Source organism: Pinus tabuliformis, chromosome 1_2, assembly GCF_031772625.1.
Source record: "Pinus tabuliformis cultivar Carrire ecotype Pingquan chromosome 1_2, CPIR1, whole genome shotgun sequence".
Lineage (NCBI taxonomy): Eukaryota > Viridiplantae > Streptophyta > Pinopsida > Pinales > Pinaceae > Pinus > Pinus tabuliformis.
The window spans coordinates 618,391,491-618,463,579 of record NC_142298.1 but is presented as its reverse complement, the minus strand read 5'-3'; the positions used below and the strand labels follow the sequence as shown (position 1 = coordinate 618,463,579).

Genomic DNA, 72,089 nt, shown 5'->3' with positions numbered 1-72,089 from the left:
GGGTTTGTGTTACTGGGAAGAAAAAATGAAACAATTGGTAAGGAAAGAGGAGTTTTACTTAGTATCATTGTATGGAGCCCCTTGGGACCTTTCCCAAGAAATACTTGAAGGTCAAATATCCATGGAGGAAATAGGGTTGTAATTTGTTGAAGCGAAAGAGAAACGAATCCCCTAGAGAAGCCTTTCTCATTGAGAAAGGAAAAATATGATTCAAAGAAATATCTAGGTATTATGATAGCCAAAAGGAATTCCTTCCTCATATTAAGAGAGTTCACCCCCTTGCCCACTGGGTTCTCATGTTTCTATTTTTTCTATTCCTCTTTCATATCCTTTGAGCTCTAATCCCTCCCTTCCTCTTTCTTCTCCTCCTAAAGGAGCTCTCAAATCCATCGCCAATATTTCTTCCCATTTTCCTCACACTCTTTTTTCTCTCCCCCCCTCTCTATATAGTTTTTCTTCCCCTTTCTTATGCACCCTCTCCCTTCATTCGTTCACTCTCCCTTCTTCTGATACCCCTCTGATTTCCTCCACTCATCGTTATAATTTCCACTCCTCTAGGTCTTCTCTCCTTTCCCATTCCTATAATTCCTCTACTTCATGTATTCTAGATTAGATAGGGGTATTATGATCTCTAGTGGACCTCCCTTTCTTGCAATTCATCTGTGACGGAAAATATTACCTTTCCAAAGCTTAAACCCTAGCCTCCTTTGAAACATAAAATGGGAAAAAATCCTCTATCCTCTAGGAACTTAGAGAAAAAGGTTCTTCCAAGGTATCTAAATGAAAATTATATCTCTAGAATATGGGGATGTTGTCAAAAATCTCAGGAAATTGGAGATTAAGAGACTCATTGATCTTCATTCCCCTCACATAATTTTCTTTTAGGAAATTATGTTGGAAGGAGAGAAGGTCAAAAAAATCTTCAAGCCCCTTTTTCTGATTGTATTTTTTTAGCAATTAATGTGGAGGGACATATTGAGGGTATAATCTCTACATGGAAATGTAGATATACTTATCTTTTTATAAGACGGTCCATCAATTCTAGTATGGTCCTAGACCTCCTTCTTTAAAAATGCACATGTCATTATTTTGTATAAATATGTATGGACCCTATGCACAACTTCCAATTTTTAGCTATGATAGGTTGCTCAATGGAAGAAATATGAATTTCACCCAGGGAAACTATATGTTTTGGGGGTCATCTGCTAGACCCGATCCATTGTCAAGATTCTTCATTAATATTTTTGATGACCTAAGTATTAATGACGTCCTCCCCATTAAAATTAATCCTACATGGAAAGAACCCAATCCAAATTAGGTAGAGGTACAAAATGTTTGGAATGGTTCCTCATCTCAAGTGCCCTCCTTGACTCCAGTATTAAAATTAGGTAATGGTGTATTATTGGTGGTGACACAGTCCACTCTACTATTCTCTTGGATGTTGATCCTTTCCCTACAGACATTTCATTTCATTTTAAATTTTACCCATCCTGGTTGGAGGTACCCTAATCAATCAACTCTTTGAAGGAGAACTAGGTTCACTTCTTTCTTGATCAGAGAGAATCTCTCTCAATTCATTTCCAAAAGAATCTAAAAAATTACAAAGCCATTATTATTGATTGGGTTAAGAGAAAGAGGGAAGAATATTGTAAATCTCTCTCATATCTAGGGAGAAAACAACAATCTCTTATGGATGTGTCCATTATGGCAGGGGTCCTAGAGGACCTAAAAAAATATTGCAGACATTTAAAAAAATCAGAAGGAAGATATTATTATCTTAGGAAAAGGAATGGAGATTAAAACGTTGAGACTTTTGGCTAATGAAATAATGGGGATGACAACAAAAAAGTATTTCCAACGAGTGGTCAACCACATGAAATTCATAAATGATGTTTGGGGAATAAAATAAATATATGTATCACTTGTCACATCATTCTCTCACATCTCAACAACATGATGCTCTTAATTCGAATATATTTACCATAAAGAAAATTGAGCCATCATTGAACAATCCCTGGCAATGGTAACTAAAACTGAACTGAAATTAGTCCTAAAGAGTTTTCAAAAATATAAAATTCTAGGCCAATAAAATATTCCTATTAAGTTCTACACCCAATGTTTTGACTTCATTGGTGATGATATGTTACTAGTGATTGCGTTCTCAAGGTCATCTAGTCAGATCCTTGCTCCTTTCAACTCCACTTTCCTTGCCCTAATTCTAAAGGAATACAATTCAAACACTTTTGGGATGTTAAAATTGATCTCTTTGCACCTCCATTTATAAGATCATATCAAGTATTTTTTCATTGAAACTCAAGGAAGTTCTCTAACAAAATATCTCTCGAGAGAAATTTTGCTTCTTATTAGATAGGAAAATTCATGTATCCATCAGTTTATCATAAGAAGTCTACACTCCATTCACATAAAGTGGAAAAAATAAATTATCCTCAAATTATATCTTTTTAAAGATTTTAATTGCATAAGTTTAGTATATCTTCTCCTCCTCTTAATACTCCTTGGTTTCTCTCATGGATTTTCTACCGCAGTAATGAGCTATATAAGTTGATATTCATTTTCTATCCTCAAATATGGAAGCACTTCCAATTTTTTTCACGTGGATAGGGGTCTATGACAGGGCTTCCCTCTATCTCTTCTTCTTTTTCTCCTGGTAGCTGAAGGTCTGAGTCAGATAATATCATCTGTAGTTTAAAATGGAATATTTAAAGGAATAACATCTCCCAAAATTTTCTTCTCACTGATTAGTTTTTCATGGATGATATCTTAATATTCTCTAATAGTAGTCTAAATCACCTCCACTTTGTAACTATTGGTAAGGATTTAGTGCATTTCTCTACAACTAATTTTCATTATTTTGGATATACTTTGTGGGTCAACCCTTGGCTTCTCTTAGATATCTTGGTCTTGGAAACCATCCTTTATAGGAAATTGGTGTGGCTTTAGATTTCTCATGGGATTTATCAATGGTAAATTATTACAACTAAATTTAAATTAAAAACCATAGCTTTTCTTTTTTCTAGAATAATTTATTTTTATATATTTGTGATACTAAACTCATTTCCTACTGAAATAGGGAAATGCAGAGGATATTTCTCTCCCCTCCTTCAAGGTGATATACTAGTTTGCAATAAAGTTCCTTTTATAATATTCTTATAAAGATTTTTTTTTAAATATGAGACTAGACTAAAGGGTTTCCTTTTGTTTTTCATAGGTTATTCCAAAAAATCTCTTAGGGTTGTGTACAAAGGAATTTTTGAGGGTTAATTACACACAAGATTACTTACTTTTTCTTCAACCCTTACAGGTACTCATTTTTATTACACATTACAGGTTCTCAAAGATATTTTTAGCTTTAGCATTGTCCACCAACTGCATAAAACTTATTTGTAGTTAGGGTATATACAGAAAGGGCCTTAATTGGCCAGTGCTTCCAATTTTTGTTATATAAATGTATTGAGGTTTTTCATTAGATTTTTTGCACTGAAATCCCATGCATCATAGACATAGCCTTGTAATATTTATTTTTAATTCAGGATTTTCCCCTTTTTGATAATCAAACTCTTTCATACTTTATGATTTGTGCTGCAGTTGAAACTTGCATAACAAAGATGTAATTATTCTTCTATATTTCAGGAATGAAAAACTATATATTTATTCTCTTATGTCTTACTGTGCATGTTAACGTAAACATGGTCATAATTTCTTGACATTGATAGTTTTATTCCATTCCTATTCCCATACATGTATACGAGGGTATTATTTGCAGATACTAAAATGTACACTATAACTTATGTATTTTTATGAACATATATCTATATTATTTATGTGGTTATTATTTAGTTTAAAAATAAAAAACTAGGCCAAAAGCCTAGCGGACTCTGTCATGGGTGTCCACCTAAGGTCTTCCTTTAGTCCCTACTATTATCTTTCCTAGGTATCCTTTTCTTTTGGGTAGTCAACAATGTTTCCCTTCCTCATACCTGATTTGCAACATGCTAACCTGAGCATTAAAATTTTACTTCTATTCAACTATTTTCCTTAATGTCTTGTAATGTCTCTCTTTTTCTGTAGTTTGAAAATGAACTCAATTTGTATACAAATGAAATATTACTGTTTAATATAGATTTTCTGCATATTTCTATTTTCCTTTCTATCTCGGTAATTATTCTACTTTAGTAAATTCTCTCACATTTTTCCTTTCACATTAACTTGTAGAGTGAATACCAAGGTTGGTTCTTGGGTAGGGCTTCCTATCCCAAAATTTTCGCTGTAGAGGAATGCTTAGTCTTTACCTGTTAGAAACCATATAGTTAAATCTCATTTCTATTAACCATCAACTTTCTTGCAACAAAAGAAACATAGATACACACACATATGTGTGTGTATTATTCACAGAAACATTAGTAGGATTTAACCATTCACTTTCTTAAATACACCCAGGAGAAAACATATAATCATAATGAAATCCCACTTTATTCATTCATAACTCTGAACTACAAAAGCAATATATTTAACACAAATTTTTCTATATGTTCAAATACTTATCTAAAAATTCCCATAAATAGATTAAAGGCTTCCATGTTCCACCCAACCATGAACTGCGTTTTCCAGTAGTCCCCCCCGAGCTCTAAGTCCTCCCTTCTAGGAAAGAAACTCGGTGTCTCTTCCTCATTTTTTACCTCCTTAACCCCAAGAAGCATCTTGCTAATTCTAGGTTTAGGTCTAGTCTTCCTCTCCCACTGGTGCCTTTCTTTGTTCTGACTACCTTTATCTCCCACAATCATTTTTAAAACAACTTCCACCCATGACATTTATCTCTAATCATGTATTTCTTTGGTGGTCTGCTTAGCCAACAATTCTCTCTCTCTGTGGAAAAATAGAGGATTATTTCTTTTTTATTCCTCCCCCCTTCTTGGTCATAATTGATTCCAACTATTTTCCTAGAAGTTAGGAGTGCAATATCTCACATGATAGCCTTTAATATATTCCCAAAAATAATAATACACAAAATAGTTTTTTTTTTCTTAATAAAAATAAATATTTACAATGTCATAACATATTACTTGTACCAATTGAATTTTTAGCCATATGTCCAACAATTTCTTTGAAACAACATAGGAAAAAATTCTTTCATTTTATCTTCCATGTCCCAGGTGGCATCCTTAGGCCCAAAGTTCTTCCATTGCACTTTAGCCTAGGCTATGGCACAATTCTGGAGTGTAGTTTCCCTCTAGTCCAAAATTTGTAGATGCTTGACCTAGAACTCACCTTTTGGCTCGAACTGTACAACATTCCAATTGATAATATGAGCAGGATCATGAATATAATTTTTCAAAACAGACACATGAAATACATTATGAACCCTAATGTGGATTAGTAGTGCTAGCTCATAGGCCACTGGCCCTATCTTCGCTAGTATTTCAAAAAACCCACAAAACCAAAGGGATAGTTAAGTACAATTTACCAATTTCATGAAAGTACTTTTCGGTCATACTTTAATATATAAATGTTCACACACATGGAATTATTTGTGTGTCCTTTTTAATTATGAATAATGTTTTTACTCATGCGATGCTTTTAGGTTCTACTTGATATTCTTCACCATCTACTCCCTTTCATGGGGAAGTTCTGGTCCTAACATAAGCCTATCTTTAGGACAACTCCAGAATATGGGGATATGAAACTTCCTTCCATGCATAAATTCAAAAGGAATTATATTAAGTGATGCCTGATAACTATTATTATAGGAAAACTCAAATAAATGTAGATAATTCTCCCATTTCATGGGCTGGTTCATTACGTACATGCATAGTATGTCCTCAAGGACCTAATTAACCCTTTTAGTTTTCCCATATACTTATGGATGGTACATAGTGTTGAAATTTAGCTACGTACCCTTTCCAGTAAACAATTTCTTCCAAAAGTTGGAAGTGAATTTTGCATCCCTTTCTGATATAACAATCTTTGGTAATTCACGAAGTCTGAAAATTTAATTCATGAAAACTTCTACCACCTATGAAACTCTAAAAGTAGAATGAACAAGTATAAAATGAGCAACCTTAGACAACTTGTCTACCACAACCATAATTGAATCATGTTGTTTTCTTGTATTTGGTAACCCAATAATAAAATCTAATGAAATTGCCTCTCTCTTCAATTCTAGTATAGGCAAAGGCTTCAATAATCTTGATGGGTGTTGATGATCCACTTTTATTTTCTCACACTCTTGGCATCTTTCCAAGAACTCATCAACCTCCTTCTACATACTAGGCTAGAAGATTTCCTTTCTAAGAGCTGTAAGAATTTTCTGATAACCTAGGTTAGCTAAAATGGGTATTTTGTGGCATTCATCTAATATCAATTATTTAATCCTGGCTACATTTGGAACATATATTATGTTTTTAAATGTTAAAAACCCATTTTGATTAAGTGTATAATGTGGCTATTTTCCATGGTCAGTTTTAATTTTCAAATTTTCACAAATCTGATTATAATCTTTATCTTCTAATGTTGTTTCCTTAATCTATTCCATGAATTTTTTTTAGCACTACTTACTATTACCTCACCAATTTTGTTTAGACTTTGACTTAGTCTACATGCCACATTTTGTTCCTTCCCTTTCATATGCTTAATGTTGAAGTCATATTCACTCAGGAAGGCCATCCATTTGGATTTCCTGGCATTCATGTGAGGTTGGATGAAAAAATATTTTAAACTCAAATGAATAGTAATTAAGGTAAATTTCTTATCAATTAAATAATGTTTCCACATCTTAAGTGTGTGGATGATTCCAACTAATTCAAAGTCATAAACTACATAGTTTCTTTCACGATCCTGTAGTTTACAAGATTCATAAGCCACCAGACGATCTTCCTACATGAGAACTCCCCTCAAACATTCCAAACGAGCATAAGTACAAAATACAAAGTCCTTGTCAAGGTCAATTATTTTTAGCCTAGGTGCAATAGTAACTAAATGCTTTAATTGTTCAAAGCTCAAGATTTTTGAGTCAACTCAAATTTAACCCCTTTCTTCCGAACAGAGGTTATGGGGTAAGCTAATTTAGAAAATCCCTCTATGAATCTACCATAGTACCTTGTGATACCCATGAATGATCTAACATCTGCCACATCCTTAGGGATTAGATAATTGAGAATGGCCTTTACCTTTTTTGGATACACTGCTATTCCATCTTTAGATATCACATATCTTAGGTATTGTATTTTATCCTGATCAAATTCACATTTGCTAAACTTAGCGTATAGTTAATGTTCCCGTAAGGTCCACAACACTATTTCTAGATTTTGTTTGTACTCCTTCAGAGTATTTGAATAAATCAATATATCATCTATAAATATTAGTACAAAATTTTCCAATCTTTTTCTAAAAACACTATTCATCAAGTACATATAGGTAGAAGGTGCATTTGTAAGTCCGAAGGGAAGCAATGTAAACTCATTGTGTCCATATAGAGTTCAAAAACCTATTTTTGGGATGTTTTATTCCTTAATCCTCAACTAGTGATAATTATACTTGGGATCTATTTTAGAATATACAGTTGCTCCCTTTACTTGGTAAAATAAATAATTAATCTTGGGCAGTAGATACCTTTTGTTGATTGTCAATTTATTCAATTGTTGGTAATCAATGCATAACCTAAATGTTCCATATTTATTTTTGACAAATAAATATGGTGCACCCCATGGTTAAACACTCAATCTAATGTATCCTTTGTGTAATAATTCTTGTAACTACATTTTCAACTCTACTAATTTTAGCACACTCATCTAGTAAGGTAATTTTGATATCAAAGCAACTCTTGGTATTAATTCTATAGAAACGTGTATGGCTCTCTTAGGCAGAAAACCAAGAATCTCATAAGTAAATACATATTGATAGTCCCTAATAATGTTCAAATCATTTCTTGTTTATCTTTAGAGTGGTCTTCTACTTGAATGGAAAACAATTGGCATCCTTTCCTTGCAACCATCTTTAAATATAAAGTAAATATTTGTCGAACAAAAATAGGTCTAGGTATGCCCTTTACAATCTAAGTTTTGCCATTGCCTAGTGTGTAGGTAATAGTTTTTCAAGACAATTAACAAGTTCCATGTGCCACTCCAACCGGTCCATCCCTACCACAATTTCATATGAACCGAGTGGAAGAATGTTCATATTCATAGTGTTTTGGTTCCCATTTAAAATAACAAGGCATGTATTCACCCAATTAGTAATTTTTCTTTTTGTTCCAAGCCAACTGGACCAACCATGAATTTTTGTACTTTTCAAAATTTCATTTACATTTTTCTACAATTCGGGGACTAATATAACTCAAACTAGCACAAAGGTTTATCAAAATAGAAATAGGTTGGTTTTAAATTGTACCTTATATCTCCACCATGGTGGATTAATGTTCTTCCTAGCACTCTTCCAATGTTGCATTGATTAGCCAAATATTCCTGGCCACATTGCTAATGGTGAAGGCCTCTTATATATTCTGTAGATTCAGTAAATATCATGTATTGTAAAGGCAATTTTGTAGAAGATGGGGTTCTCCACAACCCCAACATTTTAAGGATTATTTATTGTTCCCATTAAATCCCTTATTACTTAAATCTATTTGTTTGGATCTTGTCTAATTGTGTTTCTGAGTTCTTTGGGTTTGATTAATATTTTTATTGAAATTTCGACTCTGGTTTCCCTTACCAAAATTCTTAAAAGTTTGACTTTTTCCTCCCTTTGCACCCAGGGAAAATATCTCCTTCTTTTTATTAGTCCATGATTTCACATTTTCATTTCTCTTCTTAGCCTATTGATAGAAGATTCTTGCTTTTCTAATGGCCTTATCCATTTTTTTGGGATTATCACATTCAATTTATTCTTTAAAAGAGAGAGGAATACAATTAATAAACTATTGTACTTTAGATTTTTCTTTTTGTATATATGGCATATATCTCAAAAGATGATTATATTTTGTCACCAACACATCCATTGACATTTGGAGAAGTTTCAAATCATGGAACTATTTGGCATTGTCATCAAAATAACATTCAATTAATTATTTTTCCTTAAAAAGTCTTTAAAATTCCTCCCAGTTAACATTGTTATTTTCTAAAGTATGCACTGTTCTGACTTCTTCATACCACAAGGAATATTTTCCCTATAACCGATATGTATCTAATTTAGATTTCTAATTTAGTAGAATATAACATTGACTTGAAAGTATCTATTGATATTAAGCAACCATGTCTCTGCAATATATTTAGAATCACCATCATATGTTGGGACTTTAATCTTCTTGAATTCTCCTTGTGGTTCCAATTTTTCTTCTTTTCATGCTTCAGATGCAATCTTCTCCCTCATATTTAGCTTCTTTTATTTTAGCCACCTCATCAGGGTTCTTCCACTTGGTTGTCTCTTCTTGGTCCTCTTCCTCCATTACTATTTCCATGGTCTTGGGATTGGATCTATCTGTTAAGTTTTTAATGAGTTTTTCTTATTTTTCACTAACTTTTAACAACTGATCATGTCCTACAAGGAGGTTCACTACCTCTATACTCATATCTCTCACCATACTCATTAATTCCACTATGGGAACTTGTGCTTGTTCACCTAGATGTATCATTATTCCATCTTCACCTATGTGAGTGTCTCCCTATAATTCTGCCATCACCTCTCCCTTTTCCTTACTCTTCTTCTTCTATACAAAAAATAGGCATTCATTTTGTTAATCAAAATCATGGTAAACTCATAGGCCATAGTGTTGCAACCTGTTTTGCTCTAATACCATATGTAACATCCCTCCAAAATCACTTAGAAAATAATTATGAATTACATGATATTTTTTGTTAAATATAATATATGCATTATTTTCCACATTAACAGATTGACCCGTGAATTTTACTTGCAGAGGAAAAATGCCTCATTGATTTCCCTCATCCAATTTGATTATCCTACATCAAGTGAGATTGTAATGTCTCTACATTTTCTTTTTGGCTTCACACCCAAACTTGCTTGAACATTGTATTGAAACCTTTCCCATTTACTCATGGACATTATATGGGAACATTACCTATTTATTTCCTTGTTGTTCAAAGTTTTCTTTTACAGTTTCAAGGCTATGACTATGCTAAGTTATTAACCTAGCACAAATGCACTCCATAGCCTAAGGATGGGGGTTATTAATATCATTTTTTTAACTCTATAATACCTTATATCAACCCATATAAGAATTATGTCACCACTTACAATATATAATTGTAATCGACCATTATTACTATATTATGTGCATAATACGTGCTTCTAACCTTGATGTTATATTGTATTGATTTCCTCTAATGGGTTATATGCTTATGATAAGTAATGAGATTTCTTGACCTTGAAGGCCCTCGTGGCACCTTGTACATATGTGTAGGTTATATGGTGCTCTATCCACGTGAAGGAATGACGTGGAAGTTGGGGGGCGGGGGAGTCTACATAGCTCGACCATACTCTAAGCATGTGCATTTTTATTTTGATGGTGGTGATTAATCCAATCTAATCAATGGCGGGGATGAAACTTGAACCATTAGGGTAATTACTTGCCCTCATCCCTCCACAGAAACGATGCCATTTTTGTTTGGACTGGATGAGAGTCGAGCTCTGCAAGCACAAAATCAACTTGGTAAAAACAACATTTTTTTCCTAGCACTCGAAAGATTTTCCACCATGGTTTGATTTTTCTTGTTAGCATTTTGATGAGAAAATATGTTGCTTGTCAGCTAAAGAATGTTTTACACACCATACACTAAAATTGACCTTGTACATTCTACATATTCATTTTCTTTCTGCTATGTATATATTTTGTAACTCTTGGTAAGGACTTAGTGCAGTTCTTGATTGCTAATTATCCTTATTTTGGTTTTACTATGGAGGTCAACCCATTACTTCTCCTAACTGGTCTTGGTGACCATCCTTTATAGGAATTCAACATGGCTATACATTTCTCATGGTATTTATTGATAGTGAATTCTCACAACTGAATTTAAATTAAAAACCCTAACTTTTCTCTTTTCCAAAAGGGTTTTTTACTATATATTTATGATACTAAACCTATTTCCTACTGAAATATGGAAATGTAGAGGAGTTTTCACTTACCCTCCTTTAAGGTGAGATACTGGTTTGCAATTAAATTCCTTTTATAACATTCTTATAAATAATTTATGAAAAATTTGAGACCAGACTAAGGGTTTTCCTTTTTGTAATAGCCCTTGGTTAAAAGTTCATGTAATAAACTTAATAAAGAAAAAATAGGACCAAGGTCATGGGACACATATTCCAAGCTGAATGTTAGGAAAATTATCCTAGTGGGAATCACTTGTTAGTTATTATGACTAAGGGGAAATTGGAAAAGGCATTGGCAAAGGAATTGAAAAGGAAAAATACATTATTGGTATTTTATTTATGAAAATAAAGGAAATTAGGAGAAAAGGGAGGTGAAAGGTCACAGGTTTCATGTGAGGAGGAAATTGAAGGAAAATAGAGGAAAAATGAAGAAATTAGATGCATTAATAATAAAAAGGCTTCTGAGGATCAGTTCACATCTTTTGTTTTTTAGACTTTTGTCAGTTTAGTTTTTGGAATTGGTTTCACAAAGGATAAGAGCACCAAGAGGAGAAAGAAAGCAAGCAATCAAAGGAATGTTAAGGAAAGCAAGGCTTACACAAGGAAAGAAAGGTTGAAGCAAGGAAAGGTTGGATCAAGTGGATCCAACAGGAATACTTTCAAGTAACAGGTTACATCTATTATTTCCTAGCTGCTTTTGGAAAGCATGGTATATGCATATGTGTATTTGGTTCATTTGCTATCATTGGCATGGATTTTTCCTAGTTTAACAATGGATTCAACCTTGCCTTGTTGTTTCTGAATAGTCATGGTGTGATGGGATTCATTCTTGCTTGAGATTTGGATTTCCGGAAGGTTTTGGATCTGGGTGAGGTGGTCTAAGGAAAATCCCAATGCTTGGGGGTGGAGATGGCTTTGTCTGGGAATCCCTCAGCAAGTGGGTGGAGACAGGAAAATTCCTCAAGGGATGGTGAAGGAATTTTGAGGCATCCAAGCTCAATTTGGTTTTGTGATCTCAAGACCAGTTTAGGTGAGATCACGGTAGTGTGAGGGTGGAGGTGGTTTAACCTATGGATTCCCTTGGTTGTTTATTCATTGGTTTATCCCATGAGATCCCACATTCATGCTTGGAATATGGCACAGAGCTGATTGGATGAAAGAAAGATTTGGTTTAGCCCAATCTATGGTCGAGTGGTACATGGAAGTCCCTGACTTGGTTAGATATTATAGATGTCAATAAGAGCTAGGTTCATCCTATATCTCATCAGAAAATTTACTTTCTATTATGTGGCTTTGATGGCTATTATATCATTATTATTTATCTCCTTGTTTGTTGGTTATAAGCATGGTTTTCTGACAGATCCAAGTTATGGCTCTTATCATGTTTGATTGATAAATGAATGGTTAATGAATGCATGACATAATAGATGTTATTGTAGCTCTTGTGAGAGGGAACTATTCCTTCTTGGTAAACCACAGATATGTTTAAGATCCCTATGTTTAGATATGCATTAATAACTTGTAGATCTCATGTTTTCAATGTGTTTGATGGAATCAATGTCATGGTTAGACCAGGCCAAGTCAAGTCCCTAATTAATTTTTGTGTTAGAGGATTTTTCTCCATGTTATTTGTCATTTTTGGGAGTTTCATTAAGTTTTAGGTAGAGTTATGGATCCTAACCATGAAATTTTTGTTTAGATCTCATGGTCGGTAGCACAAAATTGCTTGAAAGAGACTTCAGTCATTGGGAAGCAAGCCTATGAGAGAAACTAGAGGGTTCTAGTTGCATGGAGGCCTTATCATGCGACAAGCTAGGGCTATAGTTCATTGAAAAAGAAATTTCACTGACGGGTTGGACACTTGGAGTGGTTGGTTAGCTCCTGGGGGTCCTGTAGCACCTGAGGGTAGTCAATAAAGTCTTATTTTGTCGAATCCATTTCCTTAAGGTTATCTAGGAGCTTGAGTCATGTCATAGTATCCCTCATCTCATGTTTACCCTGAGAAAGCCAGTGAAAGTGCATAGATATGGGAGGAGGCATGCTATAGAGTGGTATCAAAGCATGGTTCAAATACTTGGACTTGATGGGATAGATGAATGTGGTTATGCATGCATTATCATGGTTACATTTGTCATGCATGAGGTCATGGTATGAAGTTGGTATTGTCATGCGTAATGTTGGCATATTTATATGATTATGATTATACATGTATTGTGCTAATGTGGATTGATTTTGAAGATGAGATAAGCCTCCCTTGAAGGTCATTGAGGTATGATTTTAGTTATGGTATCTATTTGGTTTATCTGACATGGTATATTGGGAAGAATAAGAGAATCAAATATGTAGAGAAATATGGTAGACTACAGTTTAGATGACTCTCGCTACAGATTAGTTTGGTAGCAAGGATATGGGTATTCTCCTAGTATATAAAATACATTAAGGAGTTTGAGGGAAAAGAACAGAAGTTGCAAGGCCGACAATGATAGGTTGGTTGAGGCTCAGGAAAGACTAGCAAGGGCTCAAGAGAATCAAGAAAAGTTCAATGGGGTCATGCTTCATAGTTTGTTAGACTTTTAGAGATAGAGACAACTAAAGATTAGTCAAGAGCAAGAAGAGAAGACTAATGGGGCATAGGGTAGAAGTTCTCGGTCATGATACAAGTTGGATAGAAGGGACACAATCAGATGTGGAAATCATTGGATACACCTGATGGGAGGACTGGTATGTATGGGTATCACTCTAGTTCCTCATCTAGAAGACATCATCACAGTCGTCACCATCATCATCCTTATAGGAGAAGTGAGTACTTTCCTGAGGAGTTGAAAAAGGTCAAGCCTCCTACATTTGATGGAGAGATGAAGAAGTCAGAATATGCATAGGCATGGTTGCTTGGTATGAAGAAATTATTTAGATGTATAACTATTCAGAGAACATGGAAGACAAAATAACTATGTTCAGTCTTAAAGGGAAAGAGAACATTTGGTGGGAAGATGTGAAGAATGTAAAGGGAATTCAAGAAGAACAGTCAATTTGGGATGAGTTCGAGAGACTCTTCAAGAAGAAGTACCTATTTGAAATATAGTACGATGACATGGTTGAGGAGTTTTATGAGCTATAGATGCATTCTATGACAGATGATGAGTATACTAGTAGGTTCCTGGAGTTGTTGAGGTATGTTCCTTACCTCATGGATGAGAAAGCAAAGATCAAAGGTTCATCAGTGGGTTACCAACAACATATAGGGACTAGATTGAGGTTGATGAGCCTCGGTCATTGGAGGAAGCCATCAGAAAACATAAGCATTGTTAAGATCAGTCAAAGCGTAAAGCTGAGCCTAAGTTTGATTTGAAGGGAAATGAGGAAGTTAAAGGAAAGTGGCCACTCAAGTGGGGAAGACCTCACGATAAAAGTGAGAAAGAAAATGTGGTTCCTTATAAGAAGTTCAATGCAGTTGAGAAGGGACATGGGTCACAACCTGGAGAGAAACAGACTAGAGGTGATGGTAGGGGACAATTGCAATGTTGGATATGTGTAAAATATCATTGCAAGAAGGATTTTCCATTGTACTAGGGTGGAAGGTCTCAGATATATAGTGCTTAGGAGGCATAGATAGTTGGGGATATGGGAAATAAAATTCCTCATATTTATTTAGCTATGGACAAGAAGAAGGCATATCACCAGGAATCCATTATTGAGATGGAAGGTAAGCTCTGTGATCAAGTTATTTCTATTTTGATTGACCATGGATCTAATTATATTTATGTTAATCCTAACCTTGTGGATAAGTGTGGTTTGAGGAAAGAAGTGCATGCAGAGTCTTGGTTGGTGTAGTTTGCTACAGGTACCAAGAAGAGAGTCTATGGATCAGTAAGAACTTGTACCTACATCAACGCATCTAAATGTGCTTCCATTGGGATGATATAGTATGCTTTTGGGTATGGATTGGTTATATCTCCACAGGACCAGAGTAGATTGTTATAATAAGGCTATTGAGTGCCCATATGGTAATGGGGAAAATAGAACTTTGCAGGGAAAGAAGAAGCCTACATCAGTGAGGATGGTTACATCTATGCAAGCTAAGCGCAATTACAGGAAGGGGTGTGTACTATTTTGAGTCCATATTTCCAGTGACAAGGGTAAGGATGTTGAGGATGCAAAAATATTCAAGAGGTACCATGTATTGAAGCAGTCTTAGGATGTATTCCGAGTAGAGATTTCAGATTTTCTGCCTCACATGGAAGTGGAATTTTCTATTGAGTTGGATCCAAGAGTGGAAACAACATCAAAGGAACCATACAAGATGAGCACTCGAGAGTTAGTGGAATTGAAATTACTGTTGAAGGAAATTCTTGATAAGGGATACACTAGGCCAAGTGTAATGCCTTAGGGTGCACCAATGTTGTTCGTGAAGAAGAAGGATGGTACTCTCAAATTGTGATTGACTATAGGTAGCTGAACAAGGTGACGATTAATAATAGGTACCCATTGCCAAGGATTGACTACTTGTTTTATGAGTTGAAGGGAGAAACAATGTTCTTGAATATTGATTTGAGATCGGGATACCATCCGGTATGCATCAAAGAAGAGGACATCTACAAGATCGCTTTCTAGACTAGGTATGGGAATTATGAGTTTGTTGTAGTTCCATATGATTTGATTAATGCTCCAGCTACTTTCATGTGCTTGATTAATAGTGTATTGCATCCTTATTTGGATAAGTTTGTTATTGTATTCATTGATGCTATATTGATATATTCTAAGAATGAGGAAGATCATGCCCAACAATGCAACAATATTAATATTGGTAAGAGAACATTAGTTGTATTCCAAGCTTAGTAAATGAAATTTATTTCATACAAAGGTACATTACTTGGGACATGTTGTTTCCAAGGAAGGCATATCAGTGGACCTAGAAAAGATAAGGGCTATGATGGAGTGGGTAGCTCCTAGGAATGTGGATGAGGTCATCTCATTCATAGGGTTAGCAAGTTACTATTGGAGGTTCATTAGGAACTTCTCACAGATTGCATATCCTATTACATCAATGCAGAGGAAAGGGAATAAATTTGAATGGACAGAGGAATGTGCATCTAGTTTTCAGTAGTTGAAGAAGTTGCTTACAATTGATTAAGTGTTAAAGATTGCAGATTCAGATAAAGAGTTTGTGGTGTGTACAGATCCTTAGAAGAAAGTACATGGTGGGGTCCTGATGCAGGAGGGACAGGTGGTATTCTATGAGTGAATGAAACTGAACGAGGAGGAGAAAAACTATGCGACACATGATCTTGAGTTGGCAATGATCATTCATGCATTGAAGATGTTGAGGCACTATATTCTTGGCAGGAGGTTTGTTTTGATGAGCTATCATAGTGGGATGAGGTAGGTGTTTGACCAAACTAATTTGAATGTCAGGCAAGCTAGATGGGGTTCCACCCTTAGTGAGTTTTACTTTGATATTAGGTACATTAAGAGAAAGGAGAATAGGGTTGCATATGCTCTGAGTAAGAGAGTGCAGATAAATCATGTTGTAGCTATGAGTGTTATGGGAAGGATTTATAGGACCATATCTTAGAGGAAATACAATAGGATTACAAGTACCAGGAGATTAGGTAGAGGTTATAGCAAGGTACAGGTGAACAGGATGAGGAATATTGTCTCACAACAGATGGATTGGTCATATTTAGGGACAATATATATGTGTCAGATGATAGTGAGATCAAGAAGCTTATATTGAGGGAGTTTCATGTCAAGCCATATTGAGGTCACCATGATATCAAAAGAAGTTGAGAGCTGTGAAGAAGCTCTACTATTCACTGAATATTAAGAAGGAAGTGTCAAAGTGTTTTTCTAGATGCTTGGATTGTCAACAGCTAAAAGAAAAGGGTAAGCATGCAACTGGTTTGGTACAATCTATTATGATTCTAGAATGGAAATGGGAGGTAATTTCCATGGATTTCATTATAGGATTTTTGAAGACATCAAATTAGCATGATTCCATCATGGTTGTGGTTGACAGGTTGAGCAAGGTAGTTCACTTCATTCCAATGAAGACTACTTATTTAGCTAGTGAGTTACATGGAAAATTTTAGGGGCTAATATTAGCAGGTGGGATAATTTTCCATGATTATTCCAAAAAAAAGATTCGCTAATTTCTATTTCTTATAAAAATGATTCGCCGAAATTTTACAACATAAAATTATTTTACCTTAAAAATCACCAACATTATATAGAGTATATATAAAATCATTATAAATTTGAATTTTTTTACAAATACATCAATAAAGATTATATAGTTTGCATATTAGGGACTAGTGATATTCGCCAATGTTTTTAAACTTAAGATAATTTTCCATCATTAAAATTTTCCCTGGTGAGGTAGCACATGTCTTCATTAGGGAGAGTGAGGTTGCACAGTTTTCCAAAGAATATTATGTCGAACAGAGATGCTAAGTTCACTTCAAGGTTTTGGAAGGTGTTATTTACAGGTTTGGGTACAAAGTTTTCCTTCAGTACAACTTATAATCCCCAGACTAGATGGACAGACAAAGAGGGTTAACAAGACCGCAGAGGATATGCAGAGGATGTATGTCATGCAACAACAATAGAAGTTGGAGGAGTGTCTTCCACTGGTTGAGTTTTCTTACAACAATGGGTATCAAGAGCCATTGAGGATGAGTCTGTTTGAGGCACTCTATGGGTACTTGTAGGACCAGACATGTTGGAAGAGATGGAATAGGAAATGCAGGTTATAAAGAAGAATTTAAAGGTAACACAAGATAAACAGAAGAATTATGCAGACCAATAGAGGGCATTTAAGGAGTTTCGGGTTGGGGAGCATGTGTACTTGCACATGAAGCTGAAGAAGAGCTCCTTTAGGATTGGATCATGTTCCAAGTTGGAACCTCGGTATTGCGAGCCTTTCGAGATATTTGAGTGGATAGGACCAATGGCCTACAGACTTGCACTGCCTCTGATAGTGAAGGTCCATGGTGTTTTCAATGTTTCATTTCTTAATAGATATGTAAAATATGTTGATCATGTTATTGATTGGTCTATATTGCAGTTGGAGCCATAAGGAGAATTCCATCCAAAACCTCAGAGCATATTGCAACGGAAAAAACTCATGCTCCTAAACTGAGTAATTGAACAAGTTAAAATGTAGTGGAAGGACTTTGGTCTCGATGAAGCTACATAGGAGATAGTCGATCAGATGTGGGTAGTGTATCCTTCATTATTTGCAGGGGGAGGCAAATGCAATTTTGGTATATGTATGTATTTATGTATGTTTTTTGTTGTAAATACTGCAGTGAGTTGTGTTATAAAGATCCAATAATCGGTATGGTTGTCATGATATCATTTTTGTCATGAAATTTTTGCTTTCGAATAGGTTGTTCATTGTAAATACTTTAATGAGATGGATTATAAAGATCTGTGGGTAGTATGTTTTGGTTTTTTAGCGGGTTTTCTAGTTGTAGGTGTCATTGAACATCGAGGACATTGTTCCCCTATGGGGGAGGGGTCTGTAAAATCCATAGGTTGAAATTTCATGTAATAAAGTTAATAAAGGAAAAATAAGACGAAGGTCATGGGACACATATTCCAAGATAAATGTTGGGCAAAGTATCCTAGTGGGCATCACTTGTTATTTATTATGGCTAAGGGGAAATTGGAAAAGGCATTGGCAAAGGCTTTGAAAAGGTAAAAAGGAATTATTGGAATTTTATTTATGAAAATAAAGGAAATTAGGAGAAAAGGGAGGTGAAAGGTCATAGGTTGCATGTGAAGAGGAAATTGAAGGAAAATAGAAGCAAAATGAATAAATTAGAGGCATCAATAATAAAAAGGCTTATGAGGATCATTTCACAGCTTTTGGTGGTTAACCTTTTGTCATTTTAGTTTTGGGAATTGGTTTCAGAGAGGAGAAGAGCACCAATAGGAGAAAGAAAGCAAGCAAGAAAAGGAAGGTCAAGGAAAGCAAGGATCAAGAAAGGAAAGAATGGATCAAGTGGTTTCAATAGGAATAATTGTAGGTAATAGGTTGCATGTATGATTTCCTAGTTGGTTTTGGCATGCATGGTATACACATGTGTGTATTTGGTTCATTTGCTATCATTGGCATGGGGTTTTCCTAGTTTGACAGTGGTTTCAAAGTTGCCTTCCCATTTCTGGATAACCATGGTGTGATGGGATTCATTCTTGGTTGTGCTTTTGATTGTCGGAAGGTTTTGGATCCAGGTGAGGTGGTCTCAGCAAAAATCCTAAGGGTTGGTGGTGGAGATGAATTTCTCTAGGAAACCCTCAACAAGTGGGTGGAGACAAGAAACTTCCTCAAGGGACAATGAAGGAATTCTGAGGCATCCAAGATCAGTTTGGTTTTATGATCTCAGGACCATTTTAGGTGAGATCAAGGTAGTGTGAGGGTGGAGGTGGTTTATCCTGTAGATTTCCTTGGTTATTTATACATTGGTTTATCCCATGAGATCCCACATTCAGGCTTGAAATATGGCACTGGGGTGATTGGCTGAAAGAAATATTTGGTTCAGCCCAATCTATGGTTGGGTGGTACGTGGAAGTCCTTGACTTGGTTTTCTTTTTCATATATCAATAAGAGCTAATTTCCTCTTGTATTTCATGAGTAAATGTACTTTTTATTATATGGATTTTATGGTTTTTCTATAATTTTTATTTATCGTGATATATGTTGGTTATAAGCATGGTTTTATGACAGATCCAAGTTATGGCTCTTATCATGTTTTATTAAAAAATCAATGGTTAATGAATGCATGACCTAATATATGTTATTGTAGCTATTGTGAGAGGGCATTAGTCCTTCTTGGTAAACCTCATATAAGTTTTAGATCCCTATGTTTAGATATGCATTCATGACCTATAGATCTCATGTTCTCAATGTGTTTGATGGAATGAATTTCATGGTTAGATCGGGCTAGGTCAAGTCCTTGATTAAGTTTTATGTTAGAGGATTTATCTCTATGTTATTTATAATTTTTGGTTGTTTCATTAAGTTCTGGGAAGAGGTATGGATCCTAGCCTTAAAAAATCCGCTTAGGTCTTGCAGTCACTGGCACAGAAGTGCCTGAAGGAGACTCCAGTTGCTGGGAAGCAGGCCTGTGAGAGTAACTTGAGGGTTCCAGTCTCATGGAGGCCTTGTCATGGGAGCGAGTTGGGGTATATTTCATTGAAAAAGGAAGTTAACTGAAGGGTTAGACACCTGGAGTGGTTGGTTAGATCCTAGGGTCCTTGTAGCACCTGAGGGTAGTCAGTAAAGTCTTGGTTTGTCGACTCCATTTCCTTAAGGTTATCTAAGAGGTTGAGTCATGTCATATTAGCCCTCATCTCATGTTTACCCCAGGAAAGCTGGTGAAAGTGGGTAGATATTTGAGGAGGCCTGCTACAGAGTGGTATCATAGCATGGTTCAAATACTTGGACCTGTTGGGCTAGATGCATGTGGTTATGCATGAATTGTCATGGTTATAATTTTCATGCATGAGGTCATGGTATTTAGTTGGTATTGTCATGCATAATGTTGGCATATTTATATGATTATGATTATACATGTATTGTGCTAATGTGGATTGATTTTTCATATGAGATAAGCCTCCCCTGAACCTCATTGAGGTATGCTTTTAGTTATGGTATCTATTTGTTTTATCTGACATGGTGTACTGGTAGGAAGAAGAGAATCAAAGATGATGAGAAAGAAGGTAGACTACAGTTCACATGAATCTCTATATAGATTAGTTGGGTAGCAAGGAGATGCGTATTCTCCTCGTATAGTAGATACATTGAGGAGTTTGAGGGAAAATATGAGAAGTTTCAAGGCCTAAAATGACAGGTTGGTTGAGGCTTAGGAAAGACTTGTAAGGGCTTAAGAAAAGTAGGTAGATTTCAATGCGGTTATCCTTCTGAGTTTTTCATACTTGCAGAGATAAGGACATCTGAGGATTAGTCAAGAGCAGGAAGAGAAGACTAATGAGGCATATGGTAGGAGCTATCGATTAGGATATAGGTTGGATAGAGGGGACAAAGTAAGAGGTTGCATATCATTGGATACACCTGATAGGAGGACTAGTATGTATGGGTATCACTCTAGTTCCTCATCTAGGAGACATCATCATAGTCATCACCGTCATCATCCTTATAGGAGAAGTGAGTACTTTGTTAAGGAGTTGAAGAAAGTCAAGCCTCCTACATTTGATGGAGAGATGAAGAAGTGAGAAGATGCAGAGGCATGGTTGCTTGGAATGAAGAAATTATTCAGATTACATAACTATTCAGAGAACATGAAAGCCAAAATAGCTACCTTTAGGCTTAAAGGGAAAGCAAACATTTGGTGGGAAGATGTGAAGAATGTCAAGGGAATTCGAGAAGAAGAGTTGATTTGGGATAAGTTTGAGAGACTCTTCAAGAATAAGTAGCTATGTGAAATAAATTATGATGACATAGCTAAGGAGTTTTATGAGATGCAGATTGGTTCTATGATAGATGATGGGTATACTAGCATGTTCCTGGAGTTGTTGAGGTATGTGCCTTACCTCAAGGATGAGAAAGAGAATATTCAAAGGTTCATCAGTGGGTTGCCAACAACATATAGAGACCATATTGATTTTGATGAGCCTCGGTTATTGGAGGAAGTGACCAAGAAACTTAAGCATCGTTATTATCAGTCAAAGTGTAAAGTTGAGTGCAAGTGTGATTTGAGGGGAAATGAGAAAGTTAAATGGAAGTGGAAACCGAATCAGGGAATACCTCAAGATGCAGGTGAGAAAGAAAATGTGGTTCCTTACCAGAAGTTCAATGCAGTCGAGAAGGGACATGGGTCACAACTTGGAGAGCAGCAGACGAGAGGTGATGGTAGGGGACCATTGTAGTGTTGGATATGTGGAAAATATCACTGCAAGAAGGATTTTCCATTGTACTAGGGTGGCAGGCTACAAATATATAGTGCTCATGAGGTGAAGATAGTTGGGGATGTGGGCAATAACATTCCTAGGATTTATGTAGCTATGGACAACAAGCAAGCAGATCACCAGGCATCCATTATTGAGATGGAAGGTAAGCTCTATGATCAAGTTGTTTCTATTTTGATTGACCCTATATCTAATTATAGTTATGTTAATCCTTACCTGGAGGATAAGCATTGTTTGAGAAAATAAGTTCATTAAGAGTCTTGGTTGGTGTGGTTGGATACAGGTACCAAGAAGAGAGTCTGTCACTGGGGAAGAGCTTGCACATTTGAGTTGTATGGTATGCCTACATCAGCACATCTAAATGTGATTCCATTGGGATAATATAGTATGCTTCTAGGTATGGATTAATTGTATCTCCACAGGACCAAAGTAGATTGTTATGAGAAGGCTATTGAGTGCCTAGATGGTAATGGGGAAAATATAATTTTGTAGGGAAAGAAGAAGCCTTCATCAGTGAGGATGGTTACAACTATGCAAGCTAGGCGCAATCATAGGAAGGGGTGTGTACTATTTGCAGTCAATATTTCCAGTGACAAGGGTAAGGATGTTAAGGATGCATAGATATTCAAGAGGTACCCTGTATTGGAAAATGTTTAGGATGCATTCCCAGTAGAGATTCCAGATTTTCCACCTCACAGAGAAGTGGAATTTTCTATTGACTTGGTACTAGGAGTGAAACCAACATCAAAGGGACCATACGATATGAGCACTCCAGAGTTAGTGGAATTGAAGTTGTAGTTGAAGGAAATTATTGATAAGGGATAAACTAGGGCAAGTGTATTACCTTGGGGTAAACCACTATTGTTCACGAAGAAGAAGGATGGTACTCTCAGATTTTGGATTGATGATTAAAAACATGTATACATTGTCAAGGATCGATGACTTGTTTGACAAGTTGAAGGGAGCATCAATGTTCTTGAAGACTAATTTGAGATCAAGATACCATTAGGTACGAATCAAAGAAGAGGACAGCTAGAAGAATTCTTTCCATATGTTATGAAACCAACTCAAGAAAAAGATAGAAAAGATAGATCAACGCCTTAAAATTCAGCCTCTTCGAGGGGACAACATCCTTTACATTACATAAATGAACAATTCTTAGACGATTCAAATGAAAAAACCTCCTTTCTATATATAGGAGTCTAAGGAGTCACAATATAACCAAGCCGACCTAACAATAATAATATAAAGCCACAAAAATAACAATAGAGGGATTCTATGGGGCACAGTAATAACAATATGGGGACAATAGGGGCACAACAATATTAATAAGGGGTACAACTACAATAGTAATGGGGTAATCACTAGTATTATAGGGACCCAACATGCCCCTCTCCTTCAAAAAAGTGTTGTCCTCAATGCTTGAGTAGTTTTGGATGCTTCTGTATAAAATTCTCATCCTCCCATGTGGAATCTTCAGCAGATAAGTTCTTCCACTTGATAAGATACTCTGAAATTAATCGATTTCGCAGCTGTCGAGTTGTTGTTTCTGTGACTGCTTCTGGTTCCAATATAATTTTTCCTTCCTCGTCAAGTTCTGGCAATATTGTTTGAACTGGGAGCTTATCGCCTATAACCTTCTTTAAACATGAAACATGGAAAATTGGGTGCAATCGAGAAGCTGCAGGAAGCTCCAATTTGTATGCCATAGTACCAATCTTTTGCAACACCTTGTACGGACCATAATACTTTGGTGATAATTTATTATCCTTCTTAGCTTGCTTGAGGGACATTTGCTTATATGGTTGTAGCCATAGGAATACCCAATCACCTAAATCAAAACTTCTTTCGCTGCAATGTTGATCTGCCTGTTGTTTCATTCTATTCTGTGCCAACACGAGGTTATCCTTTAAGAGTTGGAGGACTTGTTGTTGATGTTCGATGTGATGTTCCACTGCTTGAACCTTAGAATTTTCTCTTAAATATGATATGATGGATGGTGGTTGATACCCATAAAGTGCCATAAATGGGGTCATTTTTGTTGCTGTATGGAAGGAAGTGTTATACCACCATTCAGCCAGAGGCAACCATTTGACCCATTGTGTCTGTTTATCAGATACAAAGCAACGAAGATATCCTTCCAAACATTTGTTTACTATCTCAGTTTTCCCATCAGATTGAGGATGATAAGATGAGCTATGAGCTAACTGAGTACCAAGACAAGAAAATAATTCTGTCCAAAAATTTCTAGTGAAAATGGGATCTCTGTCACTTACAATAATCTTTGGGTTTCCATGTAGCTTTTGAATTGTTTCCATAAATGCAATAGAAACTGTACTGGCTTTAAATGGATGTGATAATGCACAAAAGTGTGCATACTTGGTAAGTCTGTCAACTACCACCATGATGACACTCTTTCCCTCAGACTTGGGTAAACCTGTGATAAAATCCATTGAAACCTCCTCCCAACATTGGCTTGGAATGGATAAAGGTTGTAATAGACTCGGTGTCTTAATTGTTTCAACTTTATTTTGTTGGAAAACCAAACATTCCGCCACAAAATTTTGAATATCTGATTTAAGGCCATCCCAAAAAAATTCCTTCTTAACCCTGTGGTAAGTTTTTAAAAATCCTGAGTGCCCTCCTAAGGGAGAAGTGTGCAATTCCATAAGAATCTTTTTTTTTTGCTAGGAATTCTTACAGAGGTATAAGCAATCTTTGTACCATAACGAATCATTTTTCCAGCTAAATGTATCAACGTACTGGAATCTTGTTGTAACTTTTGAATAAGTGCCCACACTTCTTCGTCATTCTTCCATTCCTCCCTTGCTTCGTTTATCCAATCTGGTTGGATAATAGAAATGGTACACAACAATGCTTCCACATCCTCATCCTTTCTTGAGAGTGCATCTGCCACCACATTTTGCTTCCCTTTTTTGTAGATGATTTCAAAGTCATAACCCAACATCTTTGTGACCCACTTTTGTTTCTCTTCAGAGGATAATCTTTGTTCTAAAAAGTATTTAAGGCTATCATGATCCGATTTTACCTTGAAGTGTCTTCCCATTAGGTAGGGTCGCCATTTCTTAAGTGCATGGAGTATTGCCAACATTTCCTTCTCATAAATAGCTTTGTGTAAAAACTTTCCCTTGATTGGACGACTTTCAAAAGCAATGGGTCTTTCATCTTGCATTAAAACATCACCAATTCCATTTCCTGAAGCATCACATTCCACAATAAAGGTTTTTGTGAAGTCCGGTGTAGCTAAGATAGGTGCTTGGCACATTGCCTCTTTAAGATGTTCGAAGGCCTTTGTTGCTTCTAGAGTCCATGAAAATGCATCTTTCTTCAATAATGTTGTTAGAGGTGCTGCTATTCTCCCATAATTCTTAACAAACTTGCGATAATACCCTGTCAACCCAAGAAATCCTCGCAGATGCTTTATGGATGTGGGGATTTTCCATTCCTTAATGGCTTTAATTTTGCTAGGGTCTACCTTAACTCCTTCATGAGATACAATATGACCCAGATATTCCACCTCTTATACTCCAAAGAAACATTTGGATCTTTTTGCATATAATTGTTTCTCCTCCAATAGTTGTAGCACCCTATCAACATGTTCAACATGATCCTTCCAAGACTTGTTGTAGATTAGTATATCATCAAAAAATACTAACACAAATTTTCTAAGGAATGGTTTGAAAATTGAATTCATCAAACCTTGAAATGTTGAAGGTGCATTGGTAAGGCCAAAAGGCATGACCAAAAATTCATAATGACCCTCATGAGTTCTAAATGCTGTTTTTGGAATGTCTTCAGTCTTCATTCTGATTTGATGATATCCTGAATGAAGATCCAACTTGGTGAAGTAAATTGATCCATGCAATTCATCCAGTAATTCATCAATGACAGGAATGGGAAACTTATCTTTAATAGTGAGCTTGTTGAGCTCCCTATAATTCGGACACATGCGCCATGATCCATCCTTCTTGTGCACCAATACTACTGGAGCAGAGAAAGAACTTTGACTCGGTTGAATTATACCAGCCTCTAGCATTTCTGCAACCATACGTTCAATTTCACTCTTTTGGGCATAGGGATATCTGTACGGCCTGATGTTTGGAGGAACACTTCCTGGAATCAGATGAATAGCATGATCATGATCACAAATAGGTGGGAGACCTTTGGGAGTCTCAAATACCTTGGAATGATTGTCCAATACTTTTTGGAGATCTGGAGAAATAGATGATTCCAATGTGGAAACATCTAGCGAACATAATTGTGCAATTACACCTTTTGTTCCTTTTTTAGAAGCTTTGTCATACCATTAGAGCTAATTATCTTTCCCAATTTCCCTACAATACCCCTTAATTCAACTTCCTTTCCTTCCATAGAAAATTTCATGAAAAGTTCTTGAAAATTAAAAGCTATTGTACCCAAGGATTGTAGCCATTGGACTCCTAGTACAACATCAGCACCTCCCATTGGAATGGAAAGCATTGGGCTAGTCAATACATATTCTCCCATGGATAGCTTGATATTATGGCACTTTCCAGAGCAATTTATTGTTCCTCCATTTGCAACCATCACTTGACACTCTGGTGCTGGATATAAGAAGCAATTCAATTCTTTTGCTACCTTACAATGAATAAAATTGTGGGTACTTCCTGAATCAATCAACACTATTACCTTTTTCTTCTTGATTTGTCCTTCTATCTTGATGGTTTGAGGAGTGGTAATTCCCACCAATGCATTACAAGATATGGTCGGATTCATTTGTTCTTCATCTAGGCTTTGTTCCTGGAGTATATCTTCTTCTTTTGACCTTTCTTGCTCCTTTTCTTCTTCCTCTTCACAATCTATGTAGAATAATTTCTTCTCAGCACACTTATGACCTTTAGTGTATTTGCTATCACAACTGTAACAAAGCCCTTTTGCTCTTTTTTCTTCCAATTTTTGTCGTGTCAACCTTATAGGTTGTGGAAGACTAGCGACAACAACATTTTTGTCTTTATAGTTGTGAGTGGTATGCTTCCTGGTTGCCATAATTTTGCTTTCCATTTTTCTTGCTAACCTGAATGCCTTCTCTAATGAATCAGGTTCCCAAAGGTGAACATCATGTTGGATATTATCCTTTAAAGACCCTATGAACACATCAATCCTATGCTCCTCTGGAATATTTTTTACCCTTATGTTCAATTTTTGGAACTCCTCAATGTGCTCCATTATTGAACCCTTTTGTTTGAGACTTATCAATTGGCTAAAAAAAGTGTTTGTTTTTGTATCCTCATAATGTGCTATCAATTCTTCCGTAAAAATTGCCCAAGTGATAAATTGTTTACGAGAGCAAAGCCATTGATACCATACAAACTGATTTGGTTCCAAATATAAAGTTGCACTACGTACTTTTTGTGTGTTTTGCACATTATTGAGATCGAAAAATTCCTCCATCTGTAATATCCATGTTGCGGGATCCTTGCCATCAAACTTCCTCATATCGATTTTGGAATATGGTGCATCTTCGATCCAACATTAGAGTCTATGAAATCATGATTAACATTTCCTTTGTTTGCATCATGAGTTTCCTTTCCTCCCCTTTCACCATTAGTAAGTATTTCTTATAGAAAATTTGTCAAATCTTCCTTCAAATCTATCTTCAAATGGTCAATATTGGATTCCATGCCCTTTATCTTAGATTCCACTCCATTTATCTTAGCTTCTGTTAGCTTTTGTGAGAGTGAAATTTGTTGCACTTGGTCTTGTAATTTTGATATATCATGTAGCATTTCGTCCTCTTCTTCATGAGTCATGCTAGAGCTTTCAGATTGCTTACTAGGTGTTTGCATTTTCTTTCCTCGGGGCATCAATTACTGATATTATTGCTCTACTATGCGTTTTGAATTCCTTCAAAATAATTTTTCAAACCAATCTTAAGCAAAAATTTAAAAAATCTACACACCTTTTTTCACTTTGTAGGAGCTCGATAATACCTCTAATGTATCTCTGTAATTTCGGATCATCCAATTCTAAAATTGTGAACTGTGGTAGCCCTCTGTGTCCTCTTTCTAATGCCACCAGTCTAACTCCAATTGGATTCTCCAATGAAGAGTTATGCCAAATCTCCCACAATGACCTAATTATAGACTAATTCAATAGAGTGAATTTGTACGACGTGCCACGTGTCCCTGTTTTGACCTTTTGCTCTGAAAAATATATACAAGAAACTACAGTCTGTCCTCTTTCTGTACCTTCTTACAAATTTTCTATCTAATTCTCAGAGAGAAAGTTATGATGATTTTCCCCAGGTCACCTGTTTGGAATGTAATTTAGGAGTCTGCAAAAAGACTAACTTCCTCAGATAATATCTCCGCAAATGTAGTGCGAAAAACTCTGAAATTTGGACCCAAGCTTCAGCGCGATGTCTTCTCAAATTGGTTTTTTTTTTTAAGCTTTTGAAACGTCGCAGAAAAAATGTTATAGCGAAAATTCCATGATGACCTGTTTGGAGCAGCGAAACCTTAGAATCCAAAGCTCTGATACCAAATGTTATGAAACCAGCTTAAGAAAAAGATAGAAAAGATAGATCAACGCCTTAAAATTCAGCCTCTTTGAGGGGACAACCTCCTTTACATTACATAAATGAACAATTCTTGGATGATTCAAATGAAAAAACCTCCTTTCTATATATAGGAGTCTAAGGAGTCACAATATAACCTAGCCGACCTAACAATAATAATATAAAGCCACAAAAATAACAATAGAGGGATTCTATGGGGCACAGTAATAACAATATGGGGACAATAGGGGCGCAACAATATTAATAAGGGATACAACTACAATAGTAATGGGGTAATCACTAGTATTATAGGGATCCAACACCATACCAGGTATGGCCATTATGAATTTGTTGTAATTCCATTTGGTTTGACTAATGCTCCAACTACTTTTATGTTCTTGCTGAATTGTGTATTACATCTTTATCTAGACATGTTTTTTATTGTATTCATTGATGACATATTGATATATTATAAGGATGAGGAAGAGCATGTCAAACACTTAGCAACAACATTGATATTGGTAAGAGAACATTAGTTATATTCCAAGCTTAGTAAAAGGTGTTTCTTTTAGACATAGGTACATTACTTGGGACATGTTGTTTTCAAAGAAGGCATAACAATGGACCCAAAAAGATAAGGACTATCATGGAGTGGGCAGCTCATAGGAAAGTGGATGAGGTTAGATCATTCATTGGGATAGTAGGTTATTATAGGAGGATCATCTGGAACTTCTCACAGATTTCATATCCTATTACATCATTGTAGAGGAAAGGGAAGAAATTTGAATGGACAAAGCAATGTGCATCTAGTTTTGAGTAGTAGAAGCAGTTTCTTAGAAAGGCTATACTGTTAAATATTGCAGATCTAGATAAAGAGTTCGTGGTGTGTACAAATTCTTACAACAGAGGAATTGTAATGCCCCACTTAATCTTATCATGAAATTTTTTTTAGTATTTAAATTACCTGAAATATTGACTTATAATTATCAAGAAATATTGGTAAATACCTACATTTGGGAAACTGTAATTTTTATTTACTGATATAAAATTTATTATTGTTATTATTCTATTCCCAACTTGTCTTCTCAAATTTCATCTTCGATAGGATATGGTCTCTTTCCATTATTCCAATTTAAATATCCATATCCCCAAAATGTCCTCTCAAATCTACTTGGGAGAAGATATGGTCTTCCCCAATTAATCTCCAAATTTAATATCCATATCTTATCCCCAAAATTTCCTCTCAAATTTACTTGGGAGAAGATATGGTCTTCCCAAATTAATTTCCAAATTAAATATATATATCTTACCCCCAAAATGTTCTCTCAAATTTACTTGGGAGAAGAGGTGGTCTTCCCCAATTAATTTCCAAATTAAACATCCATATATTATCCCCAAAATGTGATCTCAAATTTACATGGGAGAAGATATGGTAAGAAAAGTCAAACGAAAGGATGAGTGGGTAGTCATGAAATTAATGATAGGTGGTTGAGGTGGATGGGAGGAAGAGGCATAAAAGGGGAAGGATGATGAGAGGAGACGGGGATCCTTGGTCTTGGTTTTGATTTTCGTATTGGTTTTGGTTTTGGGGAATTTTGTTTTGGGAGGAAGGTGGAGAAAGGAGAAGGGAGAGAAGGAGAGTGTTTGTTTAACTTGGACACACTACATCTGGTTGGACTTGGGCTCGGAGGGCTAGGGAACCTGTGGAGTTTCCCTGGGCTAGGAAACACTTCCTAGGTGGATGGGAGGAAAATCCAATCGGGTGGTCAAGAGGAGCATCTCAAGAGAGTCAGGAGCTCAGGAGCATCTCAACTAAGCTATTGGAATAGGTATTCCTCCATTTATTGATTACTTATGTAAATGATTGCAATGAAATTCTTACTTATTTAATTTGTAGTAAATAAATTTTAATGGTATATTAACATCAAATAAGTGTTTATATATAAATAATTTATTTCCCATCTTATTGTGTTTAAAATTAGAGAAATTTAGTTTTTAGTTAGAGGAACTTAGGAGGGAGCCTCACACATGGTATCAGAGCCAAGGTTCAAAATCTGAGGCCTAAATCCCACCGACCCAACAAAGCCCTAGATCAAAATATGAATCCTAAGGCAACTAAGAACAACTCCCACAAAAAAAAAGTGTAAATTTTTTTTCATGCAACTCATCTTACGAGATTCTAGAAATATTTGCTCATGGTTAACTCCATATTTTCAACTCTTCCATGTTTCTTGAAATGCTCAATGGTCTTGATGACAGAGTCTATGGGGATAGAAAATATAACTCCATCAATGACAAGAGCCTTCATTGTGTTAATACCTATTACTTCTCCATCAAGATTGACTAACGGTCCACTAGAGCTTCCCTCATTGATTACACAATCCGTTTATAAATAGTAATATTCTCTGAGCATTCCGACAAGACCCAAATCACTGCTCTTGTGATCTACATAGCTCACAATTCCAGCAGTAACTGTATTTTGGAGAGATAGAGGGCATCCCAAAGCTATTACCAAATCCCTTGGTCGAAGTTTGCTAGAAGAACCCAGTTTTGCTGCTGGCAATGGAACCTTTGCATTAATTCTAACAACAACAATATCAATATGAAAATTAGCATTGATAACTTATCCATCAAAAGTCCTCCCATATTGCAACGTAACAACAACCATGTCCCAAACTTCCTTCTTCTTGTCAAAACTTGTGCCAAAAATTGACGGAAATAGGACAGTCAAGGTATGTCCAAAAAAAAAAATCAGACTCATATCTCATCCAAAAGAAGGTATGGCTGCCCACCAAATCTACCAAAAGGCAGTCCAAAGATGTCTGCAAATTTCCTTCAGCAAAGAGTCCCCAAAGTGTGATCTTTGCTGCCTTCTAGTCAGCCCAAGGGACAATTCAAAAGATTGTACCTGCTGTCCTATAAGTCTGTTCAAGAAAAATTTCCATTGTAAAGCTCTCCTGCACTTGTAAACTCTGCTACTACATGCACATTTGTTAAAATTGTGCCATTTGAATCACAACAGATGTAGATGTAGATGCAACGGGTATTAGATTTGCATCTGGCACATTGAGTCCTTTCTGTTGCGAATTGTTGCAGATTTCTAATCTTTTATTGGAACTATCTGAAACAAGAAGATCCTAGACTTGTTCATTGTATATTTCAATCATTTGAATGGAAACCTCATATATAATGTATCCTTTCTTTGTTTTGATATCTGGAATAATTCATTCAAGGCTCGATAGTTCACACCCCAACTCTCCTCTGTAATCACCTTAGGACTAGTCATTGTGTATGTCTTTGCAGAACCTGTTTGCCAATATGAAAAAAATGAAAACATTGTAACCATCAAGAACAAATTTGATCAATGGCCTGGTATCCAAAAACAATTCCTCTTGAGTAGCAGATTCTCCAAACAGTTTATTTAATATGAATGATTTACGTATATCCTTTCCTTGCTTTGTAGGATTTGCAATCATAATTTGACCATCCTCCCTAATCTAATCGATTGTACTCTGACAGTTGGATTGGCCAGGCAAGAATGGTCTGACTCAGCAATACAACCTTGTGCTTCCTTTCAGATCTTGCACTTGATTATATAGTTGTCGATTTTCCTCTAGAACTTGTGCTAGCCTGCTGCAGCCTGCGCTAGTCCATGCATATGCTTTCCAAGATTGTACAATTGTTTATTCCATTTCATTTGCATCAACTGAAGACCTTCCTTCGAATATGGTAAAGTTTCCTGATCTTGGGATCTATCCATATCAGATGGCAATGTTTTCTAGACTAAGTAATCTTGAGCCTTCTAGTCCTCGTGGCCTTAATATTGACACTAGCATATTTCGCTTTATTGTTGAAATCTAGTTTCTCTCCAAATCTCCCATCACCAACCATCTGCTCCAATACTCTGCTTGCAAACCACGATATTATTCCTCTCATTCAACTTTAGCAGTAATTGCACTAGCATATGCTTCCAGTAAAATATCAGTAGCCTCCTCCAGCTGAGAAGCTAAAACGGATTTCATTGAAGGTTTTGAAACATCTGCTTCCATTTTTAATTCTAGGATAAGCAATACTAGATTCCAAATTCTAGACCGTACTATCAGTTGGCAATACTAAGGTGTCAGACCTTTAGGAGATGGATACCAAGAGTATTGGATATCTCTATAGCAAATAGTATTGTGTACTACACTTGTGCAAGCAACTGAGATTTCACGAAGTTGTTCTATTTGTAACCGAAGTGGCTACTCCCTTCCTACTACATAAGCTAGATGTTGATTAACACGGGAAAATAACACTTCCAACTTAGAAACTCGACTGTAAAACACTTCTGCTTTCTATCTATCCATCAACATTACATTTTCTGACTAGCTTTCTCACCAACTATCTGGACAAGATCCCAAAGAGAGCCACTAATTTCATTGTGCTGTAAATAAGTGTTTAGAGACTCAAGCCTGCTTTGTGGCCTAGCCTGGGCAGATGCATTATGCAGTTCCCTGAGTCAAATCATGGCAGAAAGTTTTTCACCATGTCCCATGATGGATTGTAAAGCTTCTCTCTGCCTCATTTGAAGCTCTTCATGGCACTTGGAGGTAGCAAGAAACTGCAGAAATTGTTGATGTCGGTGCTGCTTTTCTAAAATCTGGGAAGATACAACAACCATTACTGCTATATTTTCTCCTCTACTTGTTGTCTAGTGTTTTTCAAGTGTGTCAACAATAGCTCGACTTGCATGGGTAAATACATTCATTTCCCCATATCTTTCAAATGCACCATCCTGATGGAGCTTTTCAAATGCTCCTTCAATTAGCCCTGAGTTGATAAAATTTTGAAATACATGCCGAATTAAACTTTATGCTTCCTCATCTTGGGTAGTACGCTAGCCAACTCCTTTCAGTACAACCCTTTCTCCATTATCTCTGGCAATCCATGCCTCGGTACTTGCTCTTCGAAGAGAAAAATTACCTCCAACCATGAGGTTTTGCCTTTCTTCTTCTGCAACTCCTTCATTGGAGGTCCCTTTGCAGGACAAACTTCATTCGGGTGGTTCAACACCACCCAGTAGAATAGATTTTTCAAGGATTACCCATAAACCTGCTTTCTCTATGAGGACTATCCATGCACCTTCCTCACCACCACCCACCGACAAAATAATTGAGGCATCTAGAACCTTCCCTGCATCCCATGGTAACTCAAACTGATATAGGGATGTAGCTTCATTCCAATAGTGAGTAATGGTTGTTGTTTCATCTCTAGATAATATCATTGTAGATCCAGCAGGCTTGCCACCTACTCGTAGATGCATGGAAAATAGGAAATCCTCCTCCACTTGTGATTTTGGAAAAATCACCCGAACTGGAGCCTTTCTTTCATTTTTTTTTTTTCTAGAAGCCAACTCATCACCTCTCATCTTTTGACCAGATGACTTGTAACACAATTTCAAACGAGATTACTCTGGTATTTTGTTATGTTGTTTGTTCAAGAATATTCACAAGCTATCCCCACACTGACATAAGGTAGCCCTAAAATGTTGAAAACTATGAGCATCCATCACAAGAATTCTCACCCAACAATTAGATGAGTGTGGTGGCACTGTGGATGTCACCCTTCATGCAGGTGATTTAAACAGTTTCTATAAAGCATGTGTTTGTAAGCTCATGTGCAATTGAATATAGACCTTAACCTCAATGATAAGCTCAGATTACATATACAACCCCTAGATTATGGCAACAAACCAGCTTGCTTATGAATTTGTAACTATACTATCTTACATGATTAACAAAAATGTAATTAGACAAAACAAACAAATTTTAACAGATAATTAAAGCACAGAATGGGCGTCATCTACAAAGTCAACATGGTCTCCAAACTTCCATTTTAGATTCTTATATGAGGCCAGATGTAGAAAAATCAACAAAGTGATCAGGCAAGCCAAGTGTAGGGTCAAGATTTATGTGAGATGAAATGCACACTACCAGGTCAGCTATGGTGTCTAGAATGGTGGACAACTTTGTATGTTTCCTATGCAAAATCCGTAGTGGCTCACAGTTCCTCTTACCAGTCTCAAGGGCTAATGACATATACAGCCTCAAGGGTGAACTAGACCCCAACCTTGTTGGCCTCTGAGTGCTCCTCAAAACCATGCTTCCAATTTTCCCATGCTAGTGCCAAGTAAATTAAACTTCCATGGGCATCCACAATGTCTTTATCACATTGGTGAAGGCACTTCTTTAAACCACAAATCTCCCTGAAAATGCAGCAGAAGTAGTGAGACCTGGAGGCTCTCAGATAAGGACCAATAGAGTCACCTTGATCCTAGGGAACTAGTGGGGTCACTCAGTGTCAAGCCCTCCACCAAAATGTGGAGCTCCAAACTAAACCCTCAAGCCAAACAAGAATGATCATGCTTATGTTTCAACATACCGATAACCCTTATTAAACAACCAATTTAAAAGCTAGAAATGATAGCCATCAACCCTGGGTAAGGCCATCAAGTTTCACACACGGGAATCGAATAATGCTAAAAATAAAAAAAATCACCAAATTGTAATGAAGGGGGGGCTCATGTCTATGGGATTTACCCCTCCACTCCTTGATATGCTCTTGAATTGACAAGTGGAGGGGGATCCCCCCCAAAAAAAGAGCCAAAAACTTTTTTTAATGACCTCCATTAATTATTAATCATGGGAGGGGTTTGGTCAATACCATAGCCCCAATGCAGTTGCTTATCAAAATTCCCCCCCCCCCCCAAGGCTATTGGAAACAGAATTCTTCCAGTAAATAACATTGGAGGAATTTCAAGGCTATTGGAAACTAATAAATAACATCAACCATGAAATGAAGCAAAGCATCATATTCATTCCCAAAGAGTTGTTAGATTCATTCAACAATTCAAACTTTAAAGGCAAGTTCAAAGTTCAATCTTAAAAAGTCATATAATATTTACGAAATAGGCCATAATAAAAACAAATTACTAATTTCTAGGGACTGCTTTTAAACAACAAAAAGAGAGAGATCTAGTATCTACTAAGCTCTCTTCTTGCCACGAGAAACTTCTAATTTATTTTCCCATGATATATGAGAAAGAGGAGCAAGAGTAGGTGAAAGTGTTCATGGAACATGACCAGCAACTACATGGCCCCCATGTAATGCTAAACATTTCGAAGCTAAAGGAAAATCCCCTACATCCGAAAAATTACTAGCGGATGTGGGCAGCGTGTTTTCTCCATGAATATAATCACACAAAAGTTAAGCTTTCAAGCAATCTATAACCATCAATCCATCATGCAAATTAACCTCCTTTGCATTGTTTCCCCTCATGAAATTGTTGATCACCTCTGGTGAGTTTTGAGGTGTCTTAATGAAAGTTGTTCTTATGCGCACTTACCTAGTGTCATTGCGCTTGAAATCACATAACCATGGGGGTTTGCTACTATGGTTTATTATTGATATCCAATGTTAGATAATGCACATTATGTTCTTGGTTGGCATCATCATTTCTTGTTTGGAGGCTTGCATCTCGCACATATGGTGTTTGCAATGTCATTGAGGGTCTTTCATAACATTGCTCAAACATTTGATTTACCCTTAGCACATTTATTATGAGGATATCCATCAACTAAGAGTTTCCTTAAATATTGTTGGTTAATTATTACTCCTTGACATAGTGAATTATTTGTTGGCCATATTTGCATATGTTCATAGGGTTTCCCTTGGATTATTGTTTCATGATTTTGATTGGTGAACCTTGAAGTAATACACCCACCCTTTGTTGCATAAGTGATGTCCCTTTCGGTGGATGTCTTGATGACATGGAAAAGTGGTTGTGGTTTGTTAGAAGAATTCCAATGGATATTTATAGTTTGGCTATGATGTGGCATGTTGTGAGTAGTTATTTTCTTGATAGAGGAAATCACTCCCCTTATTTGGCATCTTATCATGTATTTGGAGGCATTCATACCTTGCTTGGATGGTCTTCTATATTGACACCCATGGTTTTGGTCATTTGGCATGTTATTTTCACATTGTGTCACATGGTTTCTCTTGGTTTGGGAAGATCTTTTATTACTATATTGGAGAGTATCCTAACCTCATTAGACAATCTCTTAGGGTGAACTATTTATCATATTCCTTGGAGGAGAGGTGTTGGTACATGTGCATTTAACCACTTTGGCACATTGATTGAGGACACCCCACTTCTTTGAGGAGGTTATAACAACTTTATGGACAATTATGGCACATGATTATATGAGATTACTATTTATGGCCAATTTGGTTGATCATGGGAGATAATTCCCTAACATCTTATTACTATTTCCATTTATAGGAGTTATGTTGTTTGTTTACATGTCTCTAATTACCTTGGCATATTCTTTGAAGTCACTCCACTTGTAAAGGTGGTCACGACCATTATTGGCAAAAATATTTTTTTATGGATTACTCTTGAAGGATGAGTTACTCTCTTCTTGCAGAAACAACCTTAACATATTCTATTTTGGCCATGTATTTGGTATCTCTAGGTGGCTAACTCGCTTGTCTAAGAGACTGCTCCCATTTTGGCTTGAGTATTTATAGATGAAGTTATCTAGCTACATGGGTTACCCAGAAAGACCATTTTGATAGGGAATCTCGATTTACATATACATTCTGGACAAGTTTGCAATTAGTGCTGGGGGCTTAGTTAAACCTTAGCATTGCATATCGTCTATAAGTAGATGGAAAGACTAAATGAGTAAATTAGGTTATAGAATATGTGCCTATAATGTATGTCATGGATAATTAGACTGGGTGGGAAAGGTACTTACGATTGGTAGATTTTTCCTAAATTAGGATGCCTGCTTATCATGCTCTATGTGGGAGGCCATCCAGGACACCACTAAGTCAACGAAAGGATGGAAGACACAGTAATAGTCATGATAGGATTGTTTCAAAAAAAATGGAGGAATAGTAAGATAGATTTAATGAAGTTAAAGGAAGCACAAGATAGGAAAAAGAGTTATGTTGATTCACATAGTACTGATCGAATTTTTAAAGTGGGGAGTCGAGTTTTATTTTTATTTTTTAGTTATTCCTAACACTATTCAGTTTGAGAAAGGTATGAAGTTACCATCTCGATTTATAGGACCTTTTAGAATCAAAGCGAAAATTGGACTAGTGTCCTATTGTGTTGTACTACCACCCTACTTGCATAAATCTCATGATGTTTTTTTTTGTATCTGTCCTGTAACATTATGTTTCTGATGAATCCTACAAATTCGACTAGAGAGAATTATAGGTCTCAAACGTTGGAACCATAATGATCAAACCAATATGCATATTATACCATAGGGTTTGATATCTCAAGCATCACTTGGTGGACCAAGTTAAGATACAAAGGGACAAGTGTAACCCAAGATCTGCTACCTGGGAGGATGCAAATACTATAGGTCACAATTACCCCTCTCTTTTGACCATTTATGATGTCCATTTTGACTTAGATAGCTACCTATGCTAAGGCTCTATTTTGCAGTTCCATGTTATTTAATTATGAACGCTATGTAATATTGATGCATTTAGTTGGACAGGTGAAACTACTTATATAAATCATTAGATGGATTAGGTATTGATGATGGAATTTTTTTTTGTATGAACTAATGTATGACTTACTTGGTTATGATTTATCTAGTGCATAACTTATCAGAGTTATTGCTGTTTCATGTATGGCTTAAGTGGATATAATTTATCTAATGAATGACTTAGTGAAATTACGATTTATCTAATGTAAGATTTATTTCCAGTGTGAACTACAAAATTGGCACATGGATAATAGACTTAATAACATGATGTTAAAGATAACTTATCTATATATATTTCGTTGTTATATATATGCATGAATGAGAACTAACCCGTGGATTGGAAAGAACTATATGATAACCAAGATCTACTCTTCCATTGGGGAAGGTTGAAACATCTAAAGGTATGATGTACATTGTTCTATTACATTTTTTATCTACTTGGTATGAAATCTTATCACATAGGTAAAATGTAAATTGCAGGCGAAAAGACTACTTGAATGGATTATTCGATGACAAGTATCCAACGAGCACTCTAGTGTGGTCCATATTAGGCTGTTGAGCATACTATAAGGAGGGGTGGAGGTATTTCCCACCATGTAATCTCAAAACCTGGAATCATGGGAGGGTAGTGATGGACACACTCCCGTAGACGTGTGATGATGATTTCCAATTGGCATTGACCCTAGTTGTAAGGAGGGGTGGAGGTATTTCCAACCGTATAACCTCCAAACCTAGAATCGTGGGAGGGCAGTGATGGACATGCTCTCGTATACGAGTGATGACGATTGCCAGTTTCCTGTTGGGGAAGTTAGGTCGATAAAGTAGGCGCTTCCTCCATATTGGTTTTATCAGTGGTTAGATTGGGATAACCGATGCCACAGTATATAACAATAGAGGATGGATAGGGTGGGAATGAAAGTAGGTTAGGAAGGATAGGAGGATATAGATTAGTTGGAGACTCTTGATGGGAATTGGTATCATTGCTTGACTTATTAAATTTTAATACTATAACTCTCTCTCTATTTTGTTATGCCTTCGAACTCCTTATATCTTTTCACTCTAACTCCAGGACGAAGTTTTCTGAAGGAGGGGTGTATGTAATGGCCCACTTAATCTTATCATGCAAATTTTATTAGTGTTTAAATTACCTGAAAAAATTGACTTAAATTATCAAGAAATATTGGTAAATGCCTACACTTGGGAAACTATAATTTATTATTGTTATTATTCAATTCCCAACTTGTCTTCTCAAATTTAATCTTGGATAGGATATGGTCTCCTTCTATTATTCCAATTTAAATATACATATCCCAAAAATGTCCTCTCAGATCTACTTGGGAGAAGATATGGTCTTCCCCAATTAATCTCCAAATTTAATATCCATATCTTATCCCCAAAATGTCCTCTCAAATTTACTTGGGAGAAGATATGGTCTTCCCCAATTAATTTCCAAATTAAATATCCATATCTTACCCCCAAAATGTCCTCTCAAATTTACTTGGGAGAAGATGTGGTCTTCCACAAATCCAAATCAAATATCCATATCTTATCCCAAAAATGTCCTCTCAAATTTAGTTGGGAGAAGATATGGTAAGAAAAGTGAAATGAAATGATGAGGGGGTAGTCATGACATTAATGATAGGTGGTTGAGGTGGATGGGAGGAAGAGGCATAAAAGGGGAAGGATGATGAGAGGAGAGGGGGATCCTTGGTCTTGGTTTTTCTTTTGGTTTTGGTTATGGTTTTGGGGGATTTTGTTTTGGGAGGAAGGTGGAGGAAAGAGAAGGGAGAGAAAGAGAGTGTTTGTTTAACTTGGACACACTACATCTGGTTTGACTTGGGCTCGGAGGGCTAGGGAAGCTATAGAGTTTCCCTGGGCTAGGAAATACTTACTAGTTGGATGGGAGGAAAATCCAGTCGGGTTGTCAAACGAAGCATCCCGAGAGAGTCAGGAGCTTAGGAGCATCTCAAATTACTTATACAAATGGTTGCAATGAAATTATTACTTATTTAATTTGTGGTAAATAAATTTTAATGATATATTATCATCAAATAAATGTTTAGATATAAATAAGTTATTTCCCATCTTATAGTGTTTAAAATTAGATAAATTTAGGTTTTAGTTAGAGAAACATAGGAGGGAGCCTCACAAGAATTGGTGCGGTCCTGATGCCAGACTCGGTATAGGTGGTATGCTATGAGTCAAAGAAACTAAATGAACATGAGGAGAACTATCTGGCGCATGATCTTGCATTGACAATGATCATTCATGCATTAAATATATGGAGGCACTATCTTCTTGACAGGAGGTTTGTTTTGATGAGCGATCATAGTGGGCTGAGGTACTTGTTTGACCAAACTAATTGGAGTGCTTGGCAAGCTATATGGTTGGTCACCCTTAGTGAGTTTTAATTTGAGATTAGATACATTAAGGGATGTTGGCATTATGGCACAAGTTTGGAGCTATGGCACATGTGTTGTCCTTGATGGAAACTCTCTTTGGTGACAGATCTTGGGTCCAAATCTGAGTTCAGGCTTTCAGAATGAAGAAAAAGATATATACGCAGTTTCACCTAGACAAAGGCGCATATACACGCGGGTTAGACGTTACAAAGGCGCGTATGCATATACGCGCACTTTCATGCAAGGAAAAGTGTGTATATGTTGGAGAACTTACTTTTGGTCCGTGGTAGTTAGTCCTTGGTATTTGAACCTATGGTTTTGGACCATGGTATCTCGTCAGAAGTGTTGACCCCAATTATTTGGTCCAAGGTATTGTTTTATTATGGTTTTGGACCGTGGTATTGTGAAAGGCCTAAGACTATAAAAGAGGAAGGAGATCATTTGGCAAATGATCATCTGAATTAATTGAATATCTAATAAGGGCGAGATCTGAAATATTGGTGATTGGGGTTATGGTGCAGATCTGGATCTGAATGAAGGAGGAACCTTAGTGCAAAGAAGGATAAGTTCTATTGATGGGTCATAATATTTTGGTTTTAATGATAATATCTTTGCATGATCTTGACCTGTTATATGTGGCGCATGCTTGATCTATAAATCTGATAATCTGGGTTGATCAATGTCTGAAAGAGTGAATTGTCTTTTATAGATCTGTACGCAGGTTCGGTGAAGCGAAGGCACGTATACACGCTGGTTCAGTGAATGAAAACAGTGTGTACGCAGGTTTCTCCAAATGAAGAAGCGTATGCACGCAGGTTTCAGGCTATTAAAGTAGCGTATATATTTTGAGTTGTGATCTTGCTGCTTCTGTTTATTGATGTAGTGTTTTGGATTTAGAATTTGGTGTGTAGTTGTTGTTACTGTGATTTGGGTACAGCGGTCAGAGAAGTGGCTACTTGATTCAGTGCTAATTGGTGAAAAGGAGATTGTTTGATGCAGAAATTCTTGATGTTTGATTGATGTTCATGGATCCAGTCTGAAAATTTATGAAACGTGGTCCCTGGAAGAAAGAGAAGGTTGTAGCCTTCTGTAGGCCAGCACCTACGTACTAGTATCTTGGCTACTGCAAGAGCTAAGGGGGTTGTAGCTCCTTTCCAGGAGAAGTTGGAGAACGAGAGAGGGTTGTAGCGATCTGCAGGTTGTAGCCTGTGTACTGTTAAAGGACTGCACCAGTACTTTGTAAAAAGAAGTTTCTAATTAAAAGAAGATAGAGACGAATTGCAGCAGGTGGTTTTCACCCACATTGGGTTTCCACCTTATATCTTGTGTTCTTGTGTGTGATTCTCTTCTACTCTGTTTTTGGTTACTGGTTATTTGATTCTGATACACAGATTAACAATCAACATCTGAAAGATAAAGTAAATTATAAGTTTGCATAGTATACGCGGGTTTCCTTCTACATAGTTGCGTATATACGTTGGTTTAAATAACTGAAGTAGTGTATATCATTTGGATTTGAAAACAGAATATTTTACTTGATAATACTGATTCACCCTCCCTCTCAGTATTATTTCCAACAATTGGTATCAGAGCAGGTCCTTCAGAAGAAGCTTGATCGCTTGAAGGAAGATCTTTCATCATGAGAAACTACAAGAGGGAAGCATCAATCAGGCCACCGATTTTTCATGGGACAAACTTCGTATATTGGAAGGTAAGAGTTACTGCCTATATTCAATCTCTTGGTACAGAAGTCTGGGATGTCATAGATACAGGGTATACTTTTCCATTAGCAACTCCTACAGATCCGGCTGAGAAGAAGAAATATGAAACAAATGCAAAGGCGGTCAATACTCTATTAGGATGTCTATCTTAATTAGAATTTGTCAAGGTTATGCAGTATAAATCTGCAAAAGAAATATGGGACAAGATTGTTCTGAGCTATGAAGGACATGATCAGGTAAAACGAGCAAAACTTCAAACCCTCAAAATTCCGTATGAAAATATTAGAATGTGCAATGATGAAAGTGTGGCTAACTATTTTCTTCATGTAGATGAGATTGTTAATTGTATGAAAAACTTGGGTGAAGAAATAAAAGAGGTTGTTGTGGTTGAAAAAGTTCTAAGATCTTTGTCCGCTAAGTTTGAATCTAAAGTTTCTGCAATAGAAGAAAAAGAGAATCTACGAAACCTTACAATGTCACAGCTGCACGGAATTCTAACTGCTTATGAAATGAGGAAAGGAGGCCCATCAGACAGGAAAGAAGCTGCCTTCAAGGCTTCAGGCAAAGGAGACTACTATGAATCAGGACACGTGTTAGAAGAAGAAGAAGAATCAAATTTGGTCAAGAACCTTCAACGGGGTGCTAGAAGATTCCAAGGTAAGTTACATTTCAAATGCTTTGCTTGTGGAAGAGTAGGTCACTATGCTGCCAATTATCCTCATAAGGATAAGATTGACAAGGGGAAGGAACCTGTTAGATGGAACAAGAAACAGAATAAGAAAAGATATTACACTCATGAAGATAGTGATGGACTATCAAATAGTGATGAAGATGAACGGGGTAATAATCATAAACTTTTAATGGCTTTTGAACATGATGATTACATGGATGCTATAGATGAAGAAGGTTTTTATGAAGAAAGTTCTAAATTCAAAGTTTGTTTAGAAGAGAAAAATATGATCATTGATTCTCTGCAATGTCAACTGGCTGAAAGGGAAAAAAATCATGAAAAATTGGAATGTGAAATTGTTGGTCTTAGAAAAGAGATTGAGAAAACAAAAGCTCTTAATCTTAAATTTGTTAAAGGATCTAAAACTCTGGATGAGATTATCAATGTGCAGCGTTCTCCACTAATCAAGACAGGTCTGGGATATAATGGAGAAGCATCACAAGCATCCACTTCCAAAAGTTATCTTGATGCAGCAAGGAGGAGCGAGCAAAGGCCTAATAGAAATCATCAGGTAAATCAGGGATAGTTTTCCTCAAGAATGAACAAAGAATATCAGGAAAATCGGAGACAATCTACTTTAAGGACAAACAGAAGCTACAACCAGCCACAGGTAAAACTTTCTCAATTTGCCTCAAGAATGGATTCCAATAGGAACTACAATCATTTGGCTGGTAGATTTGATAATCACAGGAGTTTCTTCAATGGCCAATGTTTCTCTTTCCATAAATTTGGCCACAAAGCTGCTCAATGTGTTGCCTATAAGACAATCATGACTAGAGAAGCTCAAAAACAAAGAAGTATGACTTGAATCACAAAAAGGACCTATAACAACTTTTCGGCCCTTGAAAATGAAATTGAATGTTCTATTTGTAATAACTTCGATCATGAAGATTCTGAATGCAGGAGCAGGTTTGGGAAGACAACTCAGAAGGAACAAATCTCAAGTGCCAGAACATGGAGAATGAAGGAACCGCAACGAGAAAGATGTGGGATAGCTTTATATGCAAAAGGGCAGGAAAATCAATGGTACGTCGACAGTGGATGTTCGAAGCATATGACAGGTGATAAAGAAAAGCTTCAATTATATAGTGCTTTAGAAAAGGGAAAGAAAGTTTCATTTGGAAATGATACCCCTACAGTCATAAAAGGAAAAGGCACTGTTCAGTTGAAAGAAAGAGTCAAAGATGGAAATGTTTTGTATGTTAATGGCTTGAAGCATAATATGCTTAGTGTCAGTCAGATGTGCGACCAAGGAACTGAGGTAATATTTCGATCAAATGGATGTGTGTTCGTGATCTTGATACAGGAAAAACAGTGATCAAAGGCATAAGAACTCCAAATAATTTATACATATTTGAAGAAGGACAACAACAATGCTATTTGAGCAAGAATGATGAACACTGGTTATGGCACCGGAGGTTGGGGCATCTAAGCTTTTCACAGATAAGGAAAGCATGCAAATGCCAGGCAGTTCGTGGTCTTCCAGACATTAGAATTCCAGACAACACAATATGCAAATCATGTCAGTTTGGCAAGGAAACCAGAACTAACTTCCCTGAGAAGGGAGGATCAGCTAGCAGGCCTCTTGAACTAGTCCATACAGATGTATGTGGTCGATCTAGGAAAAGGTCACCCCGAGGTGAAGAATACTTTATACTATTTATTGACGACTTCTCCAGGATGGTTTGGATAGGACTTATGAAGCACAAAGACGAAGCCTTAGAAAAATTCAAATATTTCAAAGCCTTGGTTGAAAATGAATCAGATCACAAAATTAAGTGCCTTAGGTCTGATAGAGGTGGAGAATTTACCTCAAATGAATTTTTTGATTTTTGTGAAGAACATGGAATAAGAAGGGAATTCTCTACAGCTAGGACTCCTCAGCAAAATGGAGCAGCGGAAAGGATGAACAGAACGGTTCAACAAATGGCTCGTGCTATGCTTGATGAGTCTGGAACTCCCGCAACTTTCTGGGGTGAAGCTGCATTTGCTGCGGTTGTTATTCTCAACAAAACAAATGTCCGGGTGAACAACACTCAAACTCCTCATGAGCTCTGGTATGGTGAGACTCCTTCAGTAAAACATTTCAAAATTTTTGGAAGCAAATGCTATATTAAGAATAATGACGAACATCTTGGCAAGTTTGAACCTAGAGCAGATGAAGGCATTCTCCTTGGTTATTCTCCCCACAACAAAGCATATAAGTGTTACAATAAAAGACTTGGAAGAATTGTTGACAACATTGATGTAGTGGTTGATGAAGAAGGAAACATTCCTAGGCAACTAAATTATGAAAATATTGAAGAAGATGAAGACCATCCTTCAAATCAGACTGATGATGAAGAAGAAGAACCTCAAGAGGCACCAGAGGAATAGATAAGGATAGAAGAGAAGACTCCATCTAGGTATGTTCAGAAGAATCATCCAGAATCTCAAATTTTGGGGCAAAAAGAGGCAGGTATACAAACAAGAAGAACAATTGCAGAAGCTTCAAGCTATTTGGCATTGCTCTCCTCCACTGAACCACAAAATGTAAAAGAGGCATGCAAAGATGAATGCTGGGTGAAGGCAATGGATGAAGAACTTGAGCAGATCGAAAAGAACAACACTTGTGAGTTGGTCCCTAGACCAAAAGATAAGAATGTCATAGGAACAAAATGGATCTTCAAGAACAAGTTAAATGAAAATGGGGAAGTTATTAGAAACAAGGCCAGACTTGTTTGTAAAGGGTATGCTCAAGTAGAAGGAGTAGACTTTGAAGAAACTTTTGCTCCTGTTGCTAGACTTGAGGCCATCTGAATGTTCCTTGCTCTCTCAAGCTTTCAGAAGTTCAAAGTATTTCAAATGGACGTGAAGTCAGCCTTTCTGAATGGAGACTTAGAAGAAGAAGTGTACATCGAGCAACCAAATGGTTTCATTCTCGGGAATGATCCAAATCTTGTATGCAGACTAAAAAAGGCTCTCTATGGTCTTAAACAAGCTCCAAGGGCTTGGTACTACCGTTTGGACAAATATCTTCATCAACAAGGTTTTTCAAAAGGATCAGCAGATAGCAATCTTTATATAAAAATTGAAAATGACAAATTTCTAATACTTGTTGTGTATGTAGATGATATTATCTTTGGCAGAAATGAAGAAGCTATGAGTCAAAGCTTTGCCTTGGTGATGCAGAAATAATTCGAAATGTCTTTGCTTGGAGAACTGACATATTTTCTTGGGTTGCAAATCCAAGAAAATGAAGGCGGTATTTTCTTGTCTCAAACCAAGTACCTCAAGAAGATTCTAAAGAAGTATGGCATGGAAGATTCGAAACCAGTATGTACCCCTATGGTTACAGGATGCAATCTTAGTGAAAATGATGAATCAGCAGCAGTGCATCAACCAACCTATAGATCCATGATTGGAAGTCTACTTTATTTAACAGGTACCCGACCAAACATCATGCATGCAGTGGGAATAGTTGGAAGATTTCAGGAAAATCCTACGGAAACCCATCTTCAGGCAGTAAAGAGAATTTTCAAGTATCTTCAAGGAACTCAAAACTATGGCTTATGGTATACAAGAGATACAGATCTCACTCTTCATGCTTATACAGATTCAGATTGGGCTGGAAGCGTGGATGATAGAAAAAGCACAAGTGGTGGTGCATTCTTTATGGGTTCCAGATTAGTATCTTGGTTCAGCAAGAAACAAAGTTCGATTGCTCTATTTACAGCTGAAGCAGAATATGTGGCTGCTGCATCTTGCTGCACATAGCTCCTTTGGATTATGCAAACTTTGCAGGTCTTTCAAATCACTTGTACTCCACCTATCTCCATCTTATGTGATAATACAAGTGCAATCAACATTTCAAAGAACCCAGTCATGCATTCAAAGACCAAGCACATACCGATCAAGTATCACTTTCTCCGAGAACAAGTGTTGGAACAAAAGGTCAAATTGGAGTATGTTCCCTCTAAGGAACAAGTTGCTGATATTCTCACCAAACCACTACCCAAGGAAACTTTCGAATATCTTAGACAAAAGCTGGGAGTAGTTGATGCATCATCTTGTTGTTAAACTTGTCTGTTTTAGAGAAGAAGTGGTGTACGCGAGTTGCCTGAGGAGGATCCGTGTACATACGCGGTTTGTGCAGAGACAGTCGTGTATATTGAGGTTTGATGGATATCTGTAGGGACAGACTCTAGTTGAGGTTTGTCTGATTTGGGTGTGACAGAGACCATCTGGCATAGGTTCAGGGGGAGTAGATAAACTTCTAATGATGCATTGTTGGCATTATCTTAGAAGCTTATGGTTCTAGTTCACAACTGTTGTTGAGTTCAGGTGGAACAAAAGCAGAGGGAGAACAGAAGGAAATCTTGGTTGCTGATCTGAATGGTGATTGCAGATGCTGTTGATATCAGTTATTGGTGACTTTCATAAGTCTTGTTCTAGATATTTCATCTCTATGTTATGTATCTCTTTTGTGGTATCTCTTTTATGGTGTCAAGGTCATATAACGACCTATTTTGGTTTCCCCTCTATGCCTGGGATGAACATGTAATGAAATTGGTTGTCATATGTAAATTTCTGATGTATCCCCACTTGGTTGGGTGGATGATCCTCACTTAGATGGGTGATGGATGTATGTATTGAGTCTTTTGGTGATAGGAAGGTCTTTTATGATGCATAAGTCATGGTTCTTCTTGAAGAACATCTTTTTGCAGATCTTGCCTACAGTGAGGGGGAGCATGGTCAGCACAACAGGGCAGAGATTTCAGCATGTACTCATGGGAAGCACAACCCTTTGCCCTTGATGACAAAGGGGGAGAATGACTTTGAGGATTATGGGGTTGCCATCAAGTCCAAAGGGGGAGATTTTTGGCATTATGGCACAAGTTTGGAGCTATGGCACAGGTGTTGTCCTTGATGGAAACTCTCTTTGGTGACAGATCTCAGGTCCAGATCTGAGTTCAGGCTTTCAGAATGAAGAAAAAGATATATACGCAGTTTCACCTAGACAAAGGCGCGTATACACGCGGGTTAGACATTAAAAATGTGCGTATGCGTATACACGCACTTTCATGCAAGGAAAAGCACGTATATGTTGGAGAACTTACTTTTGGTCCGTGGTAGTTAGTCCTTGGTATTTGAACCTATGGTTTTGGACCATGGTATCTCGTCAGAAGTGTTGACCCCAAGTATTAGGTCCAAGGTATTATTTTATTATGGTTTTGGACTGTGGTATTGTGAAAGGCCTAAGACTATGAAAGAGGAAGGAGATCATTTGGCAAAGGATCATCTAAATTAATTGAATATCTAATAAGGGCGAGATCTGAAATATTGGTGATTGGGGTTATGGTGCAGATCTGGATCTGAATGAAGGAGGAACCTTAGCGCAAAGAAGGATAAGTTCTATTGATGGGTCATAATCTTTTGGTTTGAATGATAATATCTTTTCATGATTTTGATCTGTTATATGCGGCGCATGATTGATCTATAAATCAGATAATCTGGGTTAATCAGTGTCTGAAAGAGTGAATTATCTTTTATAGATCTATACTCAGGTTCAGTGAAGCAAAGGCGCGTATACACGCTGGTTCAGTGAATGAAAACAGTGTATACGCAGGTTTCTCCAAACGAAGAAGCGTATGCACGCAGGTTTCAGGCTATTAAAGTAGCGTATATATTTTGAGTTGTGATCTTGCTGCTTCTGTTTATTGCTGCAGTGTTCTGGATTCAGAATTTGGTGTGTAGTTGCTGTTACTGTGATTTGGGTACAGCTGTCAGAGAAGTGTCTACTTGATTCAGTGCTAATTGGTGAAAAGGAGATTGTTTGATGCAAAAATTCTTGATGTTTGATTGATGTTCATGGATCCAGTTTGAAAATTTATGAAACGTGTATCCTTCTGTAGGCCAACACCTACGTACTAGTATCTTGGCTAGTGCAATAGCTAAGGGGGTTGCAGCTCCCTTCCAGGAGAAGCTAGAGAACGAGAGAGGGTTGTAGCTCTCTGTAGGTTGCAGCCTGTGTACTGGTAAAGGACTGCACCAGTACTTTGTAAAAAGAAGTTTCTAATTAAAAGAAGATAGAGACGAATTGCAGCAGGTGGTTTTCACCCACATTGGGTTTCCACCTTATATCTTGTGTTCTTGTGTGTGATTGTCTTCTGCTCTGTTTCTAGTTATTGGTTATTTGATTCTGATACACAGATTAACAATCAACATCTGAAAGATAAAGTGAATTATAAGTTTTCATAGTATACGCGGGTTTCCTTCTACATAGTTGCATATATATGCGAGTTTAATTAACTGAAGTAGCGTATATCATTTGGATTTGAAAAAGGAATATTTTACTTGATAATACTGATTCACCCCCCCTCTCAGTATTATTTCCAACAAGGGAAAGGAGAATAGGGTTGTAGATACTCTCAATAGTAGAGTGCAGGTAAATCATGTCGCAACTATGAGTTCTTATTTGACATATTTATAGGATCAGATCTTATAGGTAGGATAGTAGGTTGACAAGTACCGATAGCTTATGCACATGTTACAACAGGGTATAGGTGAATAGGATGTAGACTATCATCTCATAATAGATGGATTATTCAGATTTCGTGATAGGATCTATGTGTTGGATGACAGTGAGCTCAAGAAGCTTATCTTGAAGGAGTTTCCTGTCAATCCATATTCAGGTCAGCCAGGTTATCAAAAGACATTGAAAGATGTGAAGAAGTTCTACTATTGGAAAAATATGAAGAATTAAGTTCTAGAGTTTGCTGCTACATGGATGTATTGTCAATACGTAAAAGGAGAGTGTAAGCACCTCGTTGGTTTGTTACACTCTATTATGATTCCAGAGTGGAAATGGGAGGTAATTTCCATGGATTTCATTACAAGTTTTCCAAGGACGTTAAAGTAGAATGATTCCATCATGGTTGTGGTTGATAGGTTAAGAAAGTTAGCTCACTTCATTCCAGTGAAGACTACTTATTCACCTAGTGAGGTAGAAGAAGTGTTCATCATGGAGATAGTGAGGTTGCAAGGTGTTCTGAAGAATATTGTGTTAGATAGAGATGCTAAGTTCACTTCCAGGTTTGGGAAGGATTTATTTGTAGATTTGGGTACAAAGTTGGCCTTTAGTACAACTTGTCATCACCAGACAGATGGACAGACAGAGAGGGTCAACATGATCCTCGTGGATATGTGGATGACGTATGTTATAGATGAGCAGCAGAAGTTGGAGGAGTGTCTTCCACTAGTTGAGTTTTCTTTAAAAAAATGGGTATCAGGGAGTTGTATTACTATCATCAGATGGAGTGATCGAGTGAACCGGGTAATTATAGAATCAGACATGTTGGAAGAGATGGAATAGGAAATGTATATTATAAATAAGAATTTAAAGGAAACATAGGATACACAAAAGAGTTATGCATACCAACACAGGGAATTCAAGAAGTTTCATGTTAGGGATCATGTCTATTTGCACACCAAGCCCAAGAAGAGCTCCTTGAGGACTAGATCATGTGCCAAGTTGGCACCTCAATATTGCAGGCCTTTAGAGATCCTTTAGAGGATTAGATCAGTGGCCTATAGAGCTACACTGCCTCTAAATGTGAAAGTACATGATGTTTTCCATGTATCATTGCTTAAGATATATGTAAAAGATGTTGATCATGTTATTGATTGGTCTGTATTGTAGGCGGAGCCATAAGAATAATTCCAGTTGGAACATCTGTGCATATTGCAGTGGAAGCAACTCATGCTTTGGATCTAAGAAATCGACCAAGTTAAAGTGTAGTGGAAGCACTTTGGGCCTAGTGAATATATATGGGAGATGGATGATCAGATGTGGGCTATGTATCCTTCATTGCTTTCTAGAGGAGAGAAATGAGTTTTTGGTATATGTACATATTTATGTATGTTTGTTGTTGTAAATACCATAGTGAGTTGTGTTATAAAGCTCTAGTAATCAGTATGGTCCTCATGTTATCATGTTTTCCATGATGGTTTTGCTTTTGAGTAGATTGTTCATTTTAAATACTGGAATGGGTTAGGTTATAGAGCTCTATGGGTAGTATGTTTTGGGTTTTTAGCGATTTTGGTGGTGGTAGGGCCATTGAACATGGAGAAGGGTGTTCCCTTAAGTGGGAGGGGTTTGTAAAACCCCTAGGTTAAAATTTCATGTAATAAAGTTAATAAAGTAAAAGTAAGACCAAGGTTACAGGACATGTGTTCCAAGCTGAATGTTGTGAAAGGTATCAAAGTGGGCATCACTTGTTGTTTATTATGGCTAAGGGGAAATTAGCAAAGGCATTGGAAAAGGCTTTGAAAAGGAAAAAAAAGAATTATTAGCATTTTATTTAAGAAAATAAAAGAAATTAGGGTACAAGGGAGGTGAAAGGTCACAATTTCCATGGGAGGAGGAAATTGAAGGAAAATAGAGGAAAAATGAAGAAATTAGAGGCATCAATAATAAAAAAGGACTTCTGAGGATCAGTTCAGAACTTTTGTTGGCTACACTTTTTATAGTTTAGTTTTGGGAATTGGTTTTAGAGAGGAGAAGAGCACTAAGAGGAGAAAATAAGAAAGCAAGCAATGGAAGGTCAAGGAAATCAAGGATCAAGAAAGGAAAGGTTGGATCAAGTAGCTTCTACAAGAATACTTGCAGTAACATGTTGCATGTATGATTTGCTAGCTAGTTTTGACATGCATGGTATTTTCATGTGTGTATTTGGTTCATTTGTTGTCATTGGCATGGCGTTCTCCTAGTTTGAAAGTTGTTTCACCCTTGCCTTGCCATTTCCAGATAGCCATGGTGTGTTGGGATTCATTCTTGGTTGAGATTTGGGTTACCTGAAGGTTTTAGATTTGGGTGAGGTGGTCTTAGGAAAATACCAAGGGTTGGGGGTGGACATGGATTTCTCTGAGAAGCCCTCAATTGGTGGGTGAAGATAGGAAACTTACTCAAAGGACAGTAAAGGAATTTTGAGGCACCTATGCCCTGTTTGGTTTTGGGATCTCGGGACTGCTTTAGGTGAGATCACAATAGTGTGAGGGTGGATGTGGTTTAACTTCTATATTCCCTTGGTTTTTTATACATTATTTTATTCCATGAGATCTCAAATTCATGCTTTTAATATGGGATGAGGGTGATTAGCTAAAAGAAATATTTAGTTCAACCCAATCTATGGCCTGGTGGTTTGTGGAAGCCTGTGACTTGATTAGATTTTTTGTGTGTCAATAAGTTCTAAGTTCCTCTTGTGTTTCATGAGCAAATGTACTTTTTTTATGTGGCTTTGATGGATGTTCTATAATTATTATTTATCTAGTTGTATGTTGGTCATAAGCATGGTTTTATGATACATCCAAGTAATGGATCTTATCATGTTCAATTGATAAATGAATGGTTAATTATTGCATGACCTAATATATGTTATTGAAGCTATTATGAGATGGAATTAGTCCTTGTTGGTAAACCTCAGATAAGTTTTATATCCCTATGTTTAGATATGCATTCATGACCCATAGATCTCATGTTCTCAATGTGTTTGACAGAATGACTATCATGGTTAGACCAGGTCAGGTCAAGTCCTTGATTAAGTTTTGTGTTAGAGGCTTCGTCTTTGTGTTATTTATCATTTCTGGGAGTTTGATTAAGTTCTAGGGAGAGGTCTAGATCCTAGCCCTAAAAAAGTGGTTTAGATATTGCGTTCATTGGCAGAGAACTGCCTGAAGGAGACTACAATCACTGGGAAGAAGGCCCATGAGAGAGACTGGAGGTTTCTAGTCACATTGGCAACCTTTTCATGGGAGAGAATTGGGGTCTAGTTCAATGAAAAATGAAGTTAACTCAGGGGTTGGACACCTAGAGTGGTTGTTTAGCTCCTGGGGTCCCTGTAGCACCTGAGGGTAGTCAGTAAAGTCTTGGTTTGTCGACTCCATTTCCTTTAAGGTTACCTAGGAGGTTGAGTAATGTCATAGTAGCCCTAAACTCATGTTTACCCTGGGAAAGCCAGTGAAAGTGGGTAGATATGGGGGGAGACATGCTACACTTTTTTTGTTTGAAGGTTAGTCCTCGACCACACTTATCTTTGTGCTCTGAGGAATTTTTAGGGTTAATTACAAACAATATTACTTATTTTTACTTTGGCCCTTACAGGTACTCATTTTTTTTACCCATTATAGTTTCTCGAAGCCATATTCAACTTCAGCGCTTTCCACCAGCTGTATAAAATTTATTTGTAGTTAGGGTATATACAGAAAGGGCCTTATCTAATCGAGGATTCAAATTTTCATTATATAAAAGTATTGAGGATTTACATTAGAATTTTTAGGTAGAAATATTGGGTGCCATAGACATATCCCTGTAATATTTATTTTTAATTAAGGATTCTTCCCTTTTTTGTGAACTGAACTCTTTCACACTATATGATTTGAGTTGCGTTCAAAACTTGCATGGCCAGAGATGTAATTTTTCTTCTTTATTTAAAGAAAGACAAATTGTATATTTATTCTATTATGTGTTACTATGCATTTAATGTAAATGCAGTCATGATTTCTCGGTATTGATATTTTTATTCCCTTCCTGTGTCCATACATGAGTACAAGTACAAGGGCATTCTTTGCATATACTAAAACATGAACTACAACTTATGTATTTTTATGAACATATATCTATATGATCTACGTGTTTAAGGCACAAAATAGGCCATAATCCCTATGGAATACTATCATTGGTGTCCACCTAAAGTATTTCTTTAAGCCGTATTATTATCTTGCCTAAAATTGCTTGTCTTTTGGCTAGTTGATATCGTTTTCCTTCCTCTTCCTTGGCCTATAACATGCGAAGTTGGGCATAAAGATTTTACTTCCATTCAATTATTTTCCTTACTATCTTGTAATGTCTCTCTTTTTCTGTATTCCTGCAAATGACCTCATTTTTTATACAAATGAAATGTTAATTTTTAAGACATATAGTTTGCATATTAGTTCTTGGGTAGGGTTTCCTATACCGAATTTTTCCCACTAGAAGAATTCTTAGTCTTTACTTGGAAAAGCCTATAGTTTTGATCTAGGTGGAAGATAATTACTATAGTTAATAATTAGTTTTCTACGGATGTTTGTAAAAGCATGGATTATATTTGTAAAATGCATGAAAAAAATAAAATAAATCATAATAGTGAAGTAAGAATCTAATCGCACGATGATTTAATTTTTTCCATCATATTCACCCATGGTATTCATCCATGAATATTTTAAACCATAGTATTTATCCATGATGTTTGAATCACATGATGATTTAATTCTTTTACCATTGTAATTTGTGATCTTCGCCCATGGATTTTGTAAACCATGGTATTTACCCATTTTTTTTTAAATGTAAAAGGGGATGAATGTTGGTGGAAAGCCTCTTGTAAAAAGTATAAATACAAAATTCACTAGGAGAAAAGCATGCTTTTTCTCATAATGTAGTCTCTTGGTATATTATCAATTTGAGTTTGTTTTTTATAATTTTTTTCGACAATATTTCTCTTATGCATTATACCCTATTCTCAATTATTTTTATAATGTTTTTTATGAAATATTTCTTTCATACATTGTGGTATTTTCCTTTATCACTCATGATGTTGCATTTCTTACACAACTTGGATCAAAGTGACATTAACGCATTAGATTTCATGAGAAATTTATAGTTAAGTGTGCTTGGGCCAGAGTAGTACTAGGATGGATGACTTACTGGTTTTTTTGTCACTCTCTAAGTCTCATTCCTCCAACGATCCAGATGAATGGTATAAAAGTGGTCTACCCTTGTTTATTTTATTTGCACATGTCCCCAATGAGGTTAGGGTACAAGGAGCTGAGGATCGAGCTATTACAACCTTTGCAAGATCGTCCTCACCTACCCTAACAACCTCACATGGTGGAAAAAAATAAAAAATGACAGAGAAGGAGATCTTGTCAAACTATTACTTGAGAAATAATTTACACGACAAAGGAGTGAGATGATGGAAAATTTTGTTGAGATCCTCTCATGACTCCCAAAAATGGTAAAAAAACATTCGATAAGTAGATATTTCAAAATCTCAACAACCTTCGAGGTACAAGCTAAATTTTTATATCCCCTTATTCGAAGGAAAAACATACACAAAATCCTTAGAAAATTTGTTGAATCTGCTAGAGGGCTATTACGCGGTCCTTAATTTTTGTGAAAATGAGAAAATCACCTTTGTATCCTAAAAGATCTTCCCCATGTCAAATATTGGTGGTAAGGTTACTAGGAGAGAATCAATGAAGATGAGTCTAGGGTATACAAGGGAGGCCCCACCTAGGCCATTTTTGTAGATTCCCTCAAGGAGGAATTGTAACCTGTAAGATCCTATGAATACTAATACATGAGGTGGACTAGACTACGATAGGAAAGGGACCAAGCAGTATCATATTTTGCAAATCTCTTTCATACATTGTGCACCAATTTCGATTTCAAAGGATACAAGCGATATTTGGTGGTTAAGTATCATGGTTGTCTTCATAAATACATCCACTCAGAATTGGAGTTCCTAGATATCTCCTCACTTGGTGCAACATATCAATATGCTGCCAAAATAGAGAACAAATTTAAATAAAAGAAGCAAGACTTTGGATATGCAAATCCTTCATAGTGGAAGAAGGGCAAGGGACAGAGTAAGGGTGGACCTTCCCATGAAAACCCAACTAAGCCAAAAACAAAGAATGGTTATGGAAAGTCAAAGGGAGACACTAGATAGTGGTGTAGACTCCATAAAATTCCCTCACAAAACACTGATGAATGCCACTTGAAGCACTCATTATTAGTAGAGCTTGTGGAGAAACAAACAGACTCTGGATTAGATTCTGATTTAGAATATGATAAAAGGAAGTTTATCATTGATCAAGAACATAATGTTACCATTGTAGATGTGAATATCCAACCAAAAGAATTAGAGGATATTGAGGAGGGGGAGCATCTCTTCCATTCACAAATGTGGGTGATAGGGACCCCGCTACATTTCATTGTCAACAGTGTTAACCACAAGAACCTAATATCAACTGAGGTCATCAATAGATTGAATCTACCAATAATTTTGCACCCCCAACCATATATTATTTGTTGGTTGAGCCATGGAAAAGACATCTGCGTCAGTCAGTAGTGTCACTTATCCTCTAGCATCAAGCCCTTCACAGATGAGGTATTGTGTGATCTTTCACCACTCAAAGCTTGTGATGTTCTATTAGGAAAACCTTATATGTGGAGATTTAATGTTTTTTATGAGTCTTGACTGCATAGTGTTGTGGTTACTCTGGGGTATCAACTTTATTGGAAAGAGGTAATTCCAACTACTACAAAACCATTGATCTCAGTGAAATAGTGCAAGAAAGTAGTCTCTCATACTTCCAAGTTTTTCCTTTATAGGATTTAGTCAAAAGGTGAACAACTAGTCATTGTAACCATAAAAAATTCAGTACAAGCTCCCTGTACAAGACACAAGCAAGTGGACAAGCTAGTAGAATGGTCCAGGGATATATTCACCTCACCTTGCAACCCTACTCTTCGAAGTCACACATATACTTACATTGGATGACAACCATTCATATGTTCAGTGTGGGTACAATGGAGGTATTTAGAACTCTATTGCTTCTTTCCAATCATGTTTAGGGTTACAACCAACAATCCCCATGGATGTCACCTTTCATACTAGATCTTCATCATCAAAGTACTCCCATCGAGTAGCCAAATTTGTTGAATGATTTGAACACTTCCAACAACAAGTTCATTATTCCCTACCAGGAGCCAAAACCAAGTACAAATAACAACATCATGCTATCAAAAATCCTGGGGGGGGTGAATCAATATTTTTTAATTCACTTTAAATTCCAATTTAACATTTAAAATTTTGTATGCTAGTATTATTCAAACAACTCACATGTGTTCATGCCTTCAGTGAATTAAAACCACGCATGTTCATATTACTAATTTTTCATAATTTCAATCAGATGTTTAACTTTAGTCATTGCACCAATATTTCATTTTCCATTAATTAAGTAGTAACCATGAGAAGTAAGAGAAAATAGAACATAATGAATACATCAACACATAAGGATAGTTGGATTTTATGTGGAAAACCAATGTGGGAGAAAACTATAATTGATGTCGTCTCTATATTCTTATCCTATTATAAAGAAAAATAAATACATCATAGCCTTGTACTGGCATAGACTCTTTCCAGCATGCAGGAAACCACCTACAGGAGGCTACAACCTCCACTCATTCTCCAACACCCATTGAAAGGGAGATATAACCCCCTAATCTCATTTACTATCTCTTACCGAAAGGGAGATCCTACCCCTTCACTGATGGTTACAACCCTCAGTACCTTGTGGAACATATTTCATAATTTTCATACTAGAACCAGCTATCAATCCACCATCACCAAACATGGAAGCCACCTTTCAAAAATTTTCACACTTGACCCACACCAACAATAAGCCCAACCAATATACCAAACTAAATCGCGAAATCTGAATACAATCACTAAATCACCAATAAATTAAATCACTAGAGAAATTAAATTACTTCATACTGGACCATTCCCAACTTACCAATCAACCAATAACTGATCCAATCAATACCAATCAACCAATAAAGATAATACTCAATCGTTCATTGATTAATCACACCATTAGATACGAGACAGTCACCACAGAAACAATGTGTAGTCATTATAAACTCTGATCAAATTGAATTTAGAATATATACACGATTGTTCTGAAGTAAACCTACATATATACATGCTTCCTCTGCATAAAACTTGCATACATATCATCAATCACAAAATACTGAAACTCTATCAAATTGAATTACTAAATCACTATATCCACCACTGAATCAATGAAATACATATTCACAACAACAAATAATCACATATATACCAATACTAAATCATTGAATACCCAGTGACCAATATATTGAATCACTGTAGAATTGGAAGCCAACTTAGTTACTGAATCAATATTGCAAGCCAAGCAAGCAAACCATTGAATACCAACTGATCAAACCAAATCACTGAAGACCGATACCACTATTCCAATCACTGAATACTGAATACTAAAACCAATCAATATGCCAAGTCACTGAATACCATTATACTGATAAGATCAATACATACAAAGCCATACAAAAATTAGTCACGCTAATACACCAATCACTATGTACTATAATACCAATGCACCAATGAACAACCAAGTCAATCAATATATGAAGCCACTGAATAAAAATTTTTCCTCATCTACTTCATAAACAATTTTGTTGTTAGATCCCACACCAAACTGCAAAATCTACTAAGCCAAATCATCATAAGAATAAGGGATAGGTAGCAACATATCTTCTGTAACAAATTCATATCTCTGTTAATTCTATATCCAATATCTCACTGTTATCATCACATGTCAAGTCACTCTCTAACAATTCAAAACCTGTCAAGCTAATGAACATAACTTTTCATCATGCCAATATCAAATTTAAATCAAGCATCAAATTCCTCCTATTGTGATATAAGAAAAGGTAGTAGCATACCACTTATCATAACCGTAAGGATCAACCATCACAACTAGATCAGTCACTGTTAAGCCCTTTCTTCCTTTAATCACTTTAGAAAAAATCTCAATAACGTGGAAACTCTACAAGGAAATAATGAAAAGATGCAACAACATGTATCTCTTTGTCCAAACAAAAAGTCTTAAATGATGCCAAGCCAAGGCTCTTAACACTGTAAGAAAAATTTGTCAAACCCTAATACTGCCATCTAGCAATCAACATTAGAGTTTTCATTATTAAACATTCATCACATTTGTCATAGCTAAATACTGATCCTATCTAATACACAAATTTCTTCCATGTAAGTTAAGAAAAAGAGGTTAATATGGTATCCTTGCATACACACATATTCTACATACTGTCATAGATCTCTACATGTCTACTGGACTTTTATTTCTACTATGTATATTTTTTTGTCTTCAAGGTATTAACCCATATAATGTCATCAACCAAAAAACAAGGTCTTCTCTGCAACATAAACAAATGAAAAGAAAATTTCAACCTCTGCAAATATTTAGCGGCTTGGATTATTTCATACCTATGCATATAAATCATTGTAAACACTAATCATTATTAATTAAGTTTATCTAAACAATAGTGATTACAATCAATAAGATCAAAGGAATATCTAAGAAAATGCAATGAAAATAACTTAGATACATATGTCTTGTAGATATGCCTCTTAGGTCCTTCGTTATTCCTACAAATCACATGTTATATAAGTCATTCAAACTTCTTTCATATCTGAGATCTGATCCACCACTGGTCCACACCTGTAAAAGACCCTCACAGAGACTTCACTGATTACACATTCATGTCTTCTAATATTTTCTCCTTATATAGGAACTCAATCTCCTAATTACCATGTGCCATTATCAAGGAATTTTCAATAACATAGGTGAAACCAACCAAGGAATTGTTGACTCCATTAATCTAGCCTGCATGCACATATAAAAAATTTTACTTTCAAGATGTATACATGACTTTGCTAAAGGAAAGTAGCGTATATTTTTAAAAATTCATATTATTCAATCTATTTCAAATCCAACCTATTGCTAAGATGCCAAATCTCTTCCACATCTTCTGCAACACTTGTACATGCATTCATATCATTTGTAATGGCTCAACAAACCTTTGTAGTCATCATCAATCCATAGACTAACTGGACATAACGAGAGTGTGATATCAAGGACAAAACATTTGAAATCTGGGTTGACATCATATTATATCTAGGTTGACATCATGTTCATAGCATGTAGCTTTCCATCAAGGACAACATATTAGCCATAATGCCAACAATCTCCCCCTTTGGACTTGATGGAAACCTACTGTAAACACCATGTTTTCTCTTCCCCTTGAAATCAAGTGCAAAGGGGAGAACCATGCTAATAGAAGTACTCCCTTTGTAGAGCTCAAAATTGTAAATCGTATCTGCTAATATGAACCGTGAAATATACATACTGACCCTACTCCCTCTGAGCATATGGTGGACCTTCTAGAGGCATGCAATATAAGTACAAGGCCTTATGACTCAAATACATTTCTATCCATAAGTACATATGACCTATCTCATAAAGAGTGACTCTATGGACCCAAATTTTACATCAAACACCCAAAATAATGGGATATATGGCATGGCTTTATCAAAATAGCCCATACATGACTGAATTTTGAAATGAATACAACATGGGTCTTTTCATTACCAATACACCAGCAAAATAAAACAATAATAATGCATGAATTTTACAAATGTACACAATTTCTCTTCTCAATGCAAGCCCTATACAATGATATGGCATCCATGATCAACAATGTTTTCTCTGTGTAAAATATCATCAATAAACAAGGATCTCATCAATGAAATCTTTGGAAAAACCAAAATAATCATAAACAACCACCATACTTAACATAGGAATCTGTAACATAATCATCTGACAATGGTAGCATACATGATAAAATGATAGTAGCATGAACATTTGGATCATCAAGAAGCAATATATCATCAGGAAGATAAGATAGTGTAGCATTAGTCTCTTCAATATCAACATGAGGCCAAATATGCAATGTATCCAAGCAAAACTAAGAAATTGTAGAAGAAACATAAGATTGTGCAATAAGGCTTTGTCAGAAACTCTTCTTCTTGACTTCACATCATCAAGGTCAGCATATATTCTTCACATATAGGAAGAACCGTAATCCTAAAGTAGCAAAAACATATCAATATCTTGGAGCACAATACCATAGGAAACATATACATCAACATACTCTCTTGATGTATCAACAACATATGTGAAAACAAGGAGAACCTCCAACATCACAAGCCATCAACCAACATCAACAGTGACTATAGCATACATATCTTCCTTATCAAGTATATCAAGTTTTAATAGCAACAAGAATCAGATACCATCAAGAAATTTACCAACTACAACTCAAGCAACATATATGCATCATTGATAAACCATGACATAGTGACAACAACATATATTTTCCAGTAGTTAGACTGATGAAAACAACAATAATGATGAATTCATCATAGGAAGAACAATGCAGTAAGGAGTGCTCAAAAGTCCATAATGTTATCAATGAATCATTAGAACCATACAAGATGCTCCCCTTGAACCTATGCCAACTTTCCATCATCAATTTTGATCACATTATATCCTTCTTACCAATAAGAAATGCCCCAAACATCCATGTCAACAACAAACATAATATAGGATTTTTCATCAACTCATAGACTCATCATGAACCAACACCATTCCTAAGCAACATATGGGCATCATTAACAAAATGCAACAAATCAATATCAGGTCGAGAATGCCAATAATGAATTGATGGAATCATATGAGAAGCTCTCCCTGAATTTGTGCCACTTCTTAATCACCATAGAGTAGCATACACGACTGTATAAGTTAGATAACGCATGCATACATGACTGTCCTTCATGAGAAACTTGTACAAAATGTAAAATGCTGATTTTTCATATCCATAACTCCCCTCGAACATGTCATATCCATTCCCCACCACATTTACTTCATCGGATGTAACATTAGTAACATAAATGTCACCAAAATAATAATATAGTGACATATGGAATTATCATCATCAAGGCACACATGCATAGCTCCCCTTGAGCTCATATACCATTGATCTTGTGGACCTGATAGTCATCATCTTCTTTCTATGAGACTATGTACCTCACATTTTTGCAGTCACTATTAGAAGTATGCATTAAGTACAATAGACTATAGTAGGGCATGTCTTGTTTTACTCTGAATATGAAGAAGAGGAGCTAGACCTCTTATTCATGCATGGATTCTTCTTTAGTACATACAATTTGTCTATATTTTTGTATTCTTTTGTTATATTTTTTGTAGAGTCTTATTTTATAATTTTATATCTAGTTGATGTGAATACAATTACATTCCCTTTATCAACTATTCAACTTACACTTAGTATGTTATCCTTTAGCCCATCCATCATTAATACATTTGTTGCTTATGTATTCATGATATCAACATCAACATTATCCTTTCCTAATACCTCTACAAATGTACAATTTCCAATAATAATCTTACCACTCTTGTTTTTCTTAAGAGAGATATTTTTTTTGTTATTTCCAAACATGTGATTAGAGCATCTGCTATCTATGTACCATTGATCTTATTCTTCAAATCAACATATATCAAGGCCACACCTTATTTGTTCTTCTTCTTTCTACTTAAAATGAGGAGTGTTGGTGGATCCATCCTTTTAAGGTCTTTTGGTAACAATATTCCTGCATTCTTTTCCTACAGGTCCAAACTTATTGCATTTATAACACCTTAAATGACTAGAGAAGGGGATATCATAATATTTATGCTTCAAATTTCTCTTATTGCAATCAATAGCTTTGTGACCAAATACATTTCATGTAAAACAATAACCCTAAAACAAACTTGAGTACCGAGGAAATGATAAATTTCTCATGGATTAATTATTTGCTTGAGGTCTAAACAATATTATTTTTCAATTACTTGAAATGTGTCCATAGTTATGATAGATAAAACATTCAATATCATTTTTCAAATGAGAGAATGGATTGTTAATTCTAATAACAGGTGCAATTGATCTCTTTTGAAAGTTAACTTTTGTTGGTTGCTGGTTTGGTTGACTTCTTAATTACTTACCTAGTTTTTCATTGCCTGTTTTGTTATCCTCAGAGCTTCTTACATAAGCATGTGAAATAGATTCTCCTTTAACAATTTCATGAAAGCCAATGCCTGATTTATGGGGATCTTTGACAATTAAGAAGATTATCCAATTTCGTTATACTATCTTGAAATTTCAAATTCTTCTCTTTTTAAGATAATTTAACTTTTAGAATAATTACCTCAACTTATAGTCTTTGAAACTCACTTTCTTTTTCCACATAGTTATTCCTCATTCCTTCTTTAATATTTCTTCCTTCTTCTAGTTGTGTTATTCCTCATTCCTTCTTTAATATTTCTTCCTTCTTCTAGTTGTGTTCTTAATTTCATAATCTCTTCCATAAGCCCATTCTCTTGTTCTTCAAATACTTGGAGTAACTCCTCATTTTGTTTGTTTGACTTTTTAAGATCTAATCATAGAGAGATGATATCAACTTCAAGTCCTTCACAATATTGTTCAGATTCTACTATAGTATTTATCTATTTATCATGATCCTATTTTTATATGCCTACAACTTTCTTAGGATCGTTAATCCTTTTCAAAGTAGAAGCAAGTTTTATGCAAAGATTAAGAACATATTATAGCCTATCTTCTTCTGAGTCAATAACTCCATCTAGTATTTCATGGTCACTCTCATATTTTAATAGACAACAGTTTCCTTTAGATTCATTTAATGTTGCAGAAATAAGATTAACTATTGGTTTACCTGATGAAAAAAATTCCTTATTTACTAGTTTTCCTTCTCCTTCATAGATGTCCTACAAGTTATCCCACACCTCGTTAATACAGAATCAAATACATTACAAAAGACTACATTTAATGGCTAACTATTATTTCGAAGTTCTTGTCCTAATGGTGGAGTTTTAGTATAACCATTACAGGTTAAATTCCAAACATCATATTCGAGGAATGTTACTTTCATATTTGATTTCAAATCATAATAATTATCATCATTAAGTACAATCATATCGTTATTATCCATACTTATTGACTTGTCTTGATTTGTTGCAGATTGTTCCTGATCTATGAATGCATATATTGCAACAACATGATATGCATCACTGTCACTGATTTCCTAACTTGACCTCTTTCTTTGTTCTTCCTTCTTCTTGTGCATCCTTCCCATTGCCCCTTGTTGCTAGACCCTATTTGGACTAGTAGGGATCGCCTCTGTCCGTAGAGAGTGGGAGGGGTGAAATTCTTTATGAAACTGACTGAACTGGAACACCACCAGGAAGAACCTGCACGCAAGTACAACTGATATCTCTGATAATCAATTACATGTAGTCTAGGCATGGGCACAGCCATCCAAAAGACATAAAAAAGAGGTCTGTGGTATGGACACAGCCACCCAGCTAATGAGACCGTGATAATAGTAAAGGTATGGTCGCAACCATCCATGAAGACTCAGGTATGGGCACAGCCATCTAGTGAATGAGTCATGTAACAATAACAATAATCCACAAAATTGCAGCCTGGATTCCAACAGACAAAATCCAGGGTCTTGCGCTCCATCTCGACCTGAACAAAGTACAAGTTCAAGCATGCAAATATAGGAGTTGAAGTCGAACATGAAAGAACATCGTCTGATTACCAGTCAATGATGAAAACTGTTAACAGACGCGAGAGGTACCACCAATAATGACAATGGTCCTCAAGGTACTATAGGTACAATCTACGGCGTGTGAATCAATGAGCTGGCATCGAACACCCATAGAATCATTCGATCGGAGGCCAATGATGAAAACCTTGCGTCGAACACGAAGAACCTGCCATTGAGGCATGCAGGCTCCAAGGCACCTGAAGGGAGTCTCTAGGTCAACTTCCTGGATAATGAGCTGAAGTCGACAGGAAGTGACCTTGATCGAAGGTGGGCCATAATGTTTCCCACACCATCGACACGAGATAGAGAAGGATAAGATATTTTGCGTGAGGTATCAGAGGGAGATTGAGTACTCTTGCAGAGGTCAACTTCACTTGAACATATCGGCGGCACAATAGTGGACTTGGCAGTATTTGACATTAAATGATTAGGGGTCATGACGACAAGGCAATGAGCAGATGAGAGGTCAAACAGGATAACCCAAACCCACGGAGGCCAGTGTAAAAACAAGATGAGAGGTTCCCACCCAGACACAAATGCAAACAAGTGCCATGTTCAAGAGCGACATACTGCCGACACGACAATGATTATGGTTCCATTTTCCCCGCCATTTCTGGCAAGTACCCGGATTATTTTTTGATGACAAGCTTAACGGGGATAGCATATGCTTGAAAGGCGTCATTTCGATAGAATCTGATGTCATTAAGTTTTAACAAGTCTGACAAAGGAAGAACTCGGCGTCTTTTCCTGTTTAGAGAGTCTGAAAAGACAACAGAAAAGTGAACTCCAGGGGGGTCCTTTTTCGTAAAGTTGTGTCTCTCGAGCCTGAAAAAGTATAAAACGATGCTCGAAAGAACCGCCCGACCAGTATGATCGAGGAGTACTTTTCGTAAGTAGTGACTTTGACCCGAAAAAGTAGAAAAGCGGTCAGAAGCACGTCGTTTTGTAGCCAATAACGAGTTCGAAACGACAAAAACTTGACGATCTTTTTAAGTTTGAATGGTCGAAAAAAGAGCTTAAAGACGACCGCCTCTCACTTGTTTTAACGAGTCGAGAGGGAGACTAGGCTATATTTTCTTATTTTACGTCGAAAAAGAGCTTAAAGACGACGTTTTGGGACCAAGTGCGTATAGAAATGTCGTAATTACACCAGCATGAGAATCTGCACAAGGAACACCGCACGCGTAAACTTGTTCGAAATAATATAGACAACATGCATAAAAACATAGTAAAACTATATCGGAACCAAGCATATGGTAAAAGCAATCATAAAAAACCCATATTTATGAAAAATAATATTTAATTTTCAAAATTTACCATAAATAGGGGGGTAAACAAAATTTTTACCATTGTTACCATTTGGAGCTTTGGAGAACGACTTGGAGCTGTGAGGTTGACGAGCGAAATTCCACCTCGTACGTGCATCATCCTTCCTGAAGTCAGTTCCAGGTAGGTTCATCTTGCCTTACGCTCCATTTTGAAGTTCTTTTGCTGCATTTTAACGGTTTGAAATGGTTGTTTGAGCGGATTTTTTGAAACACATTCTGCTCTCGGTCAGCGCAGATTTCCCTATCGGGTCCGCGTTGATCGAAAAAAACTTCCTTATGCCACTCCCGGATCAGCACGGAAGAGTGATGTACTTCTGTGCTAACCTGGAAAAAAATATCAAAGGCGCCCATGATCAGTGCGACTGTTTTAAAAACAGTCGCGCTGACGCCGCGCAACAAGTTTTTTAACAAAATTAACGTATGAAACTTTATGAGCGGGGCCCTAATGAAATTTTTTGATTATGCAGAGTAAAATGGCATTCATTTGGTAGGAACACGCTCATGATAACGAGGACATAGCAGCATTTGGCGATCCTGGGTGCCGAAATGCATTGCGAGGGTGCGGGTTACCTAAATTCTTCTTAACCCCACGCCTGCGAGCACAGCCTGACCTTCTGGAACTCTTAATCAGAGCCTAGAATCCCACTGATGGGAAGTTTGTTATCCGAAGCCGAGACATCGAGTTTGATTACACAAACATCTATTTTTTGACTAGGTTGTCACGTCGAGGCGAGATGCCTATTCTGGAGGGGCACCGACCCGGTGGTGATACTCTAGACATGCTGATGGCTCAGGTGTGCCCACAGGCATGGAAGTCGCGGAGTGGGAAGATAGCAATTCCTACGGTGGCAGACATCATCCTTCGAACCATGCTCTTTATGGTGACTCGGGCAGCGGGCTCCCAGGCCCAACACGAGGCCTCAAAGACCCATCTTTGATTGGCTCTCGAATGCTTGAATCCTACCATATTTAACTGGGCAGCAACAGTAGCGACAACTATGAAGAGAAAATTGACCAACTGCTATCGTGGTGAGTCGAAGCAGTTTGGCTACGGGTCGATCTTACTCCCTCTCATGCTGGAGCAGGTGCCGGCATTGCAGTTGCAGGATATGGTCATGGACCCACCTAGAGGCCCTCAAGAGACGAGGGCCACACGATGGGGCCATGTCATGCCACGAGGAGGTGGCGGTCGACCAGTGGCATGGGGGGTATACTTCCGAGAGTGGCTGGAGAGGCAGACTATTTTTGTGGAGGACTGGCTGTATGCTGGCCTAGACTTCCATGGAGACCCAGACATGTCGCTGCCTGCTGGAGAGTAGTGGGATGACGGTGGTAAGACACTTGATCTCATTTTTTGATTTTTTATTTTTGTGATGTTTTTGATTTTTTCATGTACATGTCCTAACGATGAACGCTATGGTATGCAGATGTAGGACCGACGAGACCCCTCGGCCTGGCCCCAGAGGCGCGGAGGGATGCACAGGGCATTGGAGCTTTGGCCCTGGCTCCTCCGGGAGATGATACAATGGAGACCGTGATACGGAACCTCGAGGTCTTGCTGTCAGGGATTCCAGATTACTAAGGGATAGAGGAGGTCCCCATAGCGTCTCAGATCCATACAGTGGGAGTAGAACCTAGGATGCACTGCCTTTTGAGGCGGGTGGCACGAGCGGCAGTGGATTATAGGGAGCACCACCCGCCGCAGTAGATATCTAGGTCTTTATTTCCTACTGGTGATTTTTTGAGAGACATGTGTCTTAGATGTACAAAGAACACAGGCCCTATCTAGACATGGACACTTATTTTTGAGCACCTTGGTGCACAACACGATATATATATATATATATATATATATATATATATATATATATATACATATTCCTATGGTTTATTATTGTGCTTTTATGTGCTTGCTTGTATTATGTTTCGATTACATGTTACCCAAATGTCTATCTAATACATGTGTTAACACCCAGGTTGTTCCCTATGACTCCCAAGGGAATACGGCCGGGGTAACCACTAACCAATCTTTGGGTTACAGTTTCTAGCCAAACTGTAATCAGAGAGGGCTCTCTCTTTATGATTTGTCTCTTTTCTGATAGTATTTTAGGCTAGCTATGTTGTTCAAGGTTTTGTTTTTGGAGTGTGTTTGGTGATGATTCCAGTCAATATATATAGGTGCTTACTAGCATGTCTTAGTCCATTGGGCATGGAGTCAGTGGTCCTTTAGTTTTCTTGATGTGCTGTGTGATAATGAAGTGATGTTGTAGAGCCAGATTAGTGTCTGAGAAACAATTTTTTGAAATAGTGATTGAATGTGGTGTATCCAGTTTATGCAAGGCAATTAAGAATCTTACAATAAACTGCTAAAGAAAGACAGTGAGAATATTATTCTGGAAGCAATGAAGAATTTCTAGATAACATTCATACCTATAGAATTAATAGAAACATGAGCAATTAAGAATTCATGTCCGTGGTTAATTCTTAAGACAAACATTTACAGTAGTAAAAATTGAGTGCAAGGTGTAATAAAACAAATCCTGCACTATTCTTTTTCTCTACTGCTAGTTTAGTGTAACATGAGTATGATTTAATAAACATAAGAAGACAAGAACAGAGATTGAGGAAAACTTGTTATTTCATCAGGCAGCACAGGAATTCTGCATCAGCACACATAGCATCATCCAGACATCAAATATTTCAGGAAATCACTGAGCTGGTCCAACCCTTTGTATTAGATAAACTGAAAGTATACAATAGATTTGCCTTAGAGTCAAAATCACCAACCCCTAATGCGTTGCCAAGGGGGGGTATATATACAAAATTTACATAAGAAAAATATCAGAGAATGAGTTAATGGCTCATTTATGTTATTCCAACTCCTGGAGCATTGTAGTTGAGAGAGTTAATGCTGAAATAACTCTTTAGTGCCTTAGCTGTCAAAAATAGTCAGAAGCAGTTGGTTTGGTGGTTGTTGGAGTCGGCTGAGGATACGCTGTCAAAATTTGCGTATTTTCTTATCTCTTAGGCTAGCTGTCGTTGTCCATGTGCTGAGTCACCTTTCAGCTGCCTTTAATTCTGACTTTATCATGCTGTTTGTTTTGTAGTGACCTGGAGCTGGTAGTGGCCGAACAACTGAGGCTACTGTGGCAGAATCTGAAGCATTGCTTGCCACCAATCCTCCTTAGGCATTTGATGTCTTCGAATCTTTATCAAAGTCTCATCGGCCTCTGTATATCTATAAAAGTTAGGAGGAGTTTCAAAAAGATGATTTACCTCATTTTCAATGAAGAACAGGCCTTCAAGTTTGTCATATAAGCTCTGTCCTGTAGGAGGCCCTGTTTGCTCAGACGTACTGCCAGATGCAGTGATCTGATTTTCAATGAAAGTTGCCATTCTGTTGGCAAATTGATCTCGGGAGATCAATCTTCCTACACCGCTTAGGAGGCTGGGCAGGCCCTTTGCTTGCAGCACTGCCATCTTGAGTTTATATTCCTCCACATCACCCTGTATCTCATAGCACTTCCTCTCCACTGTTTGTACATAATTCCTGAGAGTTAGTACCTTCTTGGCAGTGAGGACAACCTCTGTTCTGTTGGCAATGCCTACGGCTGCCAGTTCCTCCTTTTCCTGCTTGTTCAGGAAGTCTATCATTCTGTTGGCCTGTTCAGGTCTGTCTCCCAGTAATGTTTTGGCCTTATGAATTTCTACTTGTGCTTGGCCCATTAAGTCCATCTGCTCATGTATTGTTTTGATTGACCTCCATTGTTGGCTGATGGATTGGCCAATTTTGGCCCATAGAATCCTTTTTATGTCGGCCATGGCAGTCTCTAGATTCAGCTCTTTCTCTAAGGCCTTTATCTTGTCTTTTAGGGCCTTTATTTCTCTGCCCTGCTCTACTACAGTTACTTTTGATTTGTCATACTTGGCATCCAGTTCTGCCAATTTTTCCTTGGCCTTCTTTATTTCATTTGCCTGGAGCTCCATCTCCTTGATGGCCTTAGTCAATTCTTCTACACTGGTGCTGGCATGTGGAGCTGCTGTTGTTCCTGCTGCTTCTGTTGTGGGGGCCACTGCTGCCTCTGTAGTTGGTGCTGTTGTTGAAGTAGTTGGAGGAGCTTGGGATGTGGAATCTCCCTGTTTATCTTGTAATGCTCCTTCCAGCTCTTTCTCCAAATCCAGGACCTTCTGGTTTAGCCGCATTATCAGGTCCAGTTGGTCATCAACCTGCTTTTCCTTTTGTAGCTCTGCTGTTTGAGGATGATCTGTGGGCAGCAGCTTCACTCTCTTCTTTAATGCGTTTAGGTCATCTTCTTTCTTCTTTAGAAGGGCCTTTACACCCTTTGGATCACTAGGATCATGTCCTAGATCAATAATGATGTCCTCAAGTGATTTTATTCTATTGTCTTTGGCCAGGGAGGACATTCTCTCAAAATCCAACTGTGTGTTGGTATTTTTCAGGGACTCCTTTAGCTCATGGGCCATGGTTGCCCTCTCCACCAAGGTTGCATAAACCATCTGTTCAGCTTGCTTGTGGAGTTCAATTTGGTCCATGGGATGGATGTCTTTGGCTAGGACCTCCACCCTTGTCTTCACAAAATCTGCAGCTGACTTAGGCTGCGGCACTGTAGGCTTAAAGTGATTGAGGATTATTTTTTCCTCTTTAATGTCATACACAGACCTTAGCCTTTCTTGCTGGGCTAGTGTTGCATCTAGAAATTGTTTGTACACCTCTACCCTTAGCAAGTCATTCTGTGCCTTTATTTGTTTGAAAGAAGCCTTAGTGCTTTTAGGCTTCTTGCTCTGCTGAGAGGAGGAAGACACCTCCAAACCAAGTTGCAATCCTTGCTCCTGCTGAAAGGAGCTTGTACCTGTCTGTTGGCTGCCCTCCCTGTCTTTCCTTGCACTGTCCAAGACATCTTCAGTGATGTCTTCTACCTCTGGGGAGTCTACCCTTTTCCTTTTGGCTCCTGGTTGTTGGGAGGATCCACTGATAGGAGTGGACTCTTCTCTATCTCTTTTCATACCCCTTTCCTCATGTGCCGCGGTCTTTAAAATTGGAGCATTCAATGGCTCAGTTTGTGGAGGTGGAGTTTGCATTGCCGGAGCTGCTGGTAGCTCCATTTGTGGAGGGGCAGTCTGCTCTTGTTGCTGTTCTGGTTGCTGCCCTTGCTGCTGCTCATTTGAAGGGGCAGGCTTTTCTTTCACTGTTTCTTCTTCTGCACCCATTATTCCTTTGCCTTTGTCAGTACCTAGTGTTGCTGTAGAGGGTACCCGTGTAGTTGGTGCAGCTGTTGTGGCCGAGGTCCCTTCTCCTGCTGAATAAGGCCGTTTGAAAGGTACCTGCTGCACAGAGTCTAGGTCAATAGTTTTTTCAAGCTCCTTTACATTCTTTAGCATTGTCTCTTCTTCAGTTAGTTTTTCAACTATAGTACCCTGCTGCCATTCTTGCTGGTTGGCATATCTTTCAATGTGTGGGTATTGACAATGCCTATAACCTAGAAGCCTGTACTTGGTTCTTCTAGCAGTAATGAAGCCTTCAGGGTCATAAGGGACCCACCGAAAACTGTATGACAACTTGTATTTATCTTTGAGGATTAGGTCGGCATCTTCCCATCCTTCTTTCTTATTCATGATGAAGGGGCCCAACTGGTGTTTGAACTTGAGGTGGGCCTTCTTTTTGGAGCTGTGGAAGTGGGTGAGGTCGGACTGAATCAACTGCCTATAATACTCCAGGGCAAATATCCTCATAGGCACATATTTTGGGAGCCTGTATGGACAGAGCTCACAGCCATAGACTCTGATGACTGTATGATTCTCATATAGGTACCAATCACCTATTTTGTATTTTTTGGAAAGCTGCAGAGCTTTCTGTATCTCAGTTGATATTCTGGGAGGAGGGGACCTCATCAATAGGCAAGAGACTGGGTATACAAATTGGTCAACAAATTCACAATAGGAATAGGGTGAATTTGAGACTTTGTGATAGACAGAGGTCCAGAAGATAACAAATCTTCTTTCCCCTCTATAATCCAGCTTTTTGATGTAGCATGGAAAAGCCTCAAACTGATAGTACATGAAAAAGTGATAGATATAGGCCAAGTACTTGAAGACACCCTGTCTGTCCACTTTTCTCAACTGATCATGAATCTTGTTAGCTATGAACTTGGCAAAGTTATATTTGCGGGTAGGGGGTTGGCCTGGGCTGTAAGCAGCTAGCAATACCAACATTGTTTTATCCACATGCTCGCTGGTTCTGTATCCCAGCACATAAGTAATCATGTCCAGTAATAGTCTGCCTACTTCAGTAAAATAAACATCCAGATAAGGAGGTGGCCCTGTAGGCTGGCACTCAGGTCTCA

The 72,089-nt window shown here is 37.0% G+C and overlaps 1 pseudogene; it reads right to left on the bottom strand.

Annotated features, from left to right (window-relative positions):
* Window positions 1–32,463: 32,463 nt before the first annotated feature.
* LOC149207151 (nuclear pore complex protein NUP133 pseudogene) lies at window positions 32,464–61,695 on the bottom strand (annotated as a pseudogene).
* Window positions 61,696–72,089: the final 10,394 nt, after the last annotated feature.